Raw genomic sequence first — 72,089 nt, 5'->3', positions numbered from 1 at the left:
TTATGTCATGTTGTTTTGTTTTATTTAAATAAAAAAAAGGAAAGTCCTGGAACAGTTTAAAACTCAAATAAAAATATTAAAGTATTTCTGATTCATGTTTTGTACTTTTGAAGTTAAGTAACACTTTTAATCTGTTACTTTAGTGGGGATAGGATATTTAATTTGTCGTATATTATATTCTGAGCCCAAGCTGATGTTTGGTTACTAAAGTTCAGAGGTTTTTTTTTGTCTCATCGAAGAATAAAGAATTAATTTCTTAATGATGTGCTGCTTGACAAGAAAGGAGGTTGCAGTTAAGATGGTTTTCATACTTTTTTAACTATTCTAAATATAATTCTTTGCCTTATCAAACAATACAAATTTTTATGCTACTTTGGAGATCCTATTTCCTTTCATTATACAAGTCACCTATTTATAATCTTTGCTTCAGTATCTTTTAGATTAAGCAGACAATGCATTATGTAATGGTATTTATACACAAATAAGTGCTATCAACTTATTTTTTTATATAGCTAATTCTATCTCTTCTGAATTCCTATGCCAGTGCTATACTTGTAGACATTGATAAAATTAGTTTGGTGGCAATTTTTAATTAAACTTGTAACTTTCTTGATCCAGGTACACTCTTTGTTCTTCCTTGACATACCCCTAATTATTAAATAAAAAAATCAGGGGCCTGAAATCTTACATCTCTATTTTCCTTTTGTAGGAGACATCTTTTGCATACCTTTTATATATCAGTACTACTGTGTGCAAATGGAGCAGGATTCTTTTTCTTATGATTAACCTTTGCCTCAGTTTTATAGAAGTGATTTATTATAATTATATAAAGTAATTGATCTAAATAGTTAATGAGAAGGGACAGCTAGGTGGCAAAGCAGAAAGACTGGCCTTGGAGTCAGGAGGAGCTGGGTTCAGATTTGGTCTCAGACATTTAATATTTGATCAGCTGAGAGACTTGGCAAGTCACAACCCCATTGCCTTGCAAAAATCCCCCCCCCTCCAAAAAATAATGAGATCCTCTTGCTGCTCCTCTATACAGTTAAATGAAGAGGCAGTATAATGAATACAATGTTGAATTTAGAGTCAGAAAGGCATGAGTTCAAATCCTGCCTCTGGCACTTTCTAGCAGGTTATACTTATGCAGGTCTTTCCCTGAATCTTTTTTCTTATCTATAAAATAAGAGTTGAACTAAATATCATCTAGGTCCTTTCCAGTTCTAAATTTATGATCAATGATTCCGTAAAGCTATGCAGTTTGCAGTACATGGATGAAATTTTATATATATACTTTTTTATCCTTTGCTATTTTAACATTTAATTAAACATCAGTTTTGTCAGGTTAATAAAACTGATAAAACTAAAATGAACTAGAAAGACTAAGTGTTCCTTATATATTTACCATAGGGACCATTAGACTTCTTTTATCTCAAGTTTTGGGAAAGCCACTAGAAGTTTCCAGGAGGTGGGACTAATTGTGTATTTTATTATTTTTATTATTTATTAAATTAAGACAATATATCTTTTCTTATTTAGAAAGAACATGTTCAACTTCAGATATAAAGAAGAAATTTGAAAAATATTTCATCTAAGACCCATATTTTTAAATTATTGACTTTGGTGTTTTCATGTAGTATAAAAAGATGGCTTTTCATTTTTTACATTTTTCCTTTATGAATAGTCATGTGTTTATTTTTAGACTTAACAGTCTAAATAATAGTGAATCCTTAAAACACAATCATAGCCTTTCTTCTCTTTAGTGAGACTTGGACTAAATGATTACTAAGATTTTTTCCCCTAAAACTCTGGGATTCTAAAATGAATCTGTTTTATTGTTGAAAGTTGAAAAAATGGTTTAGAATTTTAAATTACAAATATGTCTTAGTTATTTAACATTTATTAAATAATAATGAATAAATTGGAAATGTTTGAAATACAAAGTTCAACCTTTGGTATTATTCAATTTACTACTATGATTATATAGTTTATAGACTCATTAATCATAGTTATTTGTGCCTGATTTTCTTTCAATTCATATACACAAACATGAAAAACTTATCCAAATAAAAACCATGATTCAGAGCCCAAGGGTTTAAGTTTTCGTAAACTGGAGTCAATCTTGGAGAACTTACTACAAATCAATATTTAGTACATACCTCCACCAATAAATTTGTTTGAACAAGATCAAGTCATATAATACAAGAATTTAAATCTAAGACATTTAATCAAAATAGAAAAGCAAAGTAATAAAGAATTTGATCAGTTATTAAAGTATCTTGGAATATATTTTTTCCCAAACTACTATCACCTTAGCTGTTTCCTGAGTTTTATCTGTTACTTTATTTCTTGAGCACATCAATTAATTCATGACTTGGTGTAAATTGATGCTTGTGGCACTGGAAGATGTTGGTTACATGTCATGGTACTACATATAGGCTGAGGTCTTGGGAACCTCAGGATTTTAGTCCTGCTGCCACCATGGCTATCCTACTTTCTATACTACTACTGTTCTAGCTGTTCCTACCCTTTTTAACCCACAAATCATCAATCCTTTGAGATTCCTATCATCTTAAACTATGTGCCCTGGATTCTACATATCAGCCTAAGGCATGAGTGGATTTACATTTTCATAAATGTAGAATCCACATACAGGGAAATAAAATTGAAAAGAACATAGAGGGACACTGATGTGCCAAAGAAAAAGTATTAGGATGGCTGACTGATAACTTTACCTTTAAAAATTATTTTTAAAACAATTGTGTGGTATTATTCAAATACTATTGTGAGAATATATTTTTATAGAATCAATAGTTTCCTTGACTAAATTGAACCTAGCATATATAATTTACTGATATCTTAGTACTAGATTATTTAACCCAGACATGTTATATAATTATAAACCACATATATATATATATATATATATATATATATATATATATATATATATATTTGGGTAGGTGGAAGGTTAAATTTGACAACTTTAGGAATGAATGTTTTTAAAAATTGAGTATAGCATGGCACCTAATGATACAGGAAGATAGTGTTTGTCATTGAGAACTCATCAGAATTTATACACATCTTTTGCCATATTGGAAATGTGAGGAATTTAACTTGACTGAATTAGTTCAATGGATAAAATAAGTGTCTCCCACTTCACTCTTTTCTGGTAATTGTGCTACTATTGAATGTAAAATGGTAAGTACATTCAGCTATTTTTAAGTGTTTCTAGGTGTATCACAGTAATTATTATATTTTGATTTTTAACATTTTTAATCACATAACACATAAATTATTTTTATTATATTACATCATAGAACTTTCCATTATAGATATTTTCTCTATAGTATCCTTTTGATGGAATTCAACAAGTTTTGTTGTTCAGTCATTTTCTAGTCACATCTAATCTTTGTGACTCTATTTGGGATTTTCTTGGCAAAGATAATAGAGTGGTTTGTCATTTCCTTCCCCAGCTCATCTTGCAGATGAGGAAACTGAAGCAAACAGGATTAAGTTTTAACTTGCCCAGAGTCACACTACTAATAAATAGCTGAATTCAGATTTTTACCAGGAAGAGGAGTCTTCCTGACTCCAGGCCCAGTATTCTATCCACTGTACCATCTAGTTACTCAACATAGACAAATTTTATGTGTACCATGCCTGATTCCTTTTCCTTTTTCCACCTTTGCTAAATTTCCCTCTTAAATCTCTTTTGATTCAATCATCAATAAACTACAAACATTAAACACCCATATATACCAAACAACTTAGATTATCTCTGTCTTCAGCAGCCTATATTCATAAAGTTGTCAAATACTCAAAACAACTCTATGATCAACTACCAACCTAGAAATATATGATGAAATTAACCAAAAATTTCCATGTTCATAATTTCTGTGTTTTAATACTATGAAGTATATAAATGAATAATGGTACAGGGGAAAGATTATGACCCTGAATTCTCTAATTGACTGTATTTTTTAAGTATGTTACCCTGTTCTAAGGCCATATTCCATTCATTCTTCCTGCCTTGCACTATTTCTGTGTCTATCCTCCAGGAAGAAAAAAGTGCATAAAATATAGAAGCTATGCTTATTGTTTATATCTAGATGCATATAATATTTTCCATGCATATTTTTCCCACATGGAGCATTCAAGTTTTTTTGTCATCTTCATCATTAATGCAACTATTATTACTACTGCTGCTACTACTACTACTACTACTACTACTACTACTACTACTACTACTACTACTACTACTACTACTAATAGCTGGCATATGGATGATGATTAAAGTTTACAAAGCATTTTACATAGATTATTTCATTTGATCCTTACAAAAACTTTGTGAGGTAGGTATTGCAAGTGTCAATCCTGTTTTACACAGATAAGAAAATTAGATAAGAAATATAATTAAGAAAAGCGAAGTGATGCAAATGACTTACTCTTAGTCATACAACTTGAGTCAGAAGTAGAATTCAAACTCAGAGCTTTCTAACTCCAAGTCCCTTCATCAAGAGTTAAGCTTTGTGTGTCATTCTGGCAAGGCGCTTCTAAAAATGTTTCAAATACATTAAATAAAATACATAGATTATTAAAATACCTATTATAGTGGGTTATACAGATGTAGTTTTTCCCATCCAAGTTGAAGGACTCCATGTTAAGAACTCTTATTCCATACTGCCCCACATATTTACCCTCCCAAAAAAATCAAACTCTATATTAGCACAGGTTTTTGGTTTGTTTTGTTAATATTAAAGATTTATCTTAGCAAATCTGCCTGGAGAAGATGGTTTTCTAGGCCTTACTAGTAGAGGTAAGCAGCTAGAGCTATAGCCATGGTGACAGCAGGACTAAAATCCTGAGGTTCCCAAGACCTCAGCTTGTATGTAGTACAGCCTTCTCCTAAATAATATTGTCTCATATGAAGTCCTTTGTCTACTACAAGATCCTACCAAATTGTTCTTCCTATATATGATCAATTTTTCCCTTTCTTTGGAATTTTTAAATGAAATTTTACTATGTTCTCTTGTATTTTTTCAAAAAAGAAAACTGATATGTCCATGGTCTCATGGTGACCAAGATAGAATTCAAACGTAGATATACAGACAAAAATATAATATATATTATAATCAATTTTGAAACCTACACCTACAAAATATTTCTCAATCTTAATAATAACAAAAGTAAGGGTGGCAAGACACACACAAAAACTCTAGATGGAGAATATGATTGTATTATCTTTAGTATTTTGATTAATATTTGCAGCATTAGTGCCCCCCCTACTGACCAAAGTTCAAGTGAGGCTGTTTTGAAAAGGGATGCAATAAAATGAATTTATAACATTTTTGTGTATTATATCTATAGGGCCTTCCAAAACTCTCACATAAATTATATGTATATAAATGTTCTTAACTTTTATTATTGACCCATTAATTAGACTGTGAGTTTGAGGTCATTTTTAAATTCTTTTTTTATATAGAAAAAAAGCAGTATTTATAAAGATCTGGCCTCAGAATCAGGAAGACCTGAGTCCAAGTCCTGCACTTACATGATCTCTTAGGTCATATGACCTTGGACAAGCCCCTTATCAGATCTCCAGGCAACTCTACAACTCTAATTTGCAGAGAAGTGCTTACCATCATTGAGGGAAAGAGGGTCCTCATCTGCAAAATTCTACATAATATTGAAATCACAACACCTATTCTTTGCATATGGCACCACACTTAAGAGTGCTGTGAGTGGGGTGGCTAGGTGGTGCAGTGGGTAAAGCACCGGCCCTGGAGTCAAGAGTACCTGGGTTCAAATACTGTCTCAGACACTTCATAATTACCTAGCTGTGTGGCCTTGGGCAAGCCACTTAACCCCATTTGCCTTGCAAAAAAACCTAAAAAAATAAAAGTGCTGTGAGTACTTGCTACCAAAAAAAAACCTTTGAAACCATTTCTAAAATAATAGAATATTCCCAATACTCCCTACAAGCACTGTCTTGGGCTCTCATAGAGTTGGGTTTAGTCTCCTGGGCTTATCTCAGTAAGGACCATTGTCTATTGGCTAGATAAGCTAGGAATCAAATTACTCTTACTGGTGGAAATATAGAGACCTTAAAGCAGAACTATTAAGTTACAAAATTTTGGTTATCTTGTCTAGTACAGAAAATTTTCAAATCATAAGCATGACACATACTACACTTGTTAAATTACAGAATGGCTTGTCTTTTCTATATCATTAAATCATAAGTGACTCACCATGTTCTATAATCCTATAGCGTCTTACGTATTTGGAGGGTGTGGAAATATCTGCAAGATATGAAATTACCTAAAAATAGCCAGCAATGAAATAATGTAGTGGATGGAAAGCTGCCACAGAACTCTGGCCTCTGACAAATAGCCTTTGTGAACCTAAGCAAGTCACTTAACTAAGTAGGCAAGTCACTGAACTTCCAGTGCCCCAGGCAACTCTCAATGACTATAAATTACAGGTCTGGTACTAATCTATATTGATAAAGGGAATTTCCTTAACAAGAGTACCCAATAACAAAAAAAAATTACCTATCTAGTCCAAAAGAAAAATTAGTTCTAGTATAGAAAACCCTTTTCTATAGGTCTTAAGTTATTTCACTACAGGAATTGCATTGTCAATTAGAACTCTATATTGCTATAACAATAGATGCTCCCTACAACCACCACTTTATTTCTTATAAATAAAAATGGGACAAAATTAAATATAATATATTAAAATAGAATAGAATGGACTTCAAAGGTTTGTCATTACACAGAAGTTTACTGTACCTAAAAGTTCTGTGTATTTAATTCAATAAGAGTTTCTATTGTAATATACTCAGAATGCTACATCTGACCTGCCATTATTTGAAATAAATAACATTAACAAGCTGTACTATGGTAAACAAAAGTGCTATGATGGTGTTGATGTTCAAACTTTACAATGCAAAGGAAACATATCAAGTATTTTTTGATATTTTGTAACCCAGTAGAGAAAACATGATACTCAAGATACTCAAATAACTGATAAGTCACTGTGGTCTCTGTGCCTCAAGTTTTTGACTATAAAATAAGAATGATGACTTCCACTGCCTTGTCCACAAGGCGTCTCTCAGTCAAGAGAATACAGAGAAGGTACTCTTTGGTATTTAATTGAACTGAATAGGTCAGACTCATGTTACTGACAGTACGAAAGGTGCCCAAAGAGTTCTTTATCACTCTGTCCTCTATGACCTTTACTTGAAAAGTTAAGCTCTATCTGTAACTACCAGTGGGGTTTTTTTATCTTTTTTTAAATTTATTTTTTATTCTCATTTTGTAAAAAATTTTTTACATTAATAAAATATTCTTGTTTACAAGTAAACAAAATACCCCTCCCCACCATGAATATAGATAGACTTGCTTGGGCGAAAAAAGGGGAGAGAAAAAAATTAAAATTAAAAAAAAATAGTAATCATTGTAGGTATGGCCAGGTGGTGCAATGGACTAAGCACCAGCCCTAGAGCCACGAGCACGCGAGCCCACATCCAGCCCCGTAGACCCAACAATCACCCAGCCATGTGACATGCAAGCCACCCGATCCCCACTGCCCTGCAAAAACCAAAAAGAAGGGAAAAAAAAGAACCAAAATAAAATAAAATAGTAATAATAGTAGGGGTGGCTGGGTGGCAGACAGAGCATTGGCCCTTGAGCCAGGAGCACCCGGGTCCAAATATGGCCCCAGACACCCAAAGATCACCCTGCTATGTGACCCCAGGCAGGCCACCCAGCCCCACTTGCCCTGCACCCTCCCCCAAATAATAATAACAAAAAAAGGCTTCAGTCTTTGTTCCAACACCAAAAACTCTGTCACGGATGGATCACATTCTTTATAAGTCCATCACAAAAGTTACTTCCATATTTTTCCAACATTGCCATTGCTGATTGCAACTCCCTCCTTTCTTATTTCTCCACTACCATGTACTATATTTTCTCTCTCCTTTCACTATGACTTTGCTGTAGGGTCGCTAAGTGGTGCAGCAGACAGATCTCTGGTCCTGGGGCCAAGAAGCCCTGAGCCCCCATACCACCCCTTAGGCCCAGAATCCACCCGGCCCTGTGGTCCTGGGCAGGCCTTCCATTCCCAGCCCCTTGCAAGAAGTAAGAAAGAAAATGTGTTATATCTGGCCACTCTCCCCCCATGGTCCATCCTCTCCTCCTTTATTCACATCCCCACCCCTTCCCCCTGCTCCCCTCTCCTTCTTACTCCAGATGTCTATACCCCATTGAGTATATTTGCTGTTTCCTCTCCTAGCCATCTCTGATGAGATCAAAGTTTCCCTCATTCCCCCTTGCCTCCCCCCTTCCATATCATTGCAATAGCTCATTGTAATAAAAAAAAATCTTATGTGAAATATCTTGGACTATTGCCCCTCTCCTTTTTCTTTCTCCCATTCCATTTCCCTTTTTTCTATTGACTCCATTTTTACACCATATTATATCTTCGAATTCAGCTTTCTCCTGTACTTCAACTATAAAAGCTCTCTCTACCTGCTCTATTAACTGAGAAGGTTCATATGAGTATTATCAGTGTCATTTTTCTATGCAGGAATACATGCAGTTCATCCTCATTAAGTCCCTCATATTTCCCCCCTCTCCTCCAATCTCCATGTTTCACCTGAGTCCTGTATCTGAAGATCAAACCTTCTGTTCAGCTCTGGCCATTCCAAAAGGAACATTTGAAATTCCCCTGGTTCATTGAAAGTCCATCTTTTTCCCTGGAAGAGGACATTCAGCCTTGCTGGGTAGTTCATTCTTGGCTGCATTCTAAGCTCTCTTGCCTTCTGGTATATTGTATTCCAAGCCCTATGAGCTTCCAATGTAGCTGCTGCTAAGTCCTGTGTGATTCTGACTGCAGCTCCATGATATTTGAACTGTGTCCTTCTGGCTGCTTGTAATATTTTCTCTTTGACTTGGGAGTTCTGGAACTTGGCTATAATATTCCTAGGGGTTGGTTTTTTGGGATCTCTTTCTCGGGGGGATTGGTGGATTCTCTCCATTTCTATTTTGCCCTTTGATTCTAGAATATCAGGGCAATTTTCCTGTAGTAATTCTTTGAAAATGATGTCAAGGCTCTTTTCCTGATCATGACTTTCAAGTATTGCAATAATTTTTAAATTATCTTTCCTAAGTCTGTTTTCCATATCAGTTGTTTTTTCAATGAGATATTTCACATTTTCTTCTAATTTTTCATTTTTTTTGTTTTGAAGTATTGATTCCTGATTTCTGTTAAATTCATCAATCTCCCTGAATTCTATTCTTTGTCTGAAGGATTTGTTCTCCTCAGAGAGTTTTCTTATCTCTTTTTTCCATCTGGCCAATTTTGCTTTTTAAAGCATTCTTCTCTTCAATAACTTTTTGAACTGTTTTATCCATTTGACCTAAGCTGGTTTTTAGCATGCTATTTTCTTCAGCATTTTTTTGGATTTCCTTGACTAAGCTTCACTAAGCTGCTGACTTCATTTTCATGTTTTTCCTGCATCTCTCTCATTTCTTTTCCCTGGGCCTGGTTTGGGGTGCTTCCTGAGCTTTTGGGGTACTCCCACAAGGGTCTCAGTGTGTGAGGCTCTGTCCTCCCTCCTGGTCTGTGAATGATCATATGAACCCCACTCTCTGCCACGGGCGAGGTGGGAGGGCTGCTGCTGTTCTATGGGGGGGGGGGCCTAGACTGCGATCAGGATCTGAATGTGGTCAGTGCCCCAGAGTCCTGTTCCAGAGGCAGAGGACAGAAGAACTCCGTAGTCTCTCTTCACTCCCCTCCCTCAGCTCAATGGGCTCATGCCCTGGAGGCTCCTGCTTACCGGCTCAGCCTGCTTCTGTTTCCTGGATCAGGGCTGGGGAAAGACCAAGCTGCTTGCTGTGTGCCCTGAGGGCTGGGTTCCACGTGCTCACTCTGGCAGAGGTCCCCCCTGTTCCCCCACTTTGTGCCTGGTGCTCCCCGGTGTGCAACTCAGGGGACTCCCCCACTGCTGTGAGCCCCGGCTCCCAGTGCCCTGGGGTTGTCTCAGGGAGGCTGAAGTTCTTTTGCTCTGGGGGGCCACCCCTCCTGCGGGCTGCCCCTCTGACCCCAACCCCAGGAGCAGAGCCTTTCTGCTCTTTTCCAGGTTACCTTGAGTAGGAGAACTGCCTCACTGGTTCCCTTTGTGGGTTCTGTCTCTTGAAAGTTTAGTTAGAGTCCTTAGTTTATGAGTTTTTATCAGAGAGCTCCTAAGACTTGATCCCTTCATGTCGCCATCTTGGCTCCGCCCCAGTACCAGTGGTTTTAATCAAAAACATCAAATAACTTTATCCACAGCACAAAGTTAAAACTATCTGTGATAGCTCAAATGAAGCTGCCTGCCTGAAATGTGATCATATTTTCCTAATACCTAACATAGTACCTAGTATTTAATGTTTATTGAAAATATTCCATATCACCACATTACAACTCTATGTGAGCCTGCATGTTATAAATAACAAATTTCTTATTCATTGATGGAAGCATCCAGGAATGGGGAAAAAAAAGGTATACTTATTTCCCTTTACCTATCACAGTCTGACTTATTCCTATCTGACTTATCACCCAAATCAAGTTGCTTAAAGTGATTGGGTAAAAGTCTCAGGGCAACTAGGTGGCGCAGTAGATAGAGCATTGGCCTTGGAGTCAAGAGGACAGAAGTTCAAATCCAGGCTCAGACACTTGATGTTTACTAGCTGTGTGACCCTAGGCAAGTCACTTAACCCTGACTGCCTCACACCTAGGGCCATCTCAGTTGTTCTGATTCATATCTGGCCCTGGATCCAGATAGTTCTAGAGAAGAAAGTGAGGCTTTGACTTAGCACAGCACCCCCTCACTCAATTTCAGTTCATGTGCTTGTCATGGCATCACCACCTTTTCATTGTCTGTCTCCCTGTAAAAATTTCCCTATAATCTCCATCTAGGCTTTGTATTCCATCTCCTTTGAGGCCTTGTTCCCTTAGTTAGGTCCTATTTATCTGAATCTCTGGCATTACTAACTCTGGTGGACTTCAACATTCTCACCTGCTCAGATCTCCCTGACAATAACTACTGTCTTTTCTAGCTATCATCTTTCTTTCATTGCCAGATAGATGCAAGGCAGTCCACAACATATGTATACTTTAAAAAAAAAACCCTGTAATTTAACATCTACCCAAGACCCTAAGTACCTCATATTCAAATTTCTACAACTTTCTAAATGGTCTCCCAAATGTTTTCTAGTCCTCAACCTTCATGACCTCTCTGATGCTTCTGGCACCCCTTTATCTGGATACTCTCCTCCCTGTGTGTTTGACACTGCTTTACAGGACCATTCTTCTTGCCTAGCTTCACAAGCTCATTCATTTTCCCACTATGACTGCATAGGCCCCAAGGCTCTGTCCTCTCCTCTCTATATATTCTGCCTCTTGGTGATCTCATTGGTTCCCATGGATTCAACTATCTTCTCTCTCCCAAATATCTATGCACATGTACATATATATACATGCATGCATAGTACACACAAATCCAGCCCTCATCTCCTTTCTGAACTCCAGTCCTGAATCTCTGTTTAGCATCTCTACTTGAATGTCCCATAAGCATCTCAAACTCAACATGTCCTAAACATATCTCATTTACTTTACCTTAAACTTTACTTTACTTTACCCTAAATAATCACTTCTATTTCTGTCAAGGGTCCCATGATACTTCCAAACACCCAGATTTGCAACCTACAAGTTGTAATATTTCTCACCTACATCCCTTTCTCTTTAGTCACAAAGCCTCTACCTTAATTCTTACTCTTATATCACCTCTTTCCTGGACTCAGCAGCCAAAGAGATTTCTCCAAAGCACAAGTCTGATCATATATGCCCTGCCCCCATTCATTAAACTCCAGGGACTCCCTGTCATCATATATAAAATCCTCTGGCATTTAAAACCCTTCATAACACTGACCCAAATTTCCTTTCTAGCCTTATTGTTGCTTCCTTTCACTATGGTCAGACAGTCCCATCTCCTGCTTCCCTCTGCACAAGCTTCCCTCCATGCCTGGAATGTCCCTCCTCACCACAAGAATCCCTTGCTCCTTCAAAAGTCAATCATTACTTTTAAATTAAACCTTTTAAAAAATTCCCTCTTAGCATCCTTCCCCCTAAATTCCTAATTAGTGTATATTTGCATGCATACATGTTGTCTCCCACAGTAGACTATAAGCTCATTGAGGACAAAGATGGCTTCATCTTTGTCATTTTCTCTCCAGAGTTCAGTCTAGGGTCAGAATGAACAATAAATCCTTGCATTGACTTAAGAGTTTTCCTTAACCTCCATATCCATTTAGTTCCCATTTTGCCTCCTGAACATTCATCTTTCATATTTTTGTGCTTTACTCACCCCCAAAATCACTCTAGTCCAAGTCAGTGATGATATTCAGCCAGTTTGCACAAGTTCAGTAGAATGAAACCTAATATTATGTTGAGTTGGTGAACCAATTGTTAAAATGGCTCTTGTAATCAGGGTTCTCTCTAGGGTGTGCCCCTAGGCAGCCATACAATATGGAAATCACAAATTTACATTCCTTGTGCTTTTTTCATCTGCACAAACAGCACTTTCAAAGCACCCATAGTAATGTTCATTCCAACCATAAGTAAAAATTTGATAGAACTATGCTTGTAATATATATTTATTCATTTCTTAAAACTCATTATACCTTTGATGAAATACTATACTTGTTAATTAAGTAAACAAACATATAAGGTAAAGAGAAAAAGTGTCAAATAACCAGGAGTATGACAATAATGTGTTGTTTCTGCTTCATGTTACACCCAAAATTCTCCCAAGATATTAAAAGTGCTAAATGTTCACTAAACAGTGAAACCAATAGGAAGCTGGGACATAATGAATCAATAGAAATACAGATTTAAGGGTTATCTTATAGTCCATTTCAGAAGCCATGGAAGTGAAAGAAAAAAAGTTAGAATAGGTAGAATGAGTTTTGGTTCTGTACATGTTCCAACAGTAGGTGCTGTGGTCATGTAGCTATTTTCACTTCATAAAGGATATATTTGCTTACTGTGAGTAATATAATATAATATTTTTGTGTACCTCTTTCATTGTTCTTGCATACTAAATGCATGAAATGTTAAACTACTATTCAGTATATATTTTTGTATACTTAAAACACTAGGGCAGAGAATCAATTGTCAATTTATTTGAATCCCACTACTGGTCCAAATCCTTATAAGCTGTTTTTGTGCAGTAGTAGCCTCCTAATCAGTCTCCATCTTCCATAGAACTGTCAAATTGTTATCCCTAAAAAGCAGGCCTATGTGACACCCTCCCCCACTTCATCTTCAGTGACAAGAGTAAAATATAAACTCTTTCTTTTTGTCCCTTAAAGTCCTTCACAATCTGGTTCCAATTTATCTTTATAAGACATAATTCTAGGACAGTTATTCAGTCTGCATCACACACTATTCTTTAGCCAAACTAATCCATTTGTAGTCCTCCATGCTCCTCCATGCTAACATTCCACCCTCTTCTTCTGGAACCCCTAGCTCTCTTCAAGGTTCAATTCAAGTGCTAAATTCTTCTAGAATCCTGTTGAGATTCCTCCAGGGGTTAATGGCAACCACAAATCATTGGGTTTATTTTTTTATGCCTCTTATATAGTTACTTATATATGAATGCAATCTTATCCTAACAGAATACAAGCTCCTTGAGGGCAAGGGATATCCCATTTATATATCCATTGTGTTTCTTGTTTCCTGTCATAATCTAAGCTGTGGGAGGAACCTTCCCAAGCAATATACTGCTTTCATTATGCATTCTCCTTTTGAGGAACATCTATCATCTTGCCCCATTGGACCCAAAATGATGAGTTTCAAGCCTCTCCCTGTCCATTCCCTTCCCCAGACTCAAAGATCAATTCCAATTAATCCAAGCTTATTTCTCACTACTACAGCCACTTATATCTGAACCTCCAATCACAAAGATCTCTTCACAATGTTTTCAATAATAAGTCAACACTTAAATTTACAACATTTCACTTAATCCTCATAACTCCATGAGGTAAGCACTACAAGTAGTTATCTCATTTCACAGATGTCCATGGTCACATTCATATGGAATAACCAAGACTCTTATTTAAGGTTCTCCTGATTCTAGAGTTTTTTACTTGAGAGTCAGTTAGATGGCACAGTGACTAAAACTCCCAACCTTGGAGTCAGGAAGACCTGAATTCAAATTCAGCTTCAGACACTTACTAGCTAGGCAAGTCACTTATCTAACTGCCTCAGTTTCTTCAACTATAAAAATAAGCATAATAGCAATTGCATCATAGGAATATTGTAAAGATTCAAATGAGGGGCGGCTAGGTGGTGAAGTGGATAGAGCACTGGCCCTGGAGTCAGGAGTACCTGAGTTCAAATCTGACCTCAGACAGTTAATAATTACCTAGCTGTGTGGCCTTGGGGAAGCCATTTAACCCTATTTGCCTTGCAAAAAAAAAAAACCTAAAAAAAGATTCAAATGAGATGCTTGTAAAGTGCTAGGCACCATTCCCTGGGACATAGTAGGCACTTAATACTTGTTCCTTTCTTTTTTGTCCCCTTCTGTGGGGGGTGGGGGGAGGGAAGCAAGATTAGGGGGAATACTGTAAAATTCAAAATAAATAAATCTATTTGGGTAAATAACAAAGAAAAAATGAAGGTATTTATTAGAAACAATTTGAATTATGCATTCATTCAGTTTAGTCAACATAATGATCAGCTGATGGTTTCAAAGTGCTTTTGTGGGTAGAGACAGCGATTCATTGTGAAAGTATTAAAGATCTCTAATTTGTCTTCTCTATGCAGCTTCCCTTCTATTTACCTTATTTCCTAAAAGCACAGATAAGGTAAACAGATGTCTCTTATTCTGGTCTGTACCCTCTTAGTCTCCTGGTCTAAAAGTAAAAGTCATATTTTTAGAGACTGAAATGATTATACTAACTTATTCAACAAACATTAAGTGCCCATTGTGTGTAATCTATCAGAAATATGGTTTAGCTAAAACAGAGTCCCAGTCCTTATTGAATTTAAGAGCCTAATAACATGAATATGTTTTCCTCTTGACCCTGTTTTTTGTTTTAATTTGATTATCTTCTCCTTTGATCTCATTTAGGATGGCAAGGTGGCAGCTTCTAAAAAAAGGTATGCACAAAGGGTGGAGCCAAGATGGTGGAGTGAAGGCAGGAATCCCAGAAGCTCTCTCCCAGATCATCACTCCAAATGCCTTTAAATTATGACTCTAACCAAATTCTAGAATGGCGGAACCCACAGAAAGTCTGAGTGAAACAATTTTCCAGCTGAAGACAACTTGGAAAATCTGTGGGAAGAGTCTATTCCACCCAGGTTGGAAAAGGCTGTGGCATCCAGGAAGAGCCCAAGGGGTACCTCTGTCCATGGCAGTGGGGACAGTTTCCAAACCTCTAAGACCAAGGATTGCCAAAGACAACTTGGAAGGTCAGCAGGAAAACTCTGCCACACCAGAGTGAGCCCAGGTCAGCACAGGTCTCAGCATAGTCCCAGGCCCCAAGGGAACCAGAAGCAGGCCTATGGAGCCACCCAGCAGCTATTTCCAGCTCAGGGACAATAAGGGGGTTGGGGGAGACTGCAGAAGTCTCTCCATTATTCCTGGGAGAAGACTCTGTTGCTTTGCCCATACTCAGATCCAGGTTTCAGTCTAGAGTTCCATACTGCCATAGTGGAACAGGCTCCCTCCTCATGGTTATAGGGCAGAGGGGAGTGCTTGTGGTCATCCACAGACCACAGCACAAGTCAGGAGAGCAGTCAGAACCTCTCATAAGACCTTATAGGAATTAAAGGTGTGGGGGGGGGAGGGGGGAATATAGGGGAGGTGATGGGTGTCCCTGTTAACAGCTGAAAAAACCCTCAAAAACATGGGAAAGTGTGTCCTCCACTCTGGAAGCAGAGACCCACCTTAACAAAGAGTTAAAATCAAGTCATGGACTGGGGTAATGAGCAAACAACAGAAGAAGAAGAAGAAGAAGAAGAAGAAGAAGAATCTATGTAGGATCAAAATACACATTCAGAAGATGAAAAAGTCAAAGCTTCTGTATCCAAATCCTCCAAGGAAAATGAATTAGTCTCAGGCTAGAAAGATCTCAAAATAGATTTGGAAAATCAAGTAAGGGAGGTAGAGGGGAAAATTGGGAAGAAAAATGAGAGGGATGTGGGAAAATCATGAAAACTAAGTCAGCAGCTTAGTGAGATACCAAAAAAAATTGAAGAAAATAACATCTTAAAAACCAGTTTATGTAAAATGGAAAAAGCAGTCCAAAAAGTCAATGGGGAGAAAAATGTCTTGAAATGCAGAATTGGCCTAATGTAAAAGGAGATTTAAAGCTTTTCTGAAGAAAATAATTCCTTCAAATATAGACTGGAGCTAAGGGAAGCTGATGACTTTGTGAAAAATCAAGAAAAAAAAACAATTGAAAGAATGAAAAACCAGAAGAAAATGTGAAATATCTCATTGAAAAAAACAACTGATCTGGAAAACAGATTCAGAAAAGACAATTTAAAAATTATTAGGCTACCTGAAAGTCATGGCCAGGAAAAGAGTCTAGACTTCATTTTTCAAGAAATTCTTCAGGAAAACTGCCCTGATATCCTAGAAGCAGAGGGTAAAATAGACTCCTGAAAGAGATCCCAAAATAAAAACCTCCCAGGAATATTATAGCCAAATTCCAGAACTCCCAAGTCAAGGAGAAAATATTATAAGTAGATAGAAAAAACAATTCAAATACTGTGGCACTACAGTCAGAATTACACAGGATTTAGCAGCATCTACATCAAGGGCTCATAGGACTTAAAATATGAAATTCTGGAAGGCAAAAGAGTTTGGATTACAACCAAGAATCAGCTACCCAGAAAAACTAAATGTCCTCTTTCAAGGGACAATGGATTTTTAATGAAACAGAGGACTTTCAAGCTTTTCTGTTGAAATGACCAGAGCTGAATAGAAAGTTTGCTTTTCAAGTATAGACTCAGGTGAAGCATAGAAAAAGTGGACAAGAAGGGCAAATTATAAGGCTTTTAATGATGCTGAACTGCTTGTATTTCTGTATGGGAAGATGATACTGATAAGTCAAATGAACCTTCTCATTTATTAGGGCAGTTAAAAAAAGCATAAATAGAAAAGGCACAGGAGGAAGCTAAATATGAAGGTATAATATATTATAAAGACGGAGTTAATGGGCAAGAAAGGAATGTACCAGAAGAAAGGGAAAGGAGAGGTGGAATGGACTATGATATTTCACATAAAGGAAAGAAAAAGGTTTTGCAATGGAATGAAAGGAGGTAAGGGTGGGGGGAATGAGTAAGTCTTCATTCTCACGGAAAGTGAGGAAATAACACAGACACACACTCAATAGGTATAGAAATCTCTCTTACCCTAGAGGGGAAAAGGAGAGGAAAGGGATGGGAGGAAGGAGATGGGGGAGGGGAGGGGAGGTGTAGGTGATAGAAGAGGGAAGATTGTGGGAGAGGGTAGTCAGATACAGCACACTTTTAAGGAGGGACAGGGTTAAAGGGGAGAGAGAGAGAGAGAGAGAGAGAGAGAGAGAGAGAGAGAGAGAGAGAGAATAGAATAAAGGGGGTGGGGAAGAATAGATGGAGAGAAATGCAGCTAGCAATAGCAACTGTGGGGAAAAAATAGTGAAGCAACTTCTCTGATGGACTTATGATAAAGAATGCAATCCATCCCAAAGACAGAGTTGATGGTATCTGAAAACAGAATGAAGCACACTTTTTTTCCTCTCAATTTATGTTTGAGACTTATCTGGGGGGGGGGGGATTATGTTTACTTTTACAAAAAGATTATTGCAGTAATATGAAAAAAAATTAAAACATCAACTACATAAAAAGATCTACAATAGGTGCCTCCCCCTTTCTCTCAACTCCTTATACTTGGTTTCCAATCTTACCATTACATCAAAACTGCTCTCTAGGTTTTAGGGATAACACTCTCACCTGGTTCTTCTACCCATCTAATTGCACCTCAATTTCCTTTGCTTATCCTCATTTAGATCATGCCCTTTAAAACTAGTCCTGTCTTGTGTTCTTTTCGTTTCTCCCTCTGTACTATTTCATTTGGTGATCTTATCAGCTCTCATGAACTTAATTATAATTTCTATGCTGATGATTTTCAAATCTACCTATCCTGTTCCAGTCTCAAATCTCCAACTGCCTTTTAGACATCTCATACTGAATGTCCAGCAGATGCCCTAATTTGTTATGTTCAAAACTAAACTCATTATCTTTTACATAAAATTTCTCCCCTGGATCACATTCCCTACCAACCTCCCAGTTTGTCAGGCTCATACTCTAGGAGTTATCATTCATTTCTCATTATCTCTGAGGCCAGGGTCTGGCTATTTTACCTTTCCAATATTTCTCCAACACTACTACTCTCTTCTGACATTGCCTCCACTCTAGGATAGGCTCTCATTACCCCACATCTGGACTATAGCAGTAGCCTATTGGTAGGTCTGCCTACTTCATGTCTCTTCCTACTCCAATTCATCTTCTAGCTCCCAAAGTGGCCCAACTCACTCACACTGCCCCATTTCCCCCCAATAATTGGGGAAATTACTTCCAGGATCAAATACAAAAGCCTACATTTGGTGTTGGGGGCGGGGGGAAGAGGCTTGGCGGTCGCTTAGCAGGGGAAACATAATCACCTTATAAGGGAATGTTACAGAACTCGGCCCCTCATTGGGTAAGAGTTCATGGGAGGGAGGACAGAAGGGATAAAAGTGTCTGCTGAGAGGTTGGGAGGGAGCGGGATGTGATCACAGAAGAATAAAGACTCATTATCCACCTCAGGCGCTCTGTCTGGTTCTTCCCCCATCAAAGAGTGGGGGCCGGAGGTACCCCGAAGACTCATCATGCGTTGGACTGGTGAGTAAGAGGACGGACTAGCATAAAGAAGCCGGCGTTGTAAATAAAACCCCGGCAAGTGGCGCCCGGAACAGGGACCTGATTTTGCTAGGGAACGTCTGAATCCGCTGGTCGGATTCTCCAGACAGCCTCGGTCGTTTCCGACCGGGAGGAAGGAGAGGGCGTTTACTCTCAGATATTGCCTGAAGGACATATCCCTACTGTGTTGACTATGCTTCCTTTCTCTTCCCTTTCTCCTTCCGCTCTAATCATGCTCCTTGCCGTGCTGGCCTGTCTGATTGTGCCCTGCTGCCTCCTTCTCTTTTGCCGAACGGGAATTTTCCAGTTCTGCCACCTGTTAGGATTGCAGCCTCGGCTAGTAGACAGCATGGGGGGCCGGAATAGTATTCCCGCCTTTCAGCCGGAGGAGAAAGGGGTCGTTGCAGCGCAGCTTTATAAACTCTGCGCTAAGCATGGCTGTAAATTACCTATCAAGACGTGCCGTGCTTTTGTTGAGAATATCTGGAACATCTGCCCTTGGGTGCAACATAGTGGGATCCAACCAGGTAAATGGAAGGCGGTAGGGCAGCAGATGGCCTCCTATGATGACACCTGCCCGGGAAAACTGACCCCTGAGGATTTTACAGTGTATAAGATAGTGGATGCAGCCCTGCATCCCCAGAAGGTGACTTTGGCACGAACAATCAGCACTCAGGTGGGTAGCTCGTTGGCGGGATCGGATTCAGAGAGCTCAGAGGAAGAGGGAAGGCCACCCCCTCCCCTGTATCCATGGGAGGAACTTAGAAGAAACAATGGGGGAACAAGGGGCCCCCAGGGAGAAGAAAATGCCGCATGCCCCTCCTTACCGAGACAGAAAGGAAAGGGGGAGGGCGATGAATGTGGCGCACTTAGAGATTCAGGGCCGGAAGTTTCCGAGCGCGGGAAGGGAGGGGTGCAAACAGTCCTCAGGGGTGGCAGGAAGAGGAGCGTGAGTAGGTGGGACCGGGAGGCTGCTGACGAGGAGGGAGGAGTCCGCGCTGATTGGACAGCTGCCGCGCCCCAGACTTGGCGGCCCAGCCAGGAAACAGAGGCAAAAAATCCCCCGTGTTCCTTGTCCGCCCTTCAGAGATCCCCTCAAGGGCTCCGCCCATCCGGCCTACTTGCCGCGAGTGCCTCCATAGCAATAGAGAAAGGGGAGGAGGTGGACTGGGATGACTGGGGCCTCTACCCGGTATTTACGGACCCCCTTACCGGAGCCCGAGACTACCGCCCTGTCCCTTTTAAGATGCTTAAGGAACTTAAGGAGGCCGTGACTAAATACGGCCCAAGCTCCCCTTATGTAAAAAGACTGATGCAAAACCTCTTCGCTACGCACCCTTGGACCCCTGCTGACTTTGACGAAATTGCAGCCGCGTGCCTGGATGCCTCCTCATATTTAGCTTTTAAGGCTCAGGCCCGCAGAGAGGCCTCTAAGCTGGCAAAATCCCGGGGTTATACTCCCCTGGATTTAGCCATTGACCTCCTGTGTGGAACTGGAGCCTATACTGACCCTGCTGTTCAGGCCCGGTATGGCCAGTTTGAGCTAGAGACTGTTAAAGAAACACATGTTGCAGCTTGGGATAAGATTGGAGCCATGAAAGGGGGGAGAGCCACACAGAAGTTGGTTGGGCTGAAGCAGAGAGCAGATCAGACACCCCTCTCATTTGTGAACGAGGTTAAAGAGACAGTGACTCGTATAATGGGAGACACCCCGGGATCTGATCTACTTATGAGACAATTGATTAAAGAGGGACTTCGCCCCAAAGGGATCGCAGCCATTAGCAGCCTTCCCCCCGACGCTTCATTAGAAGAAATTGTTGACAAATTGCTGGACATGCCCAGCGAGGATTCAATTCAAGCCTTAGTGACTGCCATGGAGAACCGGGAGGATAGCCTCCTGACCGTCCTTCGCGGTATGCAGGTGAGACCCACCTGTTTTGGGTGCGGAAAGCCAGGGCACCTCAAAGCACAGTGCAGGCAGCGGCCCCCCTCCACTTCAGTTCCGACCTGTTATTCCTGTGGAAAGCCAGGTCACATAGCCAGGTTCTGCCGATCCAAAGGGAAGTCGGGAAAAGGGAAAGGGAGGGGCCCGGCCGCGGCCCCCCCCCCCCCCCCCCCCCCCCCGTGCTCGAAGACAGCGGCCCCATCACTGTGACTATCCCCGTGAGGGTTGACTATAGAGAAGGGACACAGCAGAGAGAGATCGGGCCTTGGGAAACCTCGATGATTCCCATCGAGCTAACTACTTTCCCAGCGCTCATCACAGGGGCTGAGAGATGTGTGGACTTAGTCACCCATACCCAGGTCATTTTTGGTCCCGGAAGTCCCACATCCGTAAGGGTCACAAACCCCCACCCCTTTCCCACCTTGGTAAAACAGGGCCAAGAGGTGGGAAAGGCGCTGCCCTTGCGGACCCCTCCCGCTCAGGTGAACTGGGTCCGCCCGGTCAGCTCTGGGCGACCACTGTTAACCGTCACGGTGGAAAATCAGAAGCTCGAAGGGATAATTGACACTGGAGCCGATTGCTCTGTCATAAATAGGGGACAGTGGAGGCCCGAGTGGCCACTCCTACAGAGCCCTCAAGCAGTGACGGGGGTGGGGGGCAATAGATCTGCCATGAAAGCAGCACACGCCTTATGGTGGTCAGCTTTGGAAGAATCTGGACTCTTCACCCCACTGTGCCTACCCGACCTCCCTTATGCATTATGGGGTAGAGACATCTTGAGCCAGCTTAACCTGACACTTGCCACCCCTGATAGCCTGCGGGGAAATTAATTGGGGCCACTCTAGAGATGAGCTTTTCCCCCAGAATAACATGGATTAATAAGAAACCTATTTGGGTTGAGCAGTGGCCCCTGACAAAAGAAAAGCTCATCGCCCTCACAGACATAGTAATGACCCTCCTGCGCGAGAACAAAGTGGAACTGTCCCTTAGCCCGTATAACTCCCCCGTCTTTGTCATAAAAAAGAAAGGGGGGAGTTGGAGAATGTTGATTGATCTTCGGGCAGTAAATGCCAACATGGTACCCATGGGGACCCTCCAACCTGGTCTCCCTATGCCCACTGCAGTCCCGCAAGGGTGGACTATTATAGTGATTGATGTTAAAGACTGCTTCTATAGCATTCCCCTCCACCCGGAGGACAAAGAAAAATTTGCCTTTTCCCTCCCCGCGATCAATTTCCAAGCCCCCAGTAAACGTTATCAGTTCACCGTCCTACCGCAGGGAATGGCCAATAGCCCCACCCTGTGCCAGCTTTACATGGATACTCTGCTACATCCTATCAGAAAAGAATTCCCGAATTGCATGCTCATACATTACATGGATGATATCTTGATTGCAGCACCTTCTGTGACGGGGGCTCGGGCTTGCTTGCAACGCACCACCCATGTCCTCCGCAAGAAGGGGCTTCACATAGCCCCGGAAAAGGTACAGATGGATTTCCCCTATGATTACTTGGGGCATAGGATTTTTCCGGGAAAGATTAGTAGGGCGCTTCCTCCGATCAACGTCGAGGGATACACTACTCTTAATGATTTTCAGAGGCTTGTTGGCGCCATACAGTGGCTGCGTCCCGCTATGCCCCTCCCATCCTCCTTAATGCAACCTCTATATGATGTCCTTAAAGGCGACTCCCATCTGTCATCCCCTAGAAGTTGGACCCCCCAGGCAAGACAGGCGCTCTCGGAAATTTTCCGCAGAACCTCTTCCTTCTTGGTTCAATACGACCCGGAGTCGCCTGTCCTCTTCCACACACTGGGGGACAGTTCCCTTGGCTGGGGATGTTTATTCCAGAAACATGGATGCCTTGAATGGCTATACCCCCGGACCACTAAGAGCATCATCTGGGACCGGTGGGAGGCCCTGGCCTTATTTTGCCTTCAGGCCTCAGAGCGATGCCAGCGTCTCTTTGGCCTCTTGCCTGTCCTCAACTTTACCCTCCCAGAGGAGGTGACCCACTCGCTAGTTGATAGATCTATCGCTTGGGCCACTGTCCTGACTACCCTCTCTCAGACCAGACTCACGCCACCTCCCGTGGTTAGAGTGTTCACTGAACTGCACCTTTCCCGCCCGCGCCCTCTAGTGTCCCCAGAACCAGTGACCGGCCCTAATGTCTTCACTGACGCTACCAGGTTGGGCCGTGCTGTGGTCCATGACCCTGCTAGACCCGCCACCTGGATTTTTGATACCCCCTTTGACTCCACTCAGAAGAATGAACTATATGCTATACTTCAGGCTTTCCGTCTCTACAGAGACACCCCTTTTAACCTTATTACTGACAGTATGTATTGTGCCATGCTAATCCCTCGTTTAGAAGATGCCTTCATTTCCTCGACTTCTTCCATTAGCCCACTCCTTATACAGCTGCAATCCTCCCTCCGTGATAGAAACCACCCCCTGTTTGTTCTTCACGTGCGCTCTCACGTTTCTTCCACCGGCCCCATATTCCAGGGCAATGTGGAGGCAGATAGGGCTCTCTTGTTAAACCTGTCCACACCTGCCCAGCTGGCACATGGTAAGTATCACTTGTCATCCAGGTCGCTCCGGCGCCTATACAGCATTCCCCGGAAGGAGGCTCGCCAAATTGTGCGCTCCTGCACTTCTTGTGCTCCCTTTAGACAAGCCCTCCCCGCGGAGGGGTCTAACCCACGTGGGGACGGCCCCAATGCTCTTTGGCAGATGGACATTACTCACCTGGGTCGTAAGTACATCCATGTCTCGGTGGACACCTTCTCCTCCTTCACCTTCGCCTCTCTACAGCCAGGAGAAGCAGTTAAACACGTTCTCTCACATCTATATGCCCAGATGGCTGTCTTAGGCGTCCCCTCAGCTATCAAAACCGATAATGGGCCCGCCTACACCTCGAGAGCCTTTGCTTCCTTTTGCAAAGAATTTTCCATTTCCCATTCCACCGGGATCCCTTACAATCCCACTGGCCAAGCTTTGGTAGAAAGAGCAAATCGCACACTCAAAACTACGCTCTTTAAACAGAAAGGGGGAGTTGGCAGGTCACTGACCCATTCAGACCTGTCTCAGGTACTATTTACCATGAATTTCCTACAAGTCAGGGATGACGGCACTACAGCCGCCCAGAGATTTTTCTCCCCAAAAGGACATGCTAAGAAAGAACCAACGCTCCTGCCCTCTCCCACCAAGGCCCTACCAGGCTCTAAAGTCATGTGGAGAGATGAAGAGGGAGGTTGGCATGGCCCTGTAACGGTAAAGAACAGAAGACAGGGCCACCTGTCATTTCATCCCGAGGATAAGATAGAAGAGCCAGAAAGATGGCTCCCTGTTTACAAGATGAGAGACCTTGATTAATGCCCAACCCTACGGGGTGAGAGGAATTTCTTCCTTTTTCAGGCCTTCTGATCGTCATAGGGATCCTTGGAGGTGCTCCATCTGAAGGAAATCCGACATGGGGAATACTCTGAGTTATTCCCTCTCCCCTTCCGGTAGCAAGGAACTCCCCGATCTACCCTCGGCTGCTAGTGACCAATACATCGATGGGGCTCCCTTCTGCATATATGGACCCCGCTGAAGCACCGGTCCAGAACTCCTTCTGCTGGGACCTGAACAACTCCCTATGTTTCGACATCGGGGAAGAAAATCGGTCCTGGAACTTCAACTCCACAGGGCAGAACGATTTTAACTATAGCACTGCCCCGACTGACCCCTGCGTCGGCCTTTTCCCGCAGACGACTGTCAGCCCAGCAGGGACAAAAAAGGGGACCCAGCTCCGAGGCCTTCTGGGTTGGCGACCCCTGGTGAATCAAACTCAATGGGACTTCACGATTCCTCGGTGGGGCCCCTCATGTGTGGCCACAGGGGAAGACATCGAGGATCACATACCATGGAGGGATTGCCAGATGGCGGGAGGGTACCCCCTTGAGAGTGAACAAGGACGCTGATTCTGGGAATCACCCTACTTGTTGTCTGTTTCTGCCGCCTAGCTAGGCGACAGAGGGGCTATATGCTTCTTACTCAGAAAGCCTTCATGGCCATGGAGACGGGGGAGGATCCCCAAGTCTGGCTAGCTGCCATGCATGACATGTGACACCTAGGGGTAAGACGAGGTAAACCCCAAGACGGGCAACCTCTCCTAACCCAGCCACCTAAGACAGGCCCTGAGGGTGTCGGCGCCTAGGACGGGCAAGGTCCTGGGTTGAAGGAGATGACCTAAGACAGGGTTCCTCGCCCCCGGCTATCAGAGGCCAGTAGAAATGACACCGCTTAAGGCTAACCTCAGCACCACTTAAGGTCACACCAAGTGATAACCTTGTAAAACAGAAAGGGGGAGATGTTGGGGGCGGGGGGAAGAGGCTTGGCGGTCGCTTAGCGGGGGAAACATAATCACCTTATAAGGGAATGTTACAGAACTCGGCCCCTCATTGGGTAAGAGTTCATGGGAGGGAGGACAGAGGGGATAAAAGTGTCTGCTGAGAGGTTGGGAGGGAGCGGGATGTGATCACAGAAGAATAAAGACTCATTATCCACCTCAGGCGCTCTGTCTGGTTCTTCCCCCATCAAAGAGTGGGGGCCGGAGGTACCCCGAAGACTCATCATGCATTGGACTGGTGAGTAAGAGGACAGACTAGCATAAAGAAGCCGGCGTTGTAAATAAAACCCCGGCAATTTGGCATTCAAAATCCTTCATAACCTACCCCCCTTCTACCTTTCCAATGTTGTTACTTTACTCTCCAACACATAATCTTTGTATCAGAGACACTGGCCTACCCACTGTTTCCTGAACAAGACACTCCATCTCTCAACTCTACTTTGTATGTACTTCTATGTCTAGAATGCTCTCCCTTCTCATCTCTGGCTTCCTTTAAGTGAAAACTAAAATCTTATATTCTAAAGGAAAACTTCCTAACCCCTCTTTTCCTCAGCTAATTATTTCCTGTTATCCTTACTCTGTGTATAGTTTGTATATATATTTGCTTATATATTATTTTCTTCATTAGACTGTAAATTTGAGAGCAAGAATTATCTTTTGCCTTTTTGAATTCCTGGTGCTCAGTACAATGTCTGGTACATAAATGATATTTATTGACTGACTGCCAATACTATCTAGGGTTGCCATCTCTTCTCAGCTTCTCTGGATTGTTTGACTATCATATGCACTCTCTCCCAGTTAAATAGTTCCTTCCCTTCTGTTTACAAGCATGCCCATCTCTCCAGCCTTAAAATACACACACACACACACACACAATTTCTCTCCTTGACAAGCTCCCTGAGAAAGCCAGCTACCCTTGTTGTCTCCAATTCTTTGTACTCTCTTCTAAATCCTCAGCATTTAGGCTTCCCATCTGAGCCTTCAACTGAAACCTCTCTCCAAAGTTTCCTGTGTTCTCTTGCCAAAATTAATTTCTCAATTTGAATCCTTCTTGATCTCTCTGTAGCATGTCATTGTTGATCATTTTCTCCTCCTGCATACTCTGTTATTTAAAAATTTTCCTGATAACAGCCTTTTCCCAATCTTTCTCCTCTAAAAACTTTCCTCTTCCCAACTTTCCTATTACTGTTAATGGTATTATCATCTTCCTTGTCATCCAAGTTCTCATCTTTTATTGAAGCTTTTAATTCCTCACTTTAGATATCCTATCCAATTCAAAATGTTTTTTGTTCCTACCTTCACATCTCTCATATACATATCTCCATTAAAAATGCTGCCACCCTAACACAAGTTTTCATCACCTCTTGCCTGGACTATTTCAACAGTATCCTAAATCCATGTTCCACTAAGTTATCAAAATGATTTTTCTGAAGTATAGGTCTGAGCATGTTACTTCTCTCCTCAGTAAGCTCCATTAGTTTTTTTTAAGGTTTTTGCAAGGCAAATGTGGTTAAGTGGCTTGCCCAAGGCCACACAGCTAGTTAATTATTAAGTGTCTGAGACCAGATTTGAACCCAGGTACTCCTGACTCCAAGGCCGGTGCTTTATCCACTATGCCACCTAGACACCCCTCCATTAGTTTTTTTAAGTTTACCTCTAAGATCAAATATAAAGTCTTCTGTTTAGGTATTTAAAGCTATTCATAACTTGATTCTTCTCACTTTTTTTTTTTTAAGGCAATGGAGTTAAGTGATTTACCCGAGATCACACAGCTAGGCAATTATTAAGTGTCTGAGGCCACATTTGAACTCAGGTACTCCTGGCTCCAGGGCCAGTGCTCTATCCACTAAGCCACCTAGCTTTCACCTTTCTATTCTCTCTTAACTCTCCTATGTATACTTTTTGACTCAGCAACATTCTGCATAAGGTCTTTCTTACTATGTTGCTTTCCCCAATTCCCTATAAGAAAAAATAGAAATTTTGACTTGACTAGTAGAATAATATTTTCTAAAATAAATAGACTAGGATTGCAAGATCAAGAGACTGGAGGCATTTCAACAACATTCTACGAACAGTAGGGTCAAGCTGTTTTGAGCCCACGGCTCTTGAACAAATATTTTAGATCCTGGTGATGGTCTGAATTCTTTGAAATGACATTGAGGCTCTGCCATAATTCCTCCAAGCATTGTCTAAGAATTTATGATAAATAGGATAAATTAAGCAAGGAAACACATCAGAAATATAAAAATAATAATAAAAGAATAGAGTTGGGCAGCTAAGTGGTGCAGTGAATAGAGCACCAGTCCTGGAGTGAGGAGTACCTGAGTTCAAATCCGACTCAGACACTTAATAATTACCTAGCTGTGTGGCCTTGGGAAAGCCACTTAACCCCGTTGCCTTGCAAATAAAAATTAAATTAAATTAAAAATAAAAAAATAAGAGTCCTTTTGAAGCAGCTAGGTGGTGCAAAGGATAGCGTACTGGTCCTGGAGTCAGGAGGACCTCAGTTCAAATCGGACCTCAAACATTTAATAATTACCTAGCTGTGTGACACTTAATCCCACTGCCTAGCAAAAAAGCCAAAAAAAAAAATAGAGCACTTTTAAGGTTTGTAGAGTTCATTATATACTTTAACTCATTTGATAAAATTCATACAGTATTTAATAAACCTGTCAGCTATTGTTCTATAAATTACAAATTACTGTGCTCTATATAAATAAATCCAACCATATGACATTATAAATAGCACATTTTTAAACTTCTTGTCTAATTTCTTGTTTCTATAGAAAATTTTTTGCTACTTTATATATATTCTCTTTTAGAATAAGATTTATTAAATCTAACCATGACATTATAAATAGCACATTTTTTAAACTTCTTGTCTAATTTCTTGTTTCTATAGAAAATTTTTTGCTACTTTATATATATTCTCTTTTAGAATAAAATTTATTTGATAAATCAAGGTAAAAACAAGAATACAACAAAGATTAAGTCCCTGTTTTGTGTTAGTGTGGGGGGAGGGGATAGTTTAACTTATTCCATGCTCTCTAAGTTTACATCATATTTGAGAAACATATACGTCTAAGCAAACAGAATTTTAAAAGTACAAACAGCAAAATGTATAAAAATGAAATTAAAATATATCTATATATATATAATTGCACATAAAAATAATTGTTAAAACTTGCTTTATATTATAACATTCCTACTCCCACAAGTAATTTTTAATAGTACATTTGGAATAAAGTTTATAAGGGAAATGGTCTGAAATGTCCAATCCATAGTTTGTCTTGTCTGTCGCACATAGTTTCTCCCTTACTTTGTAAATCTTTGATAGTTTTTTTTTAAGCCTTTGTTCTTCCATTGGCTACCCAATGCCTTGCAAATGGCAGGTGCAATTAAACAAATTTAATTGGGATCCCTTCTTTCAGCTTCTCCCCACTATCAATTCACTGCCTAATAAGCCATACATTTCCAGCTTTCCTATCCCATTTGGCCTTCGCTATGAAAGCCTGTAGAGATTATTACTTCACATTAATCCTTAACTGTGTTTTCTTAAAATTGCTGTTTAGCAGGGCGATACTTGGATTTCTTTAGCCTCACACAACTTTCAATACTCGATGAAATGCTTAAAACTGGCGCCAGTCGCAGTCTTTCAAAGCCAATTTTCATAGTTCCCCACTCCATTTAATGCATTAGTCCCGGTCCCCATACAAACTGGCTTCTTAATGATGTTTTAAACAAAATCCTTTGCTGAGGAGTTAACAGCGGGAGCACGAGACGCTTCATCTCCACCTAACGAGAAGTCCATCCGGGCTCCAGTCTGTCAAAGCAGGTTTTCCGTGCTGGAACATGAGAGTTGTCGCGCTGCGGGTGGCCGGAAGCGAGGTCCCAAGCCGGCGGCTCCGGTTCTCCGTCCCGGCGCGAAGCGCGCGGCCAGGCGGGTCTCAGGAGCGCCCCGGGGGTGCCAGGCTGTGCCTCAATTCTCCAAGGGCAACCTTCCGGCGGGGAATCTTTCCCAGCCCGCCTTCGCAGCTGGGGTAAATGCCAAATACTAACAAAGGTCACCGGTTCCGTTTACGCAATACCAGGAAGAGGGCACGGAGCCGCGTGACGCCACTCGCACCTGCGCAGTCGGCCTTTCCCAGTTGCTGAAGAGCGCGCGGCGCTTAAGGCGCCTGCGCATTGGCATCTCATCCGGTTCGGAGGGAAGGCCCGAGGAACTGCGTCAGGAGGCCGCGCTGCCGCTGCCCTTTCGGCGCCTGCGCGTTCTGTTGCCGGCAAGGGAAGAGGGGTGGCCAGGCTGCTGTACCCCCAGCGTCCCTTTGCGCCGCCCGGACACCGTGCTGGTCGCCGGCACCATGAAGATCTGGACGTCGGAGCACGTCTTTGAGTGAGTTTGGTACAGTCGGAGAGGCGGGCAGCGGGGACGCGGAGGGGGAGCGGGGCGGGGAGGAGGGAGTGCCGCCGAGCGAACCGGCCTCCTCGGGAACCTTCCAGGCACCGGGCTCGGGGACGCGCGCCGAGAGGGAACGGGCGCACGAGCCTGGGCCCACGCGGCGGCGGGGCTGCGAGCCCCGAGGCTCCCGCCCGGGCAGCGCGAGGAGGGGGTCAAGGTCATTGGTAGTGATGGACCTCGTGCGCAGCCGTCTGCCCCCGCGTTCTCGGGCCAGGCCCGAGGGCCGCGGGGTGCCCTGCCGGGCGAGCCCCGCTGCTGCCCCGGGCGCCGGGCGCCCGCGCGTCCGCCTCCCCGGAGTCCCGTCGGGCGGGGCGGCGGGAAGGGGCCTGTCTCCGCCGCTCCAGCCTTCCCAAAGCTCGTTAGCGAGGAGGGCCAGGCGCCCCCTCCGCCAGGGAGGGGATCTCGTTACCGGAATCCGCGCTTTGGTGGCACAGGTGTGACCGGGAGGGGAACTGCGGCTTCTTACTGACTCCGTAATGCACCTGCAAAAGCAAACGGCCTCTCACGGCCTATTTTGGACCAGGAGTGCAGGGTAACCCCCTCCCCAACCTTGCGCCACCTCCTTCACCTCCAGCTACGGCTTGTAACTTATTTTTCTCTTGTCCACCACTTTCATGAGAAAGTCTATCAGAATGCCCCTTCCTTTTTTTTCCTGCTTGAAATGAGAGAATATGCATTTAACAGTTCCACTTGATTGATGTGTTGTTAGCCCCCTTTTTTAAGTTGTTTTTACTAGGTTTGGGAGAAAGAAGGGCTACATTTGGAAATGAAGATAACGTAAAAATAAAAGATCAGTTTAACAGTGTAAATGTGATTGAAATATGTCGTGTGCATTAGCTATTAAAAATTTTGTGTTCTGTCTTGGCGATTTGTATTTCTGACGGTGAGATTAAGTATAGGCCCATTTAGGGAACATTATTTTTTCTAATGTTTTTCGGTTAGGTAGGCAGCCCTTTCAGTTGAGTTGATTAGTGCCACTTGGTTAAGGGCATAGGATTTGTGATGGAGAAAATAACCTCAAGATCAAGTAGGACTTTGGTAAATATGCAATGGACACTACCAAAACTGTAAAAGAATGTATCTTTTTAAAACTTTGAATTCTTGAGTGATAGTCTAAAAGTGCTTCTCTATTCTATACACAAGATGAGAGTAGTAGTTGTGATTTTACCAGTAGAACTGGTGCCCACAGCAATGAAATCATGGATCCTTTGAACATTAGCCACTACATGACCCATACTTTTAAAACTCACTATTAAACATGCCAAGATTGGTTCATCTTAATGTCTCAAGTTTACTTTTCATCCAAAGCAAGAGTTACCAAAATGAAAAATTTTCCTCTCTGAAATTCTCATTTATAATATATGTCATGTTTATAGAATAACTCTAGGACACTTTGGTTCTAGAATATCCGTTGTGAGATGTCTATTGCTCTTTGTTTTTGCCAGGAATAAAAACAGCTTTGCAAACATTATTTCAGGTTACTATTAAAAGAGGCCTGAGAAGTAGGTACTATTATCCCATTTTACAGATGAAGTAAATGGGACAGATTAAGTGACTTGCCTAGTCACAGAAATAATTAGCATCTGAGGCTTGATTATCACTCAAGTCTTCTGGACTCCAGTCACTTAGGTGTCTATCAGCATCCTTAATGTATTGCTCACATTATCCATCTGTTGTTCCTCATTCTTGCTTTATAATCAATCATTCTACCACATTTTCTGATCATATATATCCTATTATATCTTTTATACCCTACTTGTTACAGACATACTGGAGTTAGTAACCTGTTTTAGCATGTTTATACTTCCCTTATCTCTTTCCATTGTTCATTGACTTTTATAATTTTTATTTTTATGTGATCATGTATAACAAAAACTTAAATACAGTCAGACTTTTGAACAGCATTTGCAGAGAACACAGAACCTTTTTCATGTAAGTTCCTTGAGGATAGAGACTTTATACCCAAAGAGTATTGAGGAAAGAAGGAAAAGTATCTATATGTTTAAAAATATTCATAGCCACACATTTTTTATTGTAGCAAAGAATTGGTTGGTTGGTACATTGTTTGTTGTCCTTTGTTCTCAAAAGATCAAAATGACATCACTTTGTAGAGTCAAGTTACAGTGTGTCCAACTGTGGCTGATCAAATCAATACAAGCTGAGAAAGCCCTACCACAGGTTGGACACAATGATCCTTGTGAACATTTAGGGTGGATTCTCTACTTTTGCACTTCTCAAGTTTCTTTTTAGCTGTTTCATTTAGCACCTTGTTTGATAAGGGCATAACCATGCTTCCCATGTCACACAGTTCCAAAGTTCTTGAAAGTGTCTTTGTATTGCTTCTACTGACCAACATGTGAGCACTTGCTCTTTGTGAGTTCACCATGAAATAGTATTTTAGGTAGCAGAGCCAGCCCATTAGGTTTTCTTCACTAGAGTTTTGAATACTTGGCAGTTTGATTAGAGAAGGGACCTCAGTATCCAGTCAGTATTTTGTCCTGCCAGGTGACCTTCAGAATCTTTCTAAACAGTTCAAATGCAAGGGCCCAGGACCATAATGTGGAAGAAAACTATAATTCAATCTGACAAAAGGGGCTTAGCACACAAGAAAATGTGATCTTTCCCTTCACTCTCCAGGAGGCACCAGAGCTATAGCACCGAGAGAAAGATGAAGTGGGATGGCCTTCCTGAGGACAGACCTTTTTTTTGGGAAGTTATGTGGTATAGGTGCAGATACAATCCAAACCAATCTAATCAATAAACTTTTATTTGTGCCTACTAAGTGCCAGGCAGTGAGTGGCCTGAGTGCTGGAATTACAATCAATAAAAAAGAAAAATAAAACCTGTCCTCAAGGAACTTGTAATATAAATGAAAAGACAACATACTAAAGAAGGTAGGGAAAGGGGGGCAGAAACTAAGGCTAATAGATTATACAAGTCTGAATGGCTCAAGTATTTCAATACAAAAGAAAATTATTCAGATGATATGGAGCTTGTAGATTCCCAAGAGAACATGTTCATCCATGGTGTAAAAGAGAAATAAGGATTATGAAAAGAGAATTTATGGCCAGCTGGGTAGGAATAATCTGAAAGCTAGAAAAATTTAAACTTGATAACCCTCACCAAAAATGAAAACAATTGGTTGCAAAAGCAAGTTCCCCAAAATGAAGGCAATCTGGCAGAAGTACTCATATAAAAAGAAAACAATAATCTTCATACAAAACTAAACATATTCATTTTGAAGACAGGATGAATAGCCATGTTGAGAAGCAAAGAAATCCTGAACATTATGATGCAGGGAGTAATACAAGAAAACTGCCCAGAACTTCCAATGAAAAACTCCACAGATTATCTCCAGGGGAAAGGGAAAAAAAGTTATTCTGCAAACTCCAAAACACATGTTTTGATTAAATTGAATGATTCTGGTCTTTGGCATTCAAGAGTGACACTGACCTTTTATTGAAAATGTTAGAATTAATAATATAATGACTTTTTATCCAGAAAAAAAAGTTGAATGATTCTGATGACAATTAATTTTTCAAGGACCTGGAGGAAAACTTTAAAATATAAATTAAAGGAAATTCAAATAACACAAGTCTATTATGCACTCACCAGGAACTAAAAAAGAATGGAACAATTTCTGTCAAAGAACAAAGGCATTCAATGCCCCACCCAAGGTGACACCCAAGAAACCTAAGCCATCAATGAAAAAAGATGGAGTTCAATAAAAATAAAGTTAAAAACCTTCCTACAAGGAAAATCAGACGTGAACAAACTATTTGCTTTGCAAATGTCCCAGACAGCAGAAATATATGAAAGGAAAGAGCTTTGTTTTATTTTTGTTTTTTAACAAGGACTTTTATTCAAAAAAGAAAAAAGTTGCAGACTGCTGTCACCAGTGTACCAAGTAGGTACACTGGAGTAGGGCTGGTAAGCAAAGAGCGGTAGGCTGAGTTGGTGTCCTCTTCCCTTCACTCCCCCTGAAGCAGCAGAGTGATAGCACCATGAGAAAGATTAGTGTGTTGAGGCCTTCCTGAGTCGGAGTGGTGTGTGATGTGGGGGGGAAGAAAATTCACCTATATATAGAAGATCTCCCCCCCTTTATGATTTTCATCTTTGAAGAAGGGGGGAGGGGGAGCAGCAGGATGTACCACCAAGGTGGGGGCTAAAGTCAAGAACCATCCTGAGATTTATGGGAAGGGATCTTTGCCTTTCTCTTCTCTGCTGGGTTTGCAGGTTAGGGAGTGAGGGCACTCCCACACATATCCTGTCCCTGAGGCAGATAGCATTCCTCTGCCCCATGGTGGGGACTGCTGGGTTCAGGGGATTGGCATCTTGCTAAGGTTATCCCTGGCCATCTGCACCCTGCCCTCCCCAAACCTCAAAGCCTCCAAGGCTGGGCTGATGAAGTCAGCAAAGAGAGGAGAGGTGTACCCCCCACCCCAGAAGGCCAGACCCTTGCCCTTAGGACGTGCCTTCTTGCTAGGGTTAGGCCTGTTCAATTGAAGCCATTAACCCCTAGTGAAAATTAGGGGAACCAAAAGGTGCTCCAAGCCCCTGAAGAGTGATCCTGCAGAGTTTAAGCAGCTTTCTAGCCAGGGAGAGGCAGCACCTGAAATCTGTGCTCCCAGTCCCAATTCCCTGGGGAGCTGCCAGCTGCACAAGTCTTCAAGGAACTAGATAGGAGAGAAAGGAAAAGGAACCCTGGAAGGCAAGCTGCCCCCAAGGTCCCTTCTCCCTTTGACCTGAGGAGGAAATAAAGAAGGTCTTGTGCCCTGACAGGGATACCTCCCCAGGGTAACCCTCAAACCCAAAAGAGGGTCCTGGAAAAACAAATCCATGCCCCTACTCCAACCTCTGGTTCCATTTTTAGTTAGGCTGTACTTAGAATACTTTATTCAATTCATCATATAGGACAAGCACCAAAGCTCCACTCATGCCTCTTAGAACTCTAGACCAGGCAGGCCCCTTGAAAAAAGATTTGCTGCTCTCATCTTTAGCAATCTTCTTCCGGCAATCAGTTGTCTCAGTGCACCTGATATTAGCTCCATTGGGCCCAGACTGCATCATCATTCTTCACCTTAATTATATCAGAATGATAGGAGACCACACCTGCTACAGCTGTCACTGTGCAATTCTCCAACTTAGTATATTGTGAGTGTTCTTCGGATCTGAGAGCATACTTTTTGCTGTATCAGAGATTCCAAAGTAAGCTGCTCTACAGATAAAGATACCCTCCCCTGAGATATTAAAACTTTGATACAAGCCACAAATTCCATCAGACTTGGTAATTTTTCATAAGGCAATCTCTAGGCCTTTGAATTGACGCTCAGTGCCAGATTTCCCAACATCATTTGCCAAGCAAGTTCTTGCAAAATCCAAGGGTAAACAAAGCAGAAAGGTTTTAGATTGTAGATGTCCTTAAGAAGTTTAGCAATAAGAGGATATATAGGAAATAATAGATAGCAGGAATGTGTGTATCATTAAGCAAGCATTTTTTAGGATGGGAGTGATAGCATATTGTAGGCAGGAGGGAAGCAGTCAGTAGATGTGAGTGTAAAGATGATGGCGAAGGCAGTCAGCTGGAGAGGATGTGAAGTCAGGCAACTGGCACTAAGTATCTACCGTGTGTCACATGCTGCTTAATGCTGAGGATACAAAGAAAGACATCCCCCTCCCCCCAAAAATGTCCCTGTTCTCTAAAAGCCCAGAATCTAATGAAGGAGGCAACAATGCAAACTACTATATCTATAAAAATAAATTGGAGCTAGTATTCAGAAGAGTGCACACTAAGATTAAAGAGGACTGGGGCACACATCTTACCAAAAGTGAGACTACCTGAGACCTGAAATAAACTAGGGAAGCTGGGATGCATAGAAAGAGTTTCAGGCATGGGGAACAGCCAGTGAAAAACCTTAGCTGGAGGTAGAGTGTCTAGTAAAAAACCTGCTAGAAGGTAAAGTGTCATTGGAGTATGTGGAAGAAAGGGGCTAGAATTGAGAAAGACTAAGCCAAACAAAATGTTACTTGAGACTAAAAGTCCTTTTACCCTAGCAAAGAGAAGGACCAGCTTTTCAGGTAAAATGAGTACAAGTAGAGATAGTTGCAGAAGCCATCTGAACAAAGTGAGAAGAAAAGTTGAAGTTACCAGCATATGATCTGGATTGGTCATTGCACCAAGGAATAGGAGAGGGGTTGACTGAGAGAAGTGTGGAAAGGAGAAGAGGAAATAGAAAGTTTTAGGAGGGGATGAAAATGTTTAGAAAACACATTTGTACATGTTCAACTTTTACCAGATTGTTTTGATGCCATGGGGAGGGGAGTATAAAATGGATGAATGCTAAAAACTACCTTTGCATGTAATTGAAAAAGATAAAATTAAAAAGAACATGATCAGAAAACTCTTGCTGACATAATTTGACATTAAAAAGGTGCAGGGGGGTGTTTAGGAAAGAGGCTATGACTGAATGACATGGTAAATGAATGAATGAGGAAGATGGAAAAGGATTGCATTCTTCTGAAGGGAGGGTCTGGTTGACACATTTATGGTAGAACCCTGTCATCATGGTTTTATCAAAGTTAGCATTGAAATATTTATAAGTCTGAGCTTGACAGCAAAATTTTAAAAAATTTGGGTTATTTTGAAAATTAAATTTAACATTTTTATGTCATTTTAACTTTATGAAGTTGAATGAAAGGAGTGAACAAACAGTATAATAGTGTCATTTTTGTTTGCCTGTTTCTGAGTTATAACTTAGATTTTGTTTGTTTTATATAAGTCGAGGTAATAAAAATTTATTTTCATATTTCTTTTTTCATAGAAACATTTGCTTGATTTTCTTGAACTCTTACAGGACCTGAGGTTGAATATATTCTGTTCTAGTAATTTAATTCCATACTTTTAGAGGTAATTATTGTATTCTTGAATCTAAGAGATTTTTAGTTTAGCTTTTTTTTTTTGGTCCAGGTTTCTAATTTCATTGACTCAGAATTATTTGAATGCTTAGTGTATTTGTAAGGTTCTTTGGGGCAAAGGGGAGGAAGAACTGGCTGTGTAATTGGACACATTCACTAATTAGATTAAAGGTGAAACCAAAAAATATCTTAGAGGTCATCTAGACCAAGCCCCTCATTTTCACAGAAGAGTAAACAAGCCCAGAGAGGTTTTGACTTTCCTTTAGATATTAACCAGAAGAGCTAAGAGTTAAGACCCAGTTCTTTGACTTTAATTAGGTTCTTTGACGTTCAAATATAGCTGAATATACTTCTTCTATAATGAAATTATATATATATATATAATAGGTAAATTGAGCAGATGTGATCATTGATACTGTTATACTTTAAAGAAAAAACTGAAGTAGGTATTGCAGTATCAGAAACAGAAAATATCTCCCTTTCCCCCAATAAATTCATGCATCTTGAATTCTAAAGAATGATGTTTGTAAATTATAGATAATTCCAAAATATTCTTTCAAATCTTAGAAATGTCTTAATTTTTGGTTATTTTGGCAGCCACCCATGGGAAACAGTTACAACAGCTGCTATGCAGAAATATCCAAATCCTATGAATCCAAGTGTCGTTGGAGTTGATGTGTTAGATAGACATATAGATCCCACTGGGAAATTGCATAGCCATAGACTTCTCAGCACGGAATGGGGCATGCCTTCTATTGTAAAGTCGGTAAGTATCTCTGTGCCCATACTGCTCTTGTCCCTATTCTACCCTCATTCCTTTCCCTTCAACACTTTGAAAATCAAATTACAGAACAAAAGGTACAAAATCAGAGATAGGAATTTGGTTTTTGAACAAACTTGATGTTCCTATATTGATGAATCTCCTCTTTTCTCCATATCTGTTTGAATAAACTAGAATTACAACTTCTTTATTTCTAAGAGAAAGTACTGATGCTACTGATAAATACTAAAAAGGTGTGACAATTTTTTTTGTCTACTTTATTTTCACTTATGATTTCTTAAAATCTAGTTTTGGAAAAGCCCGTTGTGATTCAAATGGAGCTGCCTGAACACCCTTTAAACCTAAATCATGCTGACTTTCTTTGATAGACCAATAACTGGTCCCCAGTCCAAGACTCTTTTGCTTATTGGATGGTTCCATTGAGTGTAAATAGCAATTGTTTTCTGTTCTGGCCATTTTGTAATGGCAAACTAGGCTCTTTTGTTTCAATTCTTAACTAGCCCTTAATCATTGAATGGGGTTCTTGTCTCAGACAAACTTACCTGGCAAAGACCTTAGCTTAAAAGGATATCACCAGTCATCTTAAATTATGTCTTGCCACTGGACTGATGAGTCTCACAGAGAAAACAAGGGTAATGACTTTGCTATGCTCTGCCTCATTTAAATACAATTCATTCTTTAGTCAAAGCATTGGTCCTCAGAGAACAAAGAATAAACAGGAACAATTCTCCTTGCGATTTCATTTCTATCATTCACCTAATTTTTAATTACCTTGGACTATTCCCCAAACCTAGGAGAGTCATCTTAAGTGCTAATTCCTCTTAACTTCACAGAAACATTTCCCTTCCAGCTTTTGTTTCATCTTGTTTTTATGATCAGAATGATGTTGATGTTTTGTTTTGGAATGAATTACATGTTTTCAAAATAATACACAAAAGGGCACTCAGAGGAGTATACCATTAGCATCAGACTCTAGGTTGCAGTCCCAGCTCTGACACAGGCAAGTTACCACTGCTCTTGAGTCTTAGTTTCCTTTTTTGTAAGATGAATATAATTACAGCACTGTCTATCTCAGAAAACTATTGTGAAAAAAGCACTTTGTAAATCTTTCTAAGTGCTTTGTGAATGCTAGCTTTTATTATTCTCATGTAATCATTGGCTGTTAAAAATAAGGTCACTAATTCTTAATATCTCTCTTAGCTTATCGGGGCAGCAAGAACCAAAACATATGTGCAAGAACATTCTGTAGTTGATCCTGTAGAAAAAACAATGGAACTTAAATCCACTAATGTAAGTAATTTTTTTTTTTTACTTTTATTTTCAATATTGAAATAGTGTTTATTTCTGTGTAGCTTATGCATATGAGTCTAAATAGTCTTTTGGGGCTAGTCAAGAGATAGGGGAGTTCAAACCCTGCCTATTTGACCTTGGGCAAGTCACTTAATCCCTGTCTGTCTCAGTTTCCTCAACTATAAAATGGGAACTATTTCTAGCACTTCTTTCCCAGAGTTGTGAAGGATCAAATGAGATAATAATTATAAAACCCTTAGAATAAATGTTAGCTGTTTTGGTGGTCTGAAAATTGAGTGCTCCTTAAAAAAATGAGTGCTCCTCTGGCATTGTTTCTGCATGTTCATCCTTTGGCCCTGACTAGTACTACTTTAATAATTTTGAATATTTCTAAATAATAGAGTATATTTTTAAAAAGATACTTATTTTGTATTTCTAAGTTGGTGGCCTCAATAAAAGAGAACAAGTAATTTATGACTGGTAGAAGATGAACTTGTACACTATGGTACTTAGAAAATGACATTTGAATTTATTTCAGTTTTAAAACTTATCAATTGATAATTTGGGGGTTTTGTTTTATAGATTTCATTTACTAATATGGTTTCGGTAGATGAGAGACTTATATATAAACCACATCCTCAAGAACCAGGAAAGTAAGTAAAACTTTTTAGAAATTCCAGTGCTTTGATGGATTTTTAAATTATTCTAGATGTTTCTAGTAGTGTGGGAAATGGGCATACTTAAACTGTTTAAACATATTTTGCTTCAGGACCATTTTGACTCAAGAAGCCATAATCACTGTGAAAGGAGTGAGCCTTAGTAGTTATCTAGAAGGACTGATGGAAAGTACAATATCATCTAATGCTAACAAAGTAAGTTCTACCCTCCTGTAATTCTATTTATTGACTTTGACATTCTTCAGATTTTGCTGTTTTTTCTAAAATAGCTCTGTGCTCTTAATTAGTTTACTTTATAAAACTACAACAATATAATAGGTAAAAGGTTTGGGTAAGGACACATTATGTATTTTGTAACTCTATAACTTATTATATCTGAAGATTATCCGCTTTTTTATTAAAGTGTTTAATGTTAAGTGCAAGTCACTGTACTGTTACGTCCACCACAGAATCATCAACACAAATAACCAAATGAAGTATATTATGATAGGAACAAAGAAGAGCAGTCTTTTAACTTTTCTCTCTTCCCTCCCTCACTACCATCCTACCTTGATCATGTTATTAATAAAAAAAAGTTGCTACCATGATTTCATTATGGGTTTGTTTTAGGCTACAAAATGGAATTTGGTTGATACTTAAATCATAATCCAAGTCAATTGTTTATTATTAGAAATAATAATACCTAATGGTTATATAGTACTATACATATATTATTATAATACCTTTTGATTCTCACAACAAATCTCTGAGATAAGTACTCTATAGTTTATCCTCATTTTACAGATGAGGAACTTGAGACCTTCTGCAGAAGGTGGGATTTGAGCTTATTCTTTAAAAAAGCCAGGGAAACCAAGAGGTGGATTTAAGGGAGGGCAGAGCCTTCTAGGCATGAGGTATACCCTTGTGCAGAGGGAGATGAACTGTCATGTTGGAGGTACTCCAGTTAAAACTGGGAAGCTGAATCATAGAGTGTAAAGAGGGAGTAAAGTGTGAAAAGATGAGTCAGGTCATAATGGAGAGCTTTAAATGCCTAACAGAAAACTATTTTTGATCCTAGAGGTAATAAGGAACTAACTGAGCAGGGTGGAAGGGGGTGATGTAGTCAGACCTACAGTTTAGAAGAAATCATTTTTGGCAACTGCTGAGTGAAAAATTGATTGTAGTGGGAGCAATTTGGAGACACAGACCATTTAGTACACTTATTGCAATAGTCTCGGTGAGAGGCAATGATGGTTACTTTTGTTATTACTACTCAGTGATGATGAATATGTGTTGTGAATTTTTTTAAGGGCCGTGAAGCAATGGAGTGGGTAATTAACAAATTAAATGCTGAGATTGAAGAGTTGACTGCTTCAGCAAGAGGAAGCATGAGGACACCTATGGCCGCAGCAGCATTTGTAGAGAAATGATAATGGCTATTTATATGGAACTTTAATAGGTCCACCAGGGTCTCTCCAGGCTGGTAATATATTTATTTGTATTTGGTATTTAAGAGACAGATCTGTTATATTAGGTAGGTATTCAATTAACTTGGAGAAAGGCTGTAACTTTTCATGGGAAAGTGGGGAAGGTACAGGGCTTCCCAACTTATGGGATCAACTGGAATTAACATTACCTGAAAATACCATGCAATATCAAGTTTCAAATATTTGAAGATTAAGGATGTTTCAAATGGATACCTACACCAGCATGTTGAATCTCCATATGGTTGAATTTTATAGTATTTAATTCATGAGACTCTACCTACTTTTGGACCAACTCTAAACTGAAGCAGAATTAACCTTTTCTAGCATGATTGCTCAAGCAGTTTTCATGTTGTAATAACTGATTTTGGAAATAAGGAAAGTATATTACTTGGATTCCAAATGCAAGCCTTTAATTTGTACAAAAGTAACGAGCTTTGAAAAACTATGGCATTCTGAATTGGTACTTAAATGATATTTTTGTAGTGAACACTATCATTAAAGTGATATAACTCCCAATGTGAACCTGATTGCATTATATTATAGAGTACTGTATTGATTTGCCAAAATTTTGTGACAAAATTAAGACACGGTCTATCTTGATTTTGCATTTGCAGAAATGTTTTTGATTTAGGATACTGGATTGTGAACATGCAATGTTCACTTTGAAATTTGAAGAGGAACCAAAATAAAAAAAGAAAGTTATTACCTGAATTTAAGAACATCATAAAATTTAAACCAACAACTATTTGCATCTTTTAAGCATTTTGCATAATGCTTAATTAACTTATACAAAAATTGCCATGTGACTGAATCATGCGTCAATAATTACTGTAGCATGATACGTCAAATTATTTAACTGTAATATAGTTAATTGCATCTTTTTTATTCTAGTAATTGACCACAAACAAGTCTTTTTTTTTTTTTTACAACGTATATATCCCTGGATCATTTGATGTAATCTCCAGTCTGATTTGAAATATAAATTCTAGGTCCTTAGCTCTCTTTATAATCCTTGTGCCACTTGCCAAAAGAAGGAACTTAGCTAAACCACTAAGAAAATTGCACTGAAGTTTTTATTTGTGGCGTTCCTTAATTTTGGTACCAGAGGGCCAACTGAAATAGTGAAAAATTATTCCAGAAAATGTTCTATTTTGTTTAATATTTTAAAGCAGATAATTGTTAACTGCTTAACAGTATTTTATGATTCTTGTAATTATTTCTATAATACTGAAGTTGCATATGGAGTATTTTAAAAGGCAGTCAGATTTTGCCTTTAACTATGCTTAACATAAGTTGGAACTTCTGTAAAGGTTTCCTACATTGTAAAGGTTTCCTATAGAAAAAAAACTAGTTTGTACATAAGCCACACAAATATGTTTACCAAACTATTTAAAAAATGAGTATTTTTTCTATTTAAAATATTGTTTAGCTTGAGACTTTGTTGGTACATTTGTAAAAACAATTCTCAGATCCATTACGGTTTGTGATTATTTTTTTGTAACAGGAGATTGTTTTTACAACTGAAATGATATTTCAGCTAAACAAAATATAGTAAATGTTAGTACTTGATAAAAGTTGGCGGTGTATAATTTCTGTAAGTTGTACTTGTTCAGAAAAAGGTGTAATGTTCTAAGGATAAAATATTTCTAAACAAGGTTTTTCTGTGTTTTTTCTGATCAATTATAAAATTATCTTTTACCTGCTGTAGTTCACTAGTTGCCAAAAATATGTTGTTTCTCTGGGGAAGAGAAGCAGAATTAATTCAATGTAGAATCTCAGATTTAACATTAAAGAATAGGATTTGCTGTCATCCAGAAAACCCTTTCCATTTTGATTTCCAATTTTCCATTGACTATCAGATTAATATTTCTATTAAAATAACCTTAAAATAATGTCTGGATTATGCAAATAAAGGTCAAAAACCAAAATTCCTAAAAATCACTACCTGGTGGCTCTATCCTCTTATGATGTATTACTGAATATTGGGGGAGTAGGAATGGGAGGAAGTATCACTTCTTTTTAGATATAAGAAACATAACTGTACTTGTGGAGTTAGAAGGATTTTCCAGATTAGAAAATGAATTTTAACCAAAAAATTTTCATAGTATTTGCTGCTTGGCCTTTATATTTTATCTCTGGCCATACTACTTAGGATAATATGGCCATTTTTAGCTCCTTACATGAGATCTTGGATTCCTCAATAAAATTCTCTTCAAATGTGTTGTTCTTGAAATAGATTTTTTTTTCTTGTTCCCAATATTACCTATCTTGTTTTTGTTTTGTTTTGAATTAATGGGAATGGAGAACACAACAAATTTACTTAGAAATTAAGAAGATTAGTCATGAATTAGCCATGCCAGTGTAGCAACAAGTCAAATACTTGAATTAATTCTATAAAGTTTTTATATTTGTCCCAACTGAATTTATTTTCTTTTTTGAGACTGAGTTTCCCAAGTCTTGAATTGCAACTGTCATCTTAAACTGACTCCCAATAACTGAACACAGCAATGTACCATATTATTAGTTTTAGTGATGCTAGTGGGCTATGAGGGCCCAGGTACCCTGCTTTAGGAATTGTGAGAGATACATGTGCAAGCAAAGGATCCTCTGAAGCCAAGTTTTTAATTATTTGTTAGTATTTAGATCAGGAATGATGTGAGACAGGTTGATTCAAGCTTTAAGTTTGTCTTAGGGAGAGCAAAATAAGTTTAAGTAGAAGAATCTGACTTCTTAATAATACTATTTGTCCTTCATTCTTGAAGAAGACCATGACATCAGGAAGGTGATACCATGACAACACATGAATTAGATTTGAGTGAGGGGTTACTGTGCTAAGTCATCAGCCTCACTTTCTCCAGAGCCATCTGGGTCCAGTGGCCAAATGTGAATCAGGATGACTGGAGATGGCCCTGGATGTGAGGCAATCAGGGTTAAGTGATCTGCCCAAGGTCAAACAGGTAGTAAATGTCCAAGGCTGCATTTGAACTCCTGTTCTCCTGACTCCAAGGCCAGTGCTTTATTCATTGTGCCACAGTTAAATATTAGGATCTTTGATCTGTTTTCCCAGGATTGGGGGAGTGAACTAAGGGACCAGGAGTTGCAGGTAAGACAGAAGAGGAGGCAGTTCTCATTTAATGGCTAGTCAGGGAATGAGGCATGAACTTAGATCTAGAAGGCATCTTCAATCCTTAATGCAAGGGTAGATTAGAGGATTTCTACCTCACAAGGTCAAATGGGTGGGAAGTAATTTTCTCAAGTCTCTGTCTTAGGTTTGTATTTCTACATCTCAGACTCTTTGAGGCATACCAAATTATAGTTTATCCCATCAAACCTCCCCTGAAGCACAGGTAGCAGGTATGTGCCACACCCCTGGCTGAATACATGAAAATCGAAGCCCTGGAGCTGACATCCTCATATTTCTCATCACAAATCTCACTATTTATACAAATGAAGTTTTATGGACCAGATTTTTTTCTGCACAAATTTGTCTCTTGGTAGCACCACAGATACATAGGTTTTTGCCTCCTTCACTACTACAGAAAACAACAGATTTTCAAAACTTGAACTAAGTTCCCACCCACCTCCCCAGAGTTTACCGTATTTCTGAGAATCACACCACCAATTTTCCAGGCCCTTGGCTTGCCACCTTAGTGTTGCCCTCTACCATGCGCTCTCCACCCATGGGATCAGTTCCTGAGTCTTGTCACTTCTGGCCTCTCAGCAGCTCCCTCATTTGCCCCTTTCTGTGAAACATAGGGAAGGGAGGATCCGTGTTTTGGCAGTGGGGTGTCGGATGGTCCTTAAACTTGTTCGGGCCTCGCCCCTTTTCAGCCTTCTGCATAGGGTATCTCCCTCCCACCCATCCAACGCCCCACTGCCAAAATGATCCCCACGAGTGCGGATCTGCCCCTCCCTTATAAGTGGATGAGAGAAGGGGGAGGCAGAGTGGGGTACGCTATAATCACATAAAAGAAGCAAGAAAAGGCTTTTGCAGTGGGGGGGAGGGTTACCGATTACCATTCCAGACAGGGCAACCCGTGCAAGGGATCCCAGGACGGAAATCATGTAACACTGAACATCCTGGGCTAAGCTGCATAAATGAAGTGGTGCAATTCGGTTTGCACCTACTTAGTTGACATTCCACCCTGTACAAACTGGGACTGTATAAGGAAAAGAAGGAACAGCGCGGTCCGACCACGCGGGAGCGGCCCTTCCCGCTCAGGCCTCGCAGGACGGGGCCTTGAGAACTCTGATTGGACGCCGCTAACGCACTTATCAGCTGCCCTCTGCTATTGGTTACAGAGAGAACTAGGGCTGGGGACGAGAGCCTAAGCGGGATTGGCGGGCTGGCCGCGGTCTCCGCCTCTTCCTCTTCCGGCTCGTGACCTTCCTTGAGCCGGTTGACTTCTCCCGCGTTGGTCCCTCGCCCGCCCGCCCCGCAGCCATGGTCGCCTATTGGAGACAGGCCGGACTCAGGTAGGCGCAGGGTGATGCACAGGATTCGCCCCGAGACGGTAGCGGGCAGCCCGAGTGCCGGTTCTAGATGCCGCGGCTGCTTGGGCACCGGGGCTTGCCCGAGAGACCGCCGAGCCGCGACCGGCGCTGGGCCTGGGCTGGGCCTGACTGGGGCAGCCGCAGCCTGCCACCCCCCAGGGCTCTGGCCGCCTCCCCACGACTCGCCCTCTGAGTCCCCCAGCGCCCCGGCTGCCGCCGTGACTGCCCCCTCCAGTCCTCTTGATGCCACGCAAGAAGTTAGACCGGCCAGGACGTGCCCACCGCGGCTTGGTGCTTCTGTCCCGTAGATAGCTATTAAGTGGTCATTGACTTAAGCGAGCCACCCCGGCCCAGGTCACGCTACTGATGACGCGATCCTGTGCCTCAAACGGACTCCCCTCACCTCTCTGGCCTTTTGGCAATAATAATAAAACCATTTTAGATCTAGAAAACTCTTTGCAAAATTTCACCTTCTCACAACAACCCTGAGAAGTGGGACTGTTGTCACCATTCTATGGATGAAAAAAACTGAGATTGAGAGGTTAAATGACCTCCCCAGAGTCACACAGCTAGTGTCTGAGGACAGATTTGAATTCAGGCCTTCTTGAATGTGGGTCTGGAGTGCTAACCATTACACCACTTCACAGCGTCACTTTGCCAGTGGTCTCTTAAAATGAGCCTTTATCAAGCCTTGGCATTCCGGACTCTGACTCCTATTGATCATCATCTTCTGCAAGTCTTAGCTATTTACCTTCACAACAATTCCTCTGACACTGATGCAACTGCATGCCCGAACTATTGCAGTGTTCTGCTGGTTGGTTCCCTGCCCCTTGGTTCCCCTCTCCAATCCCAACTTCTATTCAGCCATCACAGTGATTTTTCCTAAAGCACAGGTGACTGCAACCCTCCATTCCATACATGTCAAGCGGCTTCCCTGCCACCTCCAGGATCAAATATAAAAAAAAAAACTTAATTGATATTCAAAGCCATTATGGCCCACTCCTATCTTTCCACTCTTTATATCTTACTGCCCCCCCCTTTTATACTCTGCATTCCAGTTATACTGACCTTGCAGTTCCTTGCACTAGACACTCCATCTCCAGATATCAGGTATTTTCACTGACTGTTCCCCCTTGCTTGGAATTCTTTTCTCACCTCATCCCTATCTCCTGACTTCCTTCATATCTCAACCCTGCAGGAAGCTGTTAATTTTCTCCTTTAATGCCAATTTATCATGTATGTAATTTGTTGCACGATTTTTTGCATGTTGTATTTCCTATTAGACCATGACCAGAGACTTCTTTGCCTTTCTTTGTATCCCCAGGTCTCTGCACAGGGTCTTGCACATAGTGTTTGCTGACTTGACATTACTCTCCTGGATCCTGGCCCAGCAAAACTACCAACCTTGCTGTGCTTTATACCTGAAGTCAATCAACAATCTTTTGTTGTTGACTATAGGCAACCAAGCATTGTGTTAGGTCTTGTAGATGCCCAGACAAAAAGGAAAAAAGGTCCCTGCCCTTAAGGAGCTTACTGTGCTGGCCTTCACTTTGGCTTCGTAAAATGTCTTTTTCCTTTAAAACTCAGTTCAACATTTCCCTTCTTCTTGAATCTTTCCTGACTGCTTCCAAATAATAATTCTCCATCTCTTCTCCCTCCCAAATTATCTGGAATATGTTTATTGTCAGATATATTGTATGGTGGAAATGGTTTATCCTAGATTCAACCTGGGAATTTTTGGGAGGAGGTGATTCAGAAATGGAAAAATATGGAAAAATAATCAATTCTTATTTGACCATATTCAATTAGAGAACCCTACAGGACACACACAGGAGAAAATTCCAGTAAGTGGTTGATTTGGAATTGAGTTTCAGAGATGTGGATACATACTGAAATATGGAATATAGATGCAGTGCTGGGTGGTACAGTGGATAGCACACCAGCCCTAGATTCAGGAGGAACTCAGTTCAAATCTTAACTTGAGACACTATAATATAGCTATTTAACTACTTTTTCAGTCTTGTTTCATATCATTCTTCTTTGAACAAGCTTTGTTCCAAGTAGATTACTATTAGATTTTCCATGGACTCAAAACTTGATGTATTTGCATGCATAGCATGCCATCCTTCTCATCTTTTTTGGAAACTTATTCTTCCTTCAAGGCAAAGCTCAGATGGCTCCTTTGAAGTCTTATCTGAGTCCTAAAGCTCTTCAGTTTATCTTGAATTATATTTATTTGTGTATCCCCAGAATGTTAACAACTTGAGATCAGAGACTTGAGTTAAGTACTTTGCATTTTAATGTAGAATTTGAAGCAAGTTTAGTGTGACCTTTTTTTTGGAAGGAGGAATTCTGTATTTCTAACAAAACCATTGGGATAGTTTGTTAGAAGAGAGATATTTTCCCTTGGAAGCACGTAAAATATATGTTCACATTCTATATTCAAAAGACAATTTGAAATAATAATAGTTTCTTATTTTGCCAAGTTGGCTTAATCAGTTATACTTTTTTTTTTCAGCTATATCCGATATTCCCAGATCTGTGCAAAAGCAGTAAGAGATGCACTGAAGACTGAATTCAAAGCAAATGCTGAAAAGGTTTCTGGCAGCAGTGTAAAAATAGTGAAAGTTAAAAAGGAATAATGTGTAAGTAGCTGATTTTTTTTAACCATCGTAGTTTTTGTAGCATGCTTTGAAAAATCGAATTTAATTTTTTGCTCTCTCTCTCTCTCTTTCCCCCCACTTCCTTTAATCCAAATGCTATTCACCTGTTCAATAATCTTCAGGTACTCCCTATTACTCATAGTATCAACTGAAGTCTTCTGTTTGACATGTAAAGTCTTTTATGGCATACCTCTAATCTACTCTTCTAAGCATAGTATACATTACTCCCTTCATATACTCTCTACTTAAGCAAAATTGACCCTTTTATTGTTCCCTAAATAATCTTTTCATTCCTAAAATGTACTCTTTATCTCCACATAATTTGTTTAGTGTAGCTTTAATACCACCTTCTATATGAGTCCCTTCTGGTTGCTATTTATTTTATAAATACATATATTAGCAGTTAGATGACTCAGTGGATTAAGCCCTAGGCCTGGTATCAGAAAAACTGACCTCAGATACTAAGATGTATGACCCTGGGCAAATCATTAGCTTCTTGTTTTGTCTGTTTCCTCATCTGTAAAATGGACATAATAATAGCACTTCCCCCTCTCCCAGATCATTGTAAGGAGCAAAAGAAATAATAGTTGGAAAACACTTAACCACAGTACATAACACAGTAATTGCTGTAAAAATATTAGCTGCTAATATTATTGTTATTTTGGCAAAGGGAGAGGAAAGATAGAAGAGAGATATGGTGTCTGCTCCAGTCAAGTGTAAGTTCCCTGAGACAAAGGTGGTTTCATTTTTGCTCATATCCCTTGCTGGGCTGCATGGTCCCTGACATCAGTCGACACTCATAAATGATTGTTAAATAACATTAGAATCTAACTTATCTCAATTATAAGATGTGGGGTATCTAACAAAATCATTTTAAATTTAAGAATAAAAATTCTGAAATTCTTCATATAATGACAGGCTTTCATAGAACATTTTAAAATGTGTAGACTCTTGCTTTAAAGTTTTCAAGGTGTTTTACAGACATTTCTGATTTGTTCTCCACAATAACTCTCTGAGAAGGTGCCACTACAGTTTACCCCCCATTTTTTTATATTTAAGAAAACAGAACTCAAGACTATGTTACTTCTTCCACTGTCAGAGGTGATATAGCAAAGGTACAAGTCAGACTCCAGGTTTTATTGGCTTAGAGCAGTACTGATTCTTTTATATTCCATTGCTACTCATGAATGCAATTCAAGAAAATCAAATAAAAGTTTTGCAATATTGATTTAGCCATCTATTTGGCACTGAGGATTATAGGATTTTGAAACTTTGTTTATAGAACCATAATATTTTGTTTTGCTTGTTTGAAAAATTAAATGAAAAATATAGACTTTAACCCTGAGAGATTTAATTTAAAGTCTATATTTTTCATTTTCAACCTTTAAGTTGCAACAGAATTTTCATGAGGAAAATATCAAATCATTGATATTCTTACTTTCTTTTTTAAATTTTTTTATTTTTTAGTTTTTTAGATTTTTCAAGGCAATGGGGTTAAGTGGCTTGCCCAGGGCCACACAGCTAGGTAATTATCAAGTGTCTGAGGTTGGATTTGAACCCAAGGTACTCCTGACTCCAAGGCCAGTGCTCTATTCACTGTGCCACCTAGCCGCCCCTGATAATGTTATTTTCTCACCCCTCAAATGTTCTTTGTAATTTTGTACATAGGGGCTATGTTCCTCACTACTAAAAATAGGTAAATTTTTGTTAATTTATCAATTAAAAACCTTTAAAGGAATACTTGATTTTCTTCTAAATGTACACTTTAATGATCTACTAATAAATAGTTAATTATCTACTCTGGAACAAAGGAAAACATGGCAGTAGGTCTCAGGAGAACTGAGTTGTGAGTACCAGCTTTTACATTCTTAGTTTCATAACCTTGAGCAAATTCTTTAACCCCTTTGAGACTCAGTTTCCTCATCTGTAAAAATGGGGATCACAATATTTGTCCTGCCTATACCTCTCTGGATTGTCGTAAGTGCCAAGTGAAAAAATATCTCTGAAGGTTCTTTCTAAACTCTCATATGCCATAGACTTTAAGTCAGTGTCAATATTCTGATAAAAAGTATATATCATAAAACAAGCAAGACACTTAAAGATCTAGTAATGGGTACTTAAAACAGTTTTAAAGCCTCATATAGACAGAATCTAATGCAGTGTAATAGATGTTAGTTCTTTAATTAAGTTGTGCTTATAAATTCAGAAATAGAGTGCTTAAATTTAGATGATTTTATAAAGCTATGAAACCTGCCTTTTAAAAGTCACTAGCACTTGAAAGCAAAGAGGCAATCAACAAAGCCAGACGGTGCTTATTCTTTTCACTATTTTTCCTTTTAAAGCAATGACCCTTCTCCATGAGAGACAATGGCTAGAGTTTAGAGACAGAAGGACTTGGATTCAAATCCCATCTTTTGACGTTTAGACGATGTTAACACAGTGAAAGCATTTAACTTCTTGTTCTAGGCAGCTCTCATTATAAAACTGCAGAACTTGAGCTGAGCTGAAGCTTTTCTCATCATATAGATAAAAATCACAATTCTGATTAAATAACATTGAAACCCTCATCTTTGTTCTTGGTTATATGAATTGAGACCCCCCAGCTTAAGATTTATTACATTTAAGAACAAAACTTGTTGGCTGGGAAAATTTCTTCTCTGCAAGGTAAGTGTAACATTTGGCTCAATAATGCCATCTTGTGGCCCAAAGAGATGAGTGAAGCTAGTATAGTTAAAAACAGGGAATAAGATTTTCAGTGTGTTAATTGAAACAAAAAGTAAGCTTTTTCTGGTCCAGTATAAGGAATACAGAAATTATTAAATTTTTAAGAAAATTAATTTGCAATCTTGCTTTTCTCTTCTCCTAGAACCTGACTAGTGCTACATTTTCAAGGTGAAGATTTTCAGTTATGTGTTAATGGCAGATTGGAAACTATCTCACTTCATGTTTTGCTGTTGAGAAGAAAACACCTGCCTGTGTATTCTGACATGCCAATAAACTAAGCCCTGATTCAATATGACTGGTTGTTTGGGGTTTATAGCCAACGATTCCATTTTTGATATTTCTACAGGACTTTGAATAAGAGCATGGAGTTTCTTTGTAGAATAGAAGTAGTGAAGTGGTCTAAAAAAATAAAGCAAAACTAGGAAATGCCTCCGAATAGAAATTTGAGAAACTCTATTGTCACTCTGTTGCAAAGGATATATGACAGCTAAAAATTAAGCCATATCATCTCCTTCTTTATATAGGAAAGCAGTCTTTCTCAAATGAGTGACTAAAGTTGTTCAATACATATTTAGTGCCTTCAATTTGCTCTGCACTGGGGATAGAGATAAAGAATGCAATGGGGGTGGCTAGGTGGCGTAGTGGATAAAGCACTGGCCTTGGAGTCAGCAGTACCTGGGTTCAAATCCGGTCTCAGACACTTAATAATTACCTAGCTATGTGGCCTTGGGCAAGCCACTTAACCCGTTTGCCTTGCAAAACCCTAAAAAAAAAAAAGCAATCCCTATTCACAGTGATCTTACATTTTAATGGGGAGGGAAATACATGTAAAAATATATAAAACATAAAAATTATATGTGTATGTATATAATCACAAAGTAAAAATGTAGGTTGGGGAGCCTAGCTCTAGCAGGGATTTCAGAAAATACTTCATGCTGAAGATTGTGTCTTCAAGGAACAGAGGGACTCTGATATGGAGCTAAAGATCTATTCAAGGCATGATGTGAGGACAGATTGAAAGGCACCAAGACAGGAGATAGAATTTGTGAGAAGCACAATAGACCAGTTTAACTGTATATGTGTGGGGGGGGGCAATGTCCATTGAGGCAGGTTATAATGTTTATTTTATTCTTAAAGAGCAATCTAGGAAGTCATTGAGTTGCCTATTTGGCGAATCACATGGTCAGAGTTGTATGAGCTATCTAGGGTAATGAGAGCCTGAGTGGTGAAAAGGGGTCAGATGCAAGAGATTTAAAAGTAGAAGTAGAACTTGTTATGAGGAAGAATGAAGAGTCAAGGTTAATGCCAAGATTTTGAAACTGAAACACTGGAAGGATGATAGAGACATAGAATTAGGAAAGTTTGGAAGAAGGAATGGTCAGGTGGAAAGATATGAGTTCAGATTTAGGCATGTCTTCACAACATCTAGGTTGAAATGTTCTATAGACAGTTATGGGAGAAATGAGTTAAATTTGTAAATCAGGGTGTCAACTGCATAGAAGTGATAATTAAAACCCTTGGAGTTAGTGAAGTGACCTAAAAAAAAGATGAAGAGGGACCCAGAACAGAACCTTGGCTAATAACCATAGTTAGGGGAGGAAGGGTGATGTGGATGATGAGTCATCAAAGACTCCAGGAATCAAGGAGGAAGTTGACAAGAAAGTGTAATGTCACAAAAAACCCAGAAAGGAGAGTTTCCAGTTGGGATTTGGTTATCAACAGGATCAAATGTACCAGATTAGAGGAAAGATTATTAAGTGTGTGTGTGTGATAAAACAGCAAAAGAAAAGATTTTAGAAAAACTTGAGAAGACATTTGAATTGAGGAAAATGCAGAAGTGAAATGACAATTTGCACTATAATCAGCATTGTAAAAATAAGACCTAATTAATTTAGGACCAAGGTTGGAAAATGCCACCTATAATACTCTTAAAGACTCGGAATCTTGCTAATGTAAAGATTTTATTTACTTGACTATTTACAAGAGTATTGTTATTAGGTGAAGAGAAGATGCTTGTTAATTCACTAATTCACGAGAGAACAGTCTTACTGGAATGAAACTAAAAGATGGTTGAGGAATGAGGAGATGAAATGAAGGCAGTAAATTTAATTTTTTCAAGGCGTTTGAGAGTGAAGAGATATAGGGGTGATAACCTGAAGGATCTTAGGGAGGAGATGACTTTCAAATCAAAAGGAAAGAGTGATTTGAAAGGGGGCTAATGCAGTCTGCTGAAAAAGGATCAAATTTTGCTCGTGTAGAGAAGTTAACTTTGGTAAGTCCTGAGGAAAAAAAGAGAATGGAAGATAATAGAGATAATTTTATCATAAATTAACATGGCCATTTTTTATATTTTTAGACTAGCTGAAATCAATCCTTTCAACCTTAGGATGACATAGTATCTGGTATAAACAGCAAGAAATATTTTTAGTGATGCATGGTACTTGGCTAAGTTGAAACCAAATTCCAGGATTTCTGGCCACCATTTCTGGGCTTTGACATTTCAGCAATACTGTGGTGTTTTGATACTGATAAATAAATGGAGCATAAGTATTAGTTTTCATTATAATAACACATGGAACAAAATACTTGATATTTAAATGTTATTTTGAGATGGATAAATATAATTTTACTCATCAAGAATAAGCATTTGATGGATACAATATGCTAGGCATTGCTAAGCACTGGAGATAAGCAACAATCCTTGCCCTTAAAGAGTTTACAATCTAATGAAAAACATGTACAAAATAAAAAAGTAGTATCGTGTGTATAATATTTACATGTAGCTACACATATATGCACTGTATGTATATGTAGAATATATTAGATACATTGTTGGGTAAATAAATTGGATAATCTCAGGGAAGGCACTAAGGAGATTAGGAAAGTCTTTTTGTAGAAGATGGGATTTTAGCTGGAATTTGAAGGCCACCCAGAGCATTGTTAAGGAGGGAGAGAACTGCAAGCATTGGGGATAGTCAGTGAAAATGCAATCCCAATATGGAATATGCAAAGAATAAGATCAATGGAACTGGATTATAGAGTACATGGAAAGGCATGGATTGTAAAGAGATTGGAAATGTAGGAAGGGTGCAGATTATGAAGAGGTTTTTTTTTTAGGTTTTTTCAAGGCAAATAGGGTTAAGTGGCTTGCCCAAGGCCACACAGCTAGGTCATTAAGTGTCTGAGACCGGATTTGAACTCAGGTACTCCTGACTTCAGGGCTGGTGCTTTATCCACTATGCCACCTAGCTACACCCAGATTATCAAGAGTTTTAAAAGTCAAACAAGATTCTATACCTGATGCTGGAGCTAACAAGGAACCTCAGAGCCACATTTGCATTTTAGCAAGATAACTTTGATAACTGAGTGGAGGATAGCCTAGAGAGCTGAAAGATTTGAGGCAGAGAGAGCAACCAATAGGCTATTGCAATGTTCCAGGTGAGGGGTGGAGAGATGAAATGAAGGATTTTTGAACATGAAATAAAAGACTTAGTTCCCTTACAGAAAAGGAAATTGAGACCCTGAGATATTCAGTGACTTCTTCAGTCAAGTGAATAACAAAACTAAAATTCAACCATTCCAATTCTTGCTTATGTTGTTTTGCCTTGAGTTTTCTCAACTATAAAATGAGATAATATTTGCACTACTTAGCCCACTTAATTGTTTTGAGGGCCAAATGAGACTGATCACTCGAGATTTGAGTCACAGACTTTGGAAGCATAAAGGAAGCCAGATTACCTAGAGGGACTTTCTTACATCTTTGCTTATGATCTCTACTGAGAAACACTGATGAAATCTAGTCATAGGAATCCCCAGCACATTAAGATTTCTTTCCTCACTTAAAATCTGACAATTCACAGTAATTTGAGAGTTGGACTTCTCCCACCAAATGGTCTGGAACACTGTTCTCAGTTCCTCTCCCCTGCTCTCCTCCCCCCACATTGTTCCTTGCATTTTGCTCCTGGCAAATGTGACTCAATGGAGACTGAGTCCATGCTTGGAGGAACTTAAACCCCCAACCTAAACTTTACAAGTATGTGAGTGGATAGGAGAGAAATGGCAAAAGTTAGAAGTGAAAGAACACCTACAGTTTCCTGTTATTTAAAGCAAAGAGTTCACATGTGTGGTTCTCTCAGTCATGAGATTGTCAGTCTGGAAAGACAAGACCAAAATATTGCATCTAAAATTTGTTGCTTGTTTACTTTCTGATCCATCTATTCATTTATTCTAATCTCCTTATTTAATAGATGAGATTCATTGTAGTTTGATTGCCTTACTCAAAGTCATATTGCCCTTTAATGACAGAGTAAGTCTCTTGACTTCTTGCCTATTTTTTTATTTATTATGCTACTTTCCTGAAGTGAAAGATGACAGATTTTGAAATACGTTTTTAGAAAAGGATGTAATGCATGTCAGTCTCATCCTATTAGATTTATTTCCTCACCAAAGCATTACTCTGCATATATGTTGTATATGTTTATGTTTTCCCCCCAAAAAATAACAGATACTGTGATGAGTACTTTATAAATATTTCATTTTTTTAGATGAGGAAATTGAGACAAACAGAGGTCAAGGACATGTCCAAGGCCACATAGCTATTAAGTACCTGAGACTGGATTTGAACTCAGGTCTCCTAGGCTTAGTGAATCGATTCCTGGGCCAACGAACCAACCATCTAGGCTTCTTGAAGAAGGGACTTTCACTTTGTCTTTCATATCCCCATTGTCTGGCACCTAATAAGTGCTAAATAAATGGGTTTTTTTTAACTGAATTCTTAAAAGTACTCTCCTCAAAAGGCTCTTTTGGTTAAGAATCCAAGTATGTTGTTGAATCAGTCAACAAATATTTATTAAAAACCAACTTGGGGGGTGGCTAGATGGCGCAGTGGATAGAGCACTGGCCTTGGAGTCAGGAGTACCTGAATTCAAATCCGGCCTCAGACACTTAATAATTACCTAGCCGCGTGGCCTTGGGCAAGCCACTTAACCCCATTTGCCTTGCAAAAACCTAAAAACAAAAAACAAAAAAAAAAAAACTGTGTGCCAAGCAGAGTCTAAAGCTTCAAAAACCAGTAAAACAACCCTTGCCCTCAAGGAACTTTCATTCCAGGTTTTATTTTGTTTTGCTCTTTGGAGGAGAGGGTTAGGATTTACTCATAAATAGACACAAAGAAAAAGGGTATTGGATTAGGGAAAGCTCTAGTAGTTGGAGATTGGGAAAGATCACATACAGGAGTTGGCCATTTACCTAAAACAGAAGAAAGGGATTCTAAGAAGTAGAGATGAGAGGCAGCTAGGTGGTGCAATGGATACAGCACTGGCCTTGAGTTCTAATGAAAACTCAGACATTTAATATTACCTAGCTGTGTGACCTTGGGTAAGTCACTTAACCCCTTGCCTTAAATAAATAAAAATTTTAAAAAAAGAAGTAGAGATGAGCAGGAGATGAATCCCAGGCATATGGCCAACCAATGCAAAGGTACAAAATCCAAAGATGGAATTACACAAATGCAATGGCAATGAATCAATGTTACTGAACCTGAGAGTGTAGGAAGGGGAGTAATAGAGAATTAGTCTAGAGTTACATTTTGAAGAGCTTTAAGGCCAGAGCTGATCTAGAGCAGCAGTTCTTAGTCTAGTCCCCGTGAACTGTTTAAAAAGACAAATTTTTCTCAATAACTTTTCTTTTTACATCACCTAAAGTTCTCCCAGTACTCCTCCCTTTCCCTGGAAATCACCATATAACAAATAAGTTTTTTTGTTTTTGTTTTTTAGGTTTTTGCAAGGCAAATGGGGTTAAGTGGCTTGCCCAAGGCCACGAGGCTAGGTAATTATTAAGTGTCTGAGGCCGGATTTGAATTCAGGTACTCCTGACTCCAAGGCCAGTGCTTTATCCACTATGCCACCTAGCCGTCCAAGATTTTTTTTAAAGAAAAAAAAAGTGGCAAAAATCAATCAGGGCATTAAAAAATTATAAAAATAGGGGAAGCTAGGTAGCACAGTGGATAGAGCACCAGCCCTGGGGTCAGGAGGACCTGAGTTCAAATGCACCTCAGAAATTTAATAATTGCCTAGCTTTGTGACCTTGTGCAAGTCACTTAATCCCATTACCTTAAATAAATAATTTTTTTTAAGTGTGAAAAATAAATGCAATATACCACATGCATGGATCTTCAGCTTCTGCAAAGGGGAATTATTTTCTCATATCTCTTCTTTAAGGTCATACTTTGGAATGCTGAACTTATTTGAGGTTGTTTTGTGGTTCTTGTTTTTCTCATTTACATTTTTTAATATATAGTATATATTGTTTCCTTGGCTCTACTCACTTTATTATTTATATCAGTTCATGTAAGTTTTCCTATAGTTCCTTATATTCTTGATATTTGTCATTTCTTATAATAATATTCATTGCATTCATGTACCACAATTTGTTTAGCCCACCAAAAAGGTTAAGAAATAGTGATCTAGGGCAGCTGGGTGGCACAGTGGATAGAGTACTGGCCCTGGAGTCAGATGGAACATAGTTCAAATTCAGCCGCAGATACTTAACTAGTTACATGATCCTGGGCGAGTCACTTAACCCTGATTGCCAGAAAGAAAAATAATTTCTGTTATAGAAACAAAACAAAAACTGCTGAAGCTTTTGGGATCAAGATGACATTTGCCTTTTGGGGTCAGTATTAGAAATTCTAGTACTGGTTTTTGCCATTTATTAACTGAGTGAACTCAGGCAAATTTACAGGGTTTTTTGTATGTATTTCTTCCCTTGTAAAATGAAGGTGTTAAATTAGATAATCTCAAGGTTATTTTTTTTAAGGCCATGGGGTTAAGAGTGACTTGCCCAAGATCACACAGCTAGGCAATTATTAAATGTCTGAGGTAGCATTTGAACTCAGGTTCTCCTGACTCCAAAGTTAGTGCTCTATCCACTGTGCCACCTAGCTGCCCCATCAAGGTTCTTTTAAGTTCTAAATTCTATCTCATGGACCTTTAGGTAATCTTAGAAATGTAGAAGGAACAATTTTCCAAACTAAGAAGTAAAATAGTTCAATATTTGTTTCCCTTTTTTAATCTATTGTATAGTATAAAAATAAGAAAGTTACTTTTTTGGAACATTTTTGAGTGAAGAATAAAGTGAAGAATCAGTTTGAATGACAGGAGTTTTTGGAAAAAATTAGTTTTTATATATATATATGTATAAATATAATTATATTTATATGCATATAATTCAAAGAAAATATGAATTTAGATCAATAGAAAAATTTATTTCCTTTTTTATTTTTGATTATGGACAAAAATATAAGAATTTTAAGTAAGCAGAAATATTTTTAATTTATTGATATAGCTACATGTTGATAATGGCAGGAATTGATATATCATTTTAAGATTTCAAAGAATTGTACATACTTTCTCAATTGATACAACTTATAGGTACCATAGATAATATCTTTATTTTATAGGTGAGGTCACACAGCTCTTAAAGTCTAAAAAGGCATTTGAATCCAGGTCTCTCCAGGCTTGAAATTCAACATACATCACATACCTAGTTACTTCTTCATCTTTTGTATCAAAAGTTCTTAAACACATGTATAATTTTTCAATTAATGTAAACTTCTCTTTATGGTCTGAGGAATCAGCTCACCTTAACAGCTATATGTTAACAGGTTCTCACTAAATTCTACCATTGCTTTCTCTTCATTTCCCTCTTGCTATTAATAACTGCTATTTTCTCAGTCATCCATGCTTACTCATCTTTGACTCTTTTCCCATCGAATCTGTTGGAAGTACTATTAATTCTACAAAATTCCTGCTTTTTATCCAATCAAGGCATCCACAATGTGCCATCTTATTGCATCTGTAAGCTGGAACAGCCTCAGGGAGATGTAATCAACTCAACTTTGAAACTCCTACTCTAGAGCTAAGCTATGCTTAGCTAGATGAATAAGAGCAATGTCACAGTCCACTCTATCTGTCCAGCCCCATACCAACCTTACCACACTCATTCACTCTGATTATCTTGCCATCCACACCATAATCAAATAAATAGAATTTCAGGTAGAAAGAGATGTGTTAATGGATTCTCCTATGGCTTCATTCAATATCTCTGTGAATTTCCAGACCAAAGCACCCTTCCCTTGGACAAATCTTCCCTATAAATTTTGTCTCCCTTTATTGTAAAGAAGCTCTTTGAAGGCAAAGACTGCCTCACTCTTGTATTGCATTTGTATATCCAGTACATTACATATTGCTTTGCATATGGTAAACGTTATATAATTGCTTTTCATTCCAACTTTCCACTTTTATCCTTTCAGTTTAGACTAACAGCCTCTCTTATCTGGACCATGGTATAGTTTCCTAATGGGTTTTACAGCCTTTAAGTTCTTTCTACCTACAGCCATCCTTAATTGTTACTACTATATTATTCCTTATATTACACCTTCTGATCCCATCACTCCTCTGAAATCAAAAACCTTCAGCAACTCCCCAGTATATACCATATCACTTGACCTCTCTCATTCCACTCTGCAGTCCCCTAAAACCTGACTTCAACTTTTCTTTCCATCCTTCTCTTGGTACTTCACTTCATCTACTATGATCCAACCAAACTTGACAATTTGAAACATTTTCTGAGAGTTTGTTTTTTATGCTTCTGTTCTGTGCCTATGCTGATATTCCTTCCATTCTCCCATCCTTTTCTTTCCTTTCACCCTAATATCCACCTACTGAAATTCTTGCAATTCTTCAATGTCCATCCAGGTCAAATTCTACCTTCTTCATAAAGCTTTTCCTGGCCCTGACAGAACATGTTACCTTTTCCTCCTTTGTATCAATGAGGACTTTGCACAGCTCAAGAGGTTTGTAATAGTCTATTTTGCAAGTAACTTTTATACATTGGATATTTACCATTAGTGAGATTTAGAGGATAGGGGACTTTTTTTAGTCTCCCTTAATGCCTAACAGTACTCTATACAGTGAATCTTTTAATTTAATTTAATTTAATTTATTGAATTCATATTTTGAAATATTGAATTCAATATTTCTTCAACATTGTGTCTACATTTCCTTTCCAAGTAGAAAATCACTAGATTTGTAAATAGTGAAAGTATCAGTGATACTGATGGTTAGGGTTATTGGTCTGGGCAAACTTTTTCAAGACTTCCTTAGCCTTGTTACCATGGTGCCTTATTTAAAAAAAAATCCACATTCTTGTCAGATTGCACCACTCCCTCATCCTTCCACTTCCTGCTGTTCCTATATTTATTCTAGCCAATTACATAAGCAAATAAGAGGAATAGAAACTCAATTGCATATACTTTCAGTGTTAGAAGCATTAGAGAATTGTTGGGGGGGTTTTAAAACAGTTGTTCTTGGATCAAATATCATCATAAATGGTAATGCTGAAAACCTTATATGCTTTACAATGTAGAAAAGGGGTGGCAGTTGCAGTTGTCTTTAGCAGAGACAGGTTAAATATAATTAAGAGGTCTTAAATTACCTGACTTTGCTCTAGTGGATTTAGTGCTGATATATATGAACATTAAAATTGTATACTAGTTAAGAGTGTCTCAGAATGCTGTCATTTGTGGCAACCTCCCCAATTAAGTGTAAATGTTTCCTAATAGGAGACTGTTTTCAGTACCTGAGAACAATTGCTTAATTCCCAAATTTTAGAAGTTGTTACATTTATGTGTATCTGCAGATTTACATTCTTTTTCTAAAGTCAAACTGATTGCAAAGCATTTTCTGAATGTAAATGTATCAATAATTTTAAAAACACACAATATTCTAATAAATCTAATCTATACTGACAAAAATAATTACTGAAAAATTTTTTAGAATTACTTAGCAGTCTAAGACTAATTAAATAGCTTATGGGAGCTACCTGTGCTTTAGAGGTAGTCTTATTTTCTCAATTTCTTTCTAGCAAGCACATGTTGATTTTTGCAAGTTAGATTTACTAATTATGTCCATTTAAATATTTGAATGTATATGTACTTAATTGCAGTGAAACCTTGCAAATAAATTGTCTTATTTCCTATGAGGTTTCAGAAAGGGAAAAGATAAAACTGAGTCAACAGGAGGTTCATTTTTTTTTTTAGGTTTTTACAAGGCAAATGGGGTTAAGTGGCTTGCCCAAGGCCACACAGCTAGGTAATTATTAAGTGTCTGAGGTTGGATTTGAACCCAGGTACTCCTGACTCCAAGGCCGGTGCTTTATCCACTACACCACCTAGCCACCCCTCAACAGGAAGTTCAAAGTAGATTATCTCAGATTATGTTCAGCAAGAATCCCAAAATTTATACCCCAAGGAGTTTTGGAATTGATTTAAGCTTCAATCACTCCCTGTCGTGCCAGAGAGATAGACATTTGGTAAATATTGAAAGAATGGTTATAATGTTTGCCAACAAATTTACCATGTTAAATAAATTAACATAGTTTGCAATTATGCTATAAACTTCTAAATTTGGTAATTACTAATGCTAGGAATTCATTGTTATAATCTATTTGTTTCCCATCATCATTCCCCACCCTATCCTAACTTCCAACAAAGAAAAAAAATTGATGTCCTTTCTTCATTGTATTTGGAAAATAAAGTCAAAAGGGTTAAAAAAAATTAAAACAGTGATAAGCAAAATCCTTGATTATATCTTTGATAAAGTGGTTACCTCACATTTAAACATTTTTTTCCTCATTCCACTGCTTACTGTTCTTTTTCTTCTGGTTCTATCTCAACTTCCTCTGCCTCCTCATGCTTTTCCAGGATTGATTTGGCATCTTGGTATTGCTGATATTCTGATACCAAGTCATGGATGTTACCTTCTGCTTCTCCAAATTCACTTATGTCCATCCCTTCACCAGTGTACCAGTGGACAAAAGCCTTCCTTTTGAACATAGCTGAGAACTGCTCAGAAACTCTGATAAATAGCTCCTGAATTGCAGTGTTATTCCCTATAAAGGTGGCAGCCATGTTAAGCCCCCGTGGTGGGATGTCACACACAGCAACTTTGACATTGTTGGGAATCCACTCCACAAAATAACCGCTATTTCTGGTCTGTATCATGAGCAACTGCTCATCCACTTCCTTGGTGGACATCTTGCCTCGAAAAATACAGGCTACTGTTAAGTAACGGCCATGGCGGGGGTCGCAGGCGGCCATCATGTTGCGGGCATCAAACATCTGCTGGGTAAGCTCAGAGACCGAGAGGGCTCTGTACTGTTGACTGCCACGGGCTGTCAATGGGGCAAAGCCTGGCATAAAAAAGTGGAGCCGGGGGAAAGGAACCATGTTCACTGCCAGTTTTCTCAGGTCAGCATTAAGTTGACCAGGAAAGCGGAGGGAGGTGGTGATCCCACTCATTGTCAAGGACACCAAATGATTGAGGTCACCATAGGTGGGAGTTGTCAACTTTAAGGTTCTAAAGCATATATCATAGAGGGCCTCATTATCGATACAGAAGCATGCATCTGTGTTCTCAATGAGCTGGTGGATGGAAAGTACTGCATTATATGGCTCTACGACTGTGTCAGATACTTTAGGGGAAGGCATGATGCTAAAGGAATTCATAATCCGGTCTGGATATTCTTCTCTGATCTTATTCATAAGGAGGGTGCCCATCCCAGATCCAGTCCCTCCCCCCAGTGAATGAACTATCTGAAAGCCCTGGAGGCAGTCACAACTCTCACTCTCATTCCTGACTACATCCATCACATGTTCAATCAGTTCAGCTCCTTCTGTATAATGGCCCTTTGCCCAGTTGTTGCCAGCTCCTGAATTACCTGCAACAAGAGAAGTCTTCAGATAAGAAAAGTCTACTAAAGAGAAAATGGCAGCACTAATAATGCATTTGTGGAACATTTCCATTTATTCTGTCCATGCCTGTGCAATACTCACCATGAACAAAACTATCAGGTTGAAAGAGGGTTCCTAATTGGCTAGACCGGATACTATCCATGGTGCCAGGTTCTAGATCCACTAAGACAGCTCGGGGCACGTACTTTTTAGCTGGTTTAGAAAGAAAAACATTTCTAAAGGTTATTGTCTTGGTTAGCCTAGGTCCATTGGATAATTATGTAGATAACTGAGCAACAAGCATTTATTAAGATCTTATTCTGGGCCGTGAATGATGCTAAGTACTGAGGATACCAAAGAAGGGCAGAAAAAAAAAAGCCAAAACCAACCCCTGCTCCCAAAGAACTTATGATCTACTGGGGGGAGGATCATAGAATTCCAGAGAAGAGTATAGGAAGAGATTTGAGTCATCCCTCTTATTCTTTCTATAGTATAGAATTATTTAAAATCTCTAAAATAATATGTCATTGCATCAAATGCTTGCCAGTACTATACCATAGGCTTCATTGTAGTAAACGTTGATTCTCTCAAGCTGCAGGGTTGAGTCTCCATGGTAGCTCCCAGTAGCATCAATCCCATGTTCATCCCCAATCACTTCCCAGAACTAAAAGAAGGAAAATACATATACTCATGACTCTAAACATTTTCACATTATACTACTGTACCCCAACCCCCATGTACTCCAGATTCATCCTGTTGGCCCACTGGCAGTTCCAAGCACACATTATCCCATCTCCATCATCCTTGCCTTTGTATATAGGCTTTCTCTTTCTCTGTAATATCATTCCTTCCTGATCTTTACATTTCGAAATCCTTTCTCTCTTCTCTTAAAGAGTATTAAAGTTCAAAAGGACCTTAAAGATCATCTATATCAATGTTCCTTTTTTTTTAGCAGGTAAAGAAAACAAGACCCATAGAGGTTGTCATTTGCTTAAAGTCTTATAGGTAAAACATAAGTCCAAATAATTCTAATTATAAAACTATAATTTATATGACAAATTTTAGCACTATTTCTTGGAAAAGGTTAAAAAGGAGTATGAATTACACAAATACCACAATATAAACATACATTTACCTTTCTTATAGACTCAAAATAATACCCATTCTTTAATAAACTGACCTCTAGACCACACTGCTGCTCTAGAAAAAGAAACAAGACCATATCTAGAGCTTCCATTCATTTGTGGTCCTCTGTTCTCTTATCTTTGAACCTCAGAACTGTGAGGTTAAGGCAGCCCCACCCTCCTATGTCTATATTCTAGGGTTTTTTTTGGTGGGGGGTTAGGTTGTTGTTGTTGTTTTTTTTGCAAGGCAACGGGGTTAAGTGGTTTCTCCAAGGCCACACAGCTAGGTAATTATTAAGCGTCTGAGGCTGATTTGAACTCAGGTAACTCCTGACTCCGGAGCCAGTGCTCTATCTATTGCGCCACCTAGCCACCCCCTTATAGTCTAGTTTTAAATGCTGACTCTGTCCCATAATTCTGACTTTTATTAACAGGAATAGTCTTTGTTCCATTTTAAAGTGCACCTGCCATCTTTGAAAGGTTACTGAAATAAAAGGCAAACATTAAAATATACCATGCTTAAATCATTTAAGTAAAAACAAGAATGAATTATCAGCTAGTATTCACTAGAATCAGTACTCTTAAAAATTTAACATTTGATATCTTAAGTTTGTTTATTGTTTATTGTTTGAATATTTATAAATAGAAAAAATTTTGATGAAATTGGTTTGAAGAAAAATGAATAAAAATTGACTTCCAAAATCTACTACAGTAAAACAATAATTCAGGTACTGTTCAGCAAAACATATTTCAGATTGGCATACTTTATCCATTCACTTTTAGAAACTGATTTTGTGATAAATTACTTTTCTTCAAATGTATTAAATAATATGCCAAATATAATATACCTCTTGAGGCATAAATATAATAGAAGGTCTTATATAAATTGTTTTGTGTCATATATGTACATATTCTTCAAATTTAACCACAAATGGTGTTAGCCTAATTATCAGGTTGAATTTTATGGTTTATTTTTTTAAACCATCTCTTCTATATGTGCGTCATTTTTATCTTTGTTTCCAAAACTAGATATGTTCCTAAATGACCCAATCAATAAATAATGTGCACCAGTGCTGGGTTCATGATCCTTGAATATTATTCACCAATCATAGATATATAGTATTCATAATCAAATTCAGCTTACCTTGGATCCAATTTGGTTTCCACACTGGCCAATCTGAATATGTACAATTTCACGCATTTTCTTTTCTTTTTTTTTTTTTTGCCTTGTACCAAAGTTATGAGATCCTGATGAAATCCACAAATTCCAGGAGAACAACTCTTCCCACACACATCAGTTAGAAGCAATGAGAGTCATTTCCAATGAGTGTTTTAGAGTGACCACACTGTCCTTCAAAAACTAGCACCAAGGGTGTGACCAGTTCCGAATTCCCCTCACCCTCCTCCTTTTCTGCCTATCTTTCTTTGAGAAGAGGTTGTTTTTTCCTTTTCTGATGCTTACTGTTACACTGAATATTGTCCAGTCATTTCCCAGTCTAAAACAAAATGCTTAGATGCTTACTTGGTTCAGTATTGGTGGATATGCAGAGGTCATGGCTGTCTTGAAGCATTTTATCTCCCAGACTATAATTTGAAGGATGGTTAATGTTGTGGTATGAGATCTAGTATCTTTAGATGGACAGGTTTTATCTTCAGATTTGCTTTATTTTGCTTCTGAACCTGGGTAGAAATCAGTTTTGAAAGGAGATGGAGGGGCGGCTAGGCAGTACAGTGGCTAGAGCACTGGCCCTGGGGTCAGGAGTACCTGAGTTCAAATCCGGTCTCAGACACTTAATAATTACCTAGCTGTGTGGCCTTGGGCAAGTCACTTAACCCCATTGCCTTGCAAAAAAAAACATAAAAAAAAGAAAGGAGATGGAGGATTTTTCCTTATTTTTTTTGGTTAAAGTGACTTTAATTTTTAAGAAAAGTCCCTCTGCCCAACCTCTAATCTCTATCTTCTGCTGTTTCTACCAAATAAACTAACAAAAGGTCAGATTGATTACAAATCCAAGTTTCAATTCCTAGTCTGAAGTGTAATTTTTGTAGGAGTTTTTTATGTTTTGTTTTATTGCCATTTAGTGAAAATGGAGCCTGCATTCATATATTTGTATTTAGGAAAAGTAGCTTGTTTTAAAGGAAATAGTGGAAGGGAAATGAAAGATGCTTGGGATGGGGCAAGGAAATGCTTTTGTATGTGGGGAAAACTGGTAATTTTAGAGAGAATAGTGCTTAACATGTGCTCTGACCCTGAAAGATAAAAGGTGAGAGAACAAGGAAGTATTGCCTGCTAAGATATACAAATGCAGTGGGAAAAAGTACAGGGTTTGAAGTCAGAGAAAGTGGGTATAAAGCCCAGAGGTGCTACTTAGGACTATGGGAAAGTGACTTGAATTGTTTCTTCATGTGTGACATGATTAGTTAATTCTATGATGCAATAGAATCACTACCAGCATTTCCAAGTTTCAGTGTTTTCCAAGTATCCTAAATTGGGTTAGAGTCAACAGAAATAGACATTTTAAAAGAAGTATCATTATCTTGTCCATTTCATTTTCTTACCTCTCCATTGAATATATTCGTATTTAACAACTAGTGAATATCTTACCTTTATCTTGTTAAAATTCAAGTGCAACTTTTTTCAGTTTGGGGAGCACCCCAACCATAACTACTACTGCCTTTTCTTACAGATCCAAATTTGCTGCACTATTCCCAGGTTCTCTCATTCTATTAATGATCTCTTTGTACTTTGGGATTCTATCTGAGAGAATGACTATTTTTTAGGAAAATTTTATAGTAAATAATGAGGGTGCTTGATACATTCTGAATTCTAAAATATATGCTGATACTAATAGTAATTAATTCATATAATAAAGGCATCTATATTTCAAAGCAATTGATATAAGCTGAACTTGGAGTCAAGAAGATCTGAGTTCCAGCAAAATTCATCTGGAAGAACAAAAAAATCAACTGTATCAAGGGAATTAATGAAAAAAATGCAAAGGAAGGTGGCCAAGGCATTTGGGATCTAAAACTATATTATAAACTATTACTAATCAAAACAATATGGAACTGGCTAAGAAATGGAGAAGTGGAATAATGAAATAGATTAGGTACCAAAAAAAGTAGTAAATGACAATAATAACATATTTTTTGATAAACCCAAAGACTTTAGTTTCTGGGATAAGGAATTCATTGCTGCAAAAAGTGGAAAATAGCATGGCAGAAGGTAGGCATAGACCAACATCTATACCAAGATAAGGACTAAATGGGTATAGTATTTAGACATAAAGTGACCAATTAGGAGAACAAGAAATAGTCTATCTCTCAGATCTATAGAATGGGGAGAAGTTTAATTTTTTTTAGGTTTTTGCAAGGCAGTGGGGTCAAGTGGCTTGCCCAAGGCTACACAGCTAGGTAATTATTAAGTGTCTGAGGATGGATTTGAACTCAGGTACTCCTGACTCCAGGCTGGTACTCTACCCACTGCACCACCTAGCTGCCCCTGGGGAAGAAGTTTATGATCAAAAAAGAGAAAAAAAATTACAAATTGAAAAATGAATAATTTCAACTATATTAAATTCAAAAGTTTTTGCATGAACAAAGACAATGCAACTAAGATTAAAAGGAATTCAGAAAGCTAGAAAACAATTTTCACAGTTAACATTTCTATTTCTAAAATATAGAAAGAACAAGAGTCAAATTTATAAATCATTCTCTATTTGATAAGTGATCAAAGGACATGAATAGGTAATTTTCAGATGAATAAATTTAAGCTATTTATAGTCATATAAAATTGCTCAAAAGCATTATTAGAGAAATGCAAATTAAAATAACACTGAGGTACCTATCTCATATCTATCATATTGGCAAAAAAGGAAAACAAACAAAGAATATTGGAGAGCATGTAGAAAAACTAGGCTACTAATGCACTGTTGGTGGAGTTGTGAGCTGATGCAACCACTCTGGGGAACAGTTTGGAACTATCCCCAAAGGGCAATAAAACTGTGCATATCCTTTGATACAGCTAGGTCTGTATACCAAAGAGATCATAAAAAGGGGGAAAGACTTACATGGGCAAAGATATTCATAGCAGCTATTTTTGTAGTGACAAAGAATTGGAAATTGAGGGGATGCTCGTTGGGGAGTGGCTGAACAAATCATACTATATGAATGTTATGAAGTACTTTTATTCTGCAAGAAATCATGAGTATCCATACTTCAGAGAATCATGGAAAGACTTGCAAGAAGTGATGGTGAGTGAAGTGAGCAGAACAGGAGAACATGATACACATTAACAGCAACATTATGAGATGATACACCATAGTAGATGCAGCTCCTCTCAGCAGTTCAGTGATCAAGGACAATCCTGAGAGACCTGTTGGAAAATGCCATCCACATCCAGAGAAAAAGCTATGGAGCCTGAATGCAGATCAAAGCATACTATGTTCACTTTTTTAAAACTTCTTTTATGTTGTTTCTTTCTTTTTCATGTTTTCCCCCTTAGTTATAATTCCTTTTTTTACAAGGTAACTAATATAGAAATATGTTAAACATGATTTTACATATATAACCTATATCAGATGGTTTGCTACCATAGGAAGGGTGGAGGGAAGGAGGATAGTAGGAAAAAAACTCAACAGCTTACAAATGTATGAATGTTGAAAACTATCTTTGCATGTAATTGGAAAATAAAATAAAATAAAAAGATCTAAATTCAAATTATGCTTTGAATACTTACTGTGACCCTAGGCAGGTCATTTAACCTCTCTCTGCCTTATTTTCCCCAACTGCAAAATGGCAGTATCTACTTAATAGGATTGTTGTGTGAACCAAATTAGTTAACATGTAAAGTCCTTTACAAATCTTAAAATGCTATAAAAGTTCTAATTATTATTATTGTTATCATTATTGTTATCTGGACTTTGTAGCAAAAAAAAACTGAAAAGAGTAGAAACAAAAAATGAACTTTGTTCCATAATAGACAATAAGAATGAGTTTTGTTTTTTCTTTGTTAAATATAAACAAGCTGAATATACATTAACTGCATAACTGCAGCATGTCTTCTACTTCCTAATCCTGCAATGTCCCTTCCCCCATTCCCTATCTCAAGACCTTCTCCAACTTTCAAAGTCTAGTCCATAATGCTACCCCTCCATGAAGCTTTCCTTGATCGCCACCAGCCAGAAGTGATGATTTCTTCTCAAAAACTCATAGTACACATTGTTCACACCTTTCTCCTGATACTGGCCACACTGTGTCTCTTTGTATTATAACTATTTGGGCACATCCCTCATTTCTACTATCACACTGTAAGCTTCTTTTTAAAAGTTTTATTGATATATATTATTTTTATTTTAATATTTTACATATTACATTATTATTCATACTTATTTTAGAGGCAGCTAGATGGCAGAGTGGAGAGAGCCCTGAGCCTAGAGTCAAGAAGACCTGAGTTCAAATACAGCCTCAGATACTTCATAACTATATTACCCTGAGTAAGTTTCAAGCTCCGTTTTTGCTTCATTTTCCTTATCTATAAAATGGGAATAATGATAGCACCTAATTCTCAAAAATGTTGTGAGGATCAAATGAGATAATATTTGTGAACCATTTATCAGAGTGCCTACCACATTAGGTATTTATTAAAAACTTTCTTTCCTTCTTGGTTATTTCTGGCTCTACCACTTTCTGCAACTGGGTGACTCAATATATAGAGTGCCAGGCCTGGAAGAAAACTCATCTACCTTATTCCAAATCTGGCCTCAGACACATAGCAGCTGAGCATGTCCCTTAACCCTGTTTGCCTCAGTTTCCTCATCTGTAAAATGAGTTGGAGAAGGAAATAATAAACCACTCCAGTACCTTTGCCAAAAAAGCCCCCCAATGGAAACACGAAAAGGTCATATATGACTAAAATTACTAAACAACAATATATCACTTTCCTCTACCCTTCCTTCACTGTAATCTCCCTTGTTATAAAGAACTTCAGCAGATGCAATAGCCTAGAAGACTATAAAACATGCAAATTCCTGTCTATCAAAAGTGATAATGTAAAAAATACTATTAATTTATTGTCCATTATTAAGACTCAATTCCTGCATAAGCAAGTTAATTTAATTTATCTTTATTTTATTCCAAACCCTTTCTAACTTGGAGAGAGAACTGTTCAAACCACCAAAGTCCTCTCCTTCATGCTCTCTAACCCGAGAATATTTTAGGTAACATTTATAGAAATTTTGAACAAGAAAAAAAGATGTTAAACTATACAGTCTGGGTTAATATTCTAGAACTGTGTTTAAGAGAAGGACCCCCTACCTTCCATTAATATCTTAATCTGTTCTTAATGGAGGTAGTGAATCCTAGCACCAAACATGTCCAGTGGGTTAGGAAGACAATCACAAAGTCAGTGTAAAATTGGTTGTCAGGCCATCAATAAATATTTATTACTACTATGTGTTTTAGTTGTTTATTCATGGCCAACTCTTCAAGACCCCATTTTGGGTTTTTCTTGACAAAGATACAGTTATACTTGGCAAATTGAGAACAACTGAGAAAGACTTCTTTTTTTAAAATTTTATTTTATATTTCCAATTATATGCTAAGGAAGTTTTTCAGCATTCATCCACTTGCATATTTATAAGTTACACATTTTTCTACCTTCCCAGCCCTCTCCCCTTGATGACAAACAGTCTGGTAAAAGTTGTATATGTACGTGTGTGTTTAACATATTTACAAATGGTATGATTTACCATTTCCTTCTCCAGTTCATTTTATAAATGAGGAAACTGAGGCAAACAAGGTTAAGTGACTTGCCCAGAATCTTACAGGATGATGAGTCTACTTTATTCTAGGCCCAGGACTCTATGCACTATGGTACCATCCAAATCTAATGATGAGTTAGGCACTGTGCTAAGCACAGGAATACAGTGAAAAGGTAAAGGAATTTATAATATAATAAAGGAGCCCTCAAGGAATTTATAATCTAATAAGGGAGATAGTATCCAGACAACTCTATACAAACAAATTGTTTACATGATGAAAAGGAAATGATCAAAAGAGGAAATTAAGAGGGACTGAGAAAGGTTTCTTTTTTAATTGATATTTTATTTTATTTTTCTATGAAAGTTTTTCAGCATTCATCCACTTTCATATTTATAAGTGTCATGCACACTTTATACCCCTCCCTCAGCAAAGATTCATTTGTTAAACATTTGCAGCCATACTCTTACCATATGCCATATTTTTTTTCAAATATGATGTGACTACTCATGTTCTAGGCTCCAAACTTCTCTGAGCAGCCTTAGCTTTCTTGATTCCCAGATTTCTCAGACTTCATTTCAAAACCATACTGAATCTACTAAAATCATAAGGGTTTTTTTCATATTCACTATCTTGTACTTATGAAGATGATTTGTTTAAACTAAAATGTAGACTTATTCATTTATTCCAATTTGATGATTTTTTTATTTCCATTAAATTTCATGTTAGATTTGGCCCAAAACACTTTCTTGTTGAGTTTTGAAATTTTGGGGGAGGGATCCTGATTCATATCACATCTGCAAATATAATAAACATTCCAGCTATGCTGTAATTCAAGTCATTAATAAAAACCATTAAGCAGAAACTGGGCCAAGCTGAGATCTCTGGGACTTTCCACTAGAAATCTTCCTCTAAGCTGAGCAAGTTTTTAATGACCTCTTTGGGGACTATTGTTCAAGTAGCTTCTATGTGACTTAACCCTCACTTCTCCACTTTGTTCACAAAGATAGCAGGAGAGATTTGTCAAGCAGGTGTTTGTCATCATGGTAAACTATATCCATGGCAAATCGGGTAGCTGTTGCTTCCAGGTCACTCCCGTTCCTTCCTTAGTGAGTTTGAATGCTGGCTTACAATTTTCTCTCTTCCCCAATTCATACTGCAAGACTTCAACACACACATATTGTTTCTCTTTCATCATCTCACTTCTTCAACCTCCCTTTCCATCCCACCTCAACCACACAAAGATGGTCATACTCATCATTGAAAGTATGATGTAGACTAGAAAAGAAGCAAAATAAGAATGAAATTGTTTTGTCTTCTCTATTTTCCATGATCATTGTCCCATTCATCCCAAGTATCAATTCTGCTTTGAACTTTCTCTTTTTTCCTAGAATAGTTAAGAAAATTCCAGTGTTTTTTATGGTTTCCCATCATTTCTTGGCAGCTTCATCTTATTTTGAGTTTTAGCACTCCTGATATTATTTTTACATGACCATGCTATGCATTTTTATTCATCCTCTACTTGTTTTCATCCTCTGCATATGTCTTTTAAATATCAAAATTAGCTGGGTTTTACTTTACATAAATCTCTAGGAAACTCTCTTTGTCACT

At 38.9% G+C, this 72,089-nt stretch overlaps 3 protein-coding genes across 5 annotated transcripts; 2 read left to right on the top strand and 1 right to left on the bottom strand.

Moving 5' to 3' along the window:
- Nucleotides 1-29,546: 29,546 nt before the first annotated feature.
- PRELID3B (PRELI domain containing 3B) lies at nt 29,547-42,742 on the top strand. Of its 2 annotated transcripts, XM_074210368.1 has the most exons (7): nt 29,547-29,728; nt 36,616-36,701; nt 37,307-37,475; nt 38,691-38,780; nt 39,363-39,433; nt 39,550-39,652; nt 40,747-42,742. In XM_074210368.1, the coding sequence occupies exons 3-7, from the start codon at nt 37,338-37,340 to the stop codon at nt 40,864-40,866; spliced, it is 522 nt and encodes a 173-aa protein (XP_074066469.1). In that variant the 5' UTR covers nt 29,547-29,728; nt 36,616-36,701; nt 37,307-37,337; the 3' UTR covers nt 40,867-42,742. The 2 variants fall into 2 exon arrangements, with proteins under 2 accessions (XP_074066469.1, XP_074066468.1); XM_074210367.1 differs by lacking the exon at nt 36,616-36,701.
- Nucleotides 42,743-45,288: 2,546 nt separating this feature from the next.
- ATP5F1E (ATP synthase F1 subunit epsilon) lies at nt 45,289-51,096 on the top strand. Its single transcript, XM_074210366.1, has 3 exons — nt 45,289-45,399; nt 47,936-48,062; nt 50,947-51,096. Exons 1-2 carry the CDS (start codon nt 45,368-45,370, stop codon nt 48,057-48,059), a joined length of 156 nt encoding a protein of 51 aa, XP_074066467.1. The 5' UTR covers nt 45,289-45,367; the 3' UTR covers nt 48,060-48,062; nt 50,947-51,096.
- A 7,004-nt stretch (nt 51,097-58,100) lies between these two features.
- TUBB1 (tubulin beta 1 class VI) lies at nt 58,101-65,125 on the bottom strand. Of its 2 annotated transcripts, none has more exons than XM_074210364.1 (4): nt 63,731-63,832; nt 63,151-63,259; nt 62,698-62,808; nt 58,101-62,582 (listed from the first exon to the last, which is right to left on the bottom strand). In XM_074210364.1, exons 1-4 carry the CDS (start codon nt 63,830-63,832, stop codon nt 61,507-61,509), a joined length of 1,398 nt encoding a protein of 465 aa, XP_074066465.1. In that variant the 3' UTR covers nt 58,101-61,506. The 2 variants fall into 2 exon arrangements, with proteins under 2 accessions (XP_074066465.1, XP_074066466.1); XM_074210365.1 differs by lacking the exon at nt 63,731-63,832 and adding an exon at nt 64,864-65,125 and having other exon boundaries at nt 58,102-62,582.
- Nucleotides 65,126-72,089: the final 6,964 nt, after the last annotated feature.

Source organism: Macrotis lagotis, chromosome 1 (assembly GCF_037893015.1).
Source record: "Macrotis lagotis isolate mMagLag1 chromosome 1, bilby.v1.9.chrom.fasta, whole genome shotgun sequence".
Classification (NCBI taxonomy): domain Eukaryota; kingdom Metazoa; phylum Chordata; class Mammalia; order Peramelemorphia; family Peramelidae; genus Macrotis; species Macrotis lagotis.
This window is presented reverse-complemented; position numbering and strand designations above follow the sequence as displayed.

Coding starts and splice junctions, on each gene's coding strand:
- PRELID3B (XM_074210367.1), top strand. CDS start 29,697: ATGAAGATCTGGACGTCGGAGCACGTCTTTGA. Junction 29,729..37,306: donor ACGTCGGAGCACGTCTTTGA/GTGAGTTTGGTA, acceptor TTATTTTGGCAG/CCACCCATGGGAAACAGTTA. Junction 39,434..39,549: donor CATCCTCAAGAACCAGGAAA/GTAAGTAAAACT, acceptor ATTTTGCTTCAG/GACCATTTTGACTCAAGAAG.
- TUBB1 (XM_074210364.1), bottom strand. CDS start 63,832: ATGGAAGCTCTAGATATGGTCTTGTTTCTTTTTCTAGAGCAGCAGTGT. Junction 63,260..63,730: donor ATTTTGAGTCTATAAGAAAG/GTAAATGTATGT, acceptor TCCTTCTTTTAG/TTCTGGGAAGTGATTGGGGA. Junction 62,583..62,697: donor ACCTGATAGTTTTGTTCATG/GTGAGTATTGCA, acceptor CTCTTGTTGCAG/GTAATTCAGGAGCTGGCAAC.
- ATP5F1E (XM_074210366.1), top strand. CDS start 45,368: ATGGTCGCCTATTGGAGACAGGCCGGACTCAG. Junction 45,400..47,935: donor TGGAGACAGGCCGGACTCAG/GTAGGCGCAGGG, acceptor TTTTTTTTTCAG/CTATATCCGATATTCCCAGA.